The sequence below is a fragment of the Mirounga leonina genome, unplaced genomic scaffold, assembly GCF_011800145.1.
Source record: "Mirounga leonina isolate KUSES-001 unplaced genomic scaffold, KU_Mleo_1.0 Mir_126, whole genome shotgun sequence".
NCBI lineage: Eukaryota > Metazoa > Chordata > Mammalia > Carnivora > Phocidae > Mirounga > Mirounga leonina.
In genome coordinates this window covers 24808176-24876988 of record NW_023270314.1, presented here as the reverse complement: position 1 = coordinate 24876988, position 68813 = coordinate 24808176, and the positions used below count along the sequence as shown (strand labels likewise).

The 68813-nt window shown below is 48.4% G+C and overlaps 4 protein-coding genes across 15 annotated transcripts in view; 1 reads left to right on the top strand and 3 right to left on the bottom strand.

Moving 5' to 3' along the window:
- Positions 1 to 13051: 13051 nt before the first annotated feature.
- CSAD (cysteine sulfinic acid decarboxylase) lies at positions 13052 to 40609 on the bottom strand. Of its 5 annotated transcripts, XM_035002568.1 has the most exons (16): positions 40289 to 40609; positions 39925 to 40022; positions 23729 to 23865; positions 23341 to 23467; positions 23155 to 23245; positions 22694 to 22800; positions 22145 to 22260; positions 21573 to 21652; positions 21203 to 21257; positions 16439 to 16555; positions 16298 to 16362; positions 15919 to 16000; positions 15309 to 15508; positions 15062 to 15113; positions 14847 to 14936; positions 13052 to 13737 (listed from the first exon to the last, which is right to left on the bottom strand). In XM_035002568.1, exons 3-16 carry the CDS (start codon positions 23852 to 23854, stop codon positions 13564 to 13566), a joined length of 1482 nt encoding a protein of 493 aa, XP_034858459.1. In that variant the 5' UTR covers positions 23855 to 23865; positions 39925 to 40022; positions 40289 to 40609; the 3' UTR covers positions 13052 to 13563. The 5 variants fall into 5 exon arrangements, with proteins under 5 accessions (XP_034858459.1, XP_034858457.1, XP_034858460.1 ...); XM_035002566.1 differs by lacking the exon at positions 39925 to 40022; XM_035002569.1 differs by lacking the exon at positions 40289 to 40609 and having other exon boundaries at positions 39925 to 40090.
- Positions 39767 to 48309, top strand: ZNF740 (zinc finger protein 740). Of its 4 annotated transcripts, XM_035002573.1 has the most exons (8): positions 39774 to 40029; positions 40912 to 41219; positions 41554 to 41608; positions 43605 to 43754; positions 44302 to 44391; positions 44850 to 44973; positions 45257 to 45375; positions 46562 to 48309. In XM_035002573.1, the coding sequence occupies exons 4-8, from the start codon at positions 43671 to 43673 to the stop codon at positions 46649 to 46651; spliced, it is 507 nt and encodes a 168-aa protein (XP_034858464.1). In that variant the 5' UTR covers positions 39774 to 40029; positions 40912 to 41219; positions 41554 to 41608; positions 43605 to 43670; the 3' UTR covers positions 46652 to 48309. The 4 variants fall into 4 exon arrangements, with proteins under 4 accessions (XP_034858463.1, XP_034858464.1, XP_034858462.1 ...); XM_035002572.1 differs by lacking the exon at positions 41554 to 41608 and having other exon boundaries at positions 39767 to 40029; positions 47602 to 48309; XM_035002571.1 differs by lacking the exon at positions 41554 to 41608.
- Positions 41623 to 64285, bottom strand: ITGB7 (integrin subunit beta 7). 3 transcript variants are annotated; one of them, XM_035002565.1, is made up of 16 exons: positions 64216 to 64280; positions 59560 to 59607; positions 58811 to 59014; positions 56885 to 57086; positions 56625 to 56795; positions 55651 to 55892; positions 55159 to 55317; positions 54746 to 54841; positions 54490 to 54579; positions 53308 to 53454; positions 52688 to 52881; positions 52091 to 52314; positions 51628 to 51847; positions 51281 to 51489; positions 50815 to 50972; positions 41623 to 41786 (listed from the first exon to the last, which is right to left on the bottom strand). In XM_035002565.1, the coding sequence occupies exons 3-16, from the start codon at positions 59009 to 59011 to the stop codon at positions 41724 to 41726; spliced, it is 2376 nt and encodes a 791-aa protein (XP_034858456.1). In that variant the 5' UTR covers positions 59012 to 59014; positions 59560 to 59607; positions 64216 to 64280; the 3' UTR covers positions 41623 to 41723. The 3 variants fall into 3 exon arrangements, with proteins under 3 accessions (XP_034858456.1, XP_034858455.1, XP_034858454.1); XM_035002564.1 differs by lacking the exon at positions 41623 to 41786 and adding an exon at positions 50291 to 50562 and having other exon boundaries at positions 59531 to 59607; positions 64216 to 64285; XM_035002563.1 differs by lacking the exon at positions 41623 to 41786 and adding an exon at positions 50291 to 50562 and having other exon boundaries at positions 64216 to 64285.
- A 2128-nt stretch (positions 64286 to 66413) lies between these two features.
- The window catches only part of RARG (retinoic acid receptor gamma), a 20419-nt gene continuing 18019 nt past the window's right edge, over positions 66414 to 68813 (bottom strand). For all 3 annotated transcript variants that reach the window (XM_035002560.1, XM_035002562.1, XM_035002561.1), the window contains 2 exons: positions 68517 to 68675; positions 66414 to 67748 (listed from right to left, as the gene is read on the bottom strand). In XM_035002560.1, coding sequence (XP_034858451.1) covers positions 67549 to 67748; positions 68517 to 68675 — 359 coding nt within the window. In that variant the 3' untranslated portion in view covers positions 66414 to 67548. The remainder of the gene's footprint in view (positions 67749 to 68516; positions 68676 to 68813) is intronic.

Here is a 68813-nt window from a genome sequence, read left to right as displayed (position 1 = left end):
AAATTATTACCTCTCTTCCATCTATGCCTTTTCGTTCTTTTGGAACTAATACATTTAAATGTTAGGACTACTGGATCTATTCTCCAAGTCTCATATTTGCCTCGTTGTTTCCATCTCTTTGTATTCTTTGCTCCATGCTTTGAAATATGTTTTCCACTTGTTCTTCCAAGCCACTAATTTCAGTCTCAGCAGCGACCAGACTTTTCTCTTTCGATGCATATACTAATTTGTTGTTGTTGTTGAAAAAACGTTTCTTTAGTTCCAGGAAGTATTTTTTGGTACACCACTTGAATCTCTTTAAGTGCTCCTAATATTTTCTTAAGTTGTCTTATAACTCTTCAGTGGTTCCTGTTGCTGTCTGGTATGCAGGAAAAACAGCTATAATGACCTCATCCCTGTAAAGCCAGGGTCATCTGAGTCATGTTCTTTCAGGATCCCCCATGGTCCTGACCTCTGCTCAGGGGCTCTCCAAAGCTGGTCTCCAAACTCCTACATGGTGAGAATGAGGAAGCTCCTCACCAGGTCTCCTCATTAGGCCTTGCCCTTACTAACTCCAAGTTCAAGCCCTCACTTGCACACCCAGCCCCTGGCTCCAGCAGCACTATGGTTAAGGAGAGGCAAGTGTTGGGAGTGGAAATTCCCTTAGAACAGTGACTGTCAAACTTGAGCACGCACTAGAATCACCTCCAGGGCTTGCTAGGAGCAGTTGAGCCCCACCCCGGGAGTTTCTGATTCATTACCTCTAGGGCGTGGCCTGAGAATTCCCAAGAAACGCTGATGCTGCTGGTCTAGCAACCACTGCATTAGTTGTCCTTCTTCTTCCTCAAAATTACAGCTTTTTTACGGTAAGGAAATTAATCCAATGTCAGGGAGGTATTATCTCCTCATTTTACCTTGGGTTCTTCAACTTATTCATAGTCTTGAGGCTCCATCCAGGCCTCCTCGTCCACCAAAGCCCTCTCAGGTGCTTCACCGCCCTGACCCCTGGTCTGAGAAGCGGGCAGTGGCCGAAGGCCAAACGTGCCCAGAGCAGAACACCTTCAGGCTGAACCGAAGTGGCGTAGAGGTGGGTCAGACCAGAAGGCCTCTCCTTTGCACAGGCTCAGGACCCTTCATGGTACCTTGTTTTCCCCTGGTACCCAGAGGGTGGCAGCGGGGCCCCACCAGCTCTCCCTCCAGGACGTCAGTGGGGACGTAGCACCTGGAGTGGGGGTCTGCAGGTGAGGCAGGGAGGACTCTGGGCCATTGTCCCACCCAGCACGGCTCTCCTCCTGGGCTGGGAACCACCTTGTCTTCCTGTCTGGGGTCTCTTCGCTGCTGCCCCTCAAACTCTGTGCCCATCCTCTGCCTCAGACACCTTCCCTTCACCCCTTTGATTTGTCTGGTCTTTTCTCCAAATCTCCTTGCTTGTCCTGGGATCCCCATATAACACCCACTCCCCTCTTCTGTGGTCCCCTTCCTAATCTGTGCTGGCCCAGTGGTCTGCAGCCCTCATAACATCTCATACCCCACTAGTTGGGGTTTCTCCCTCCCATATTAGTCCCCCCCCTGCGCTGCTGTTTGGAGGACCCCCCCTATAACACACACTCCACACTTCTGAAGCACAGAACTCAAACGGGCATTTCAGCAATGTCCAATGATCCTATTCATCTGGAGGACTCCCTTCCCACTCTCCAAAAGAACAACTTCCTTTCTTTTTTTAAGATTTTATTTATTTATTTGTCAGAAAGAGAGAGAGAGTGCGCGCACACACACAAGCAGGGGGAGGGACAAGCAGAGGGAGAAGCAGGCTCCTTGCTCCCCCAATGAGGGACTCAACCCCAGCGCCCTGGGATCGTGATCTGAGCTGAAAGGAGACACTTAACAGACAGAGCCACCCACATGTCCCGAAAAACTTCATTTCTTCTCTCTTTTCCCACCATCCATCTCCAACTCTATAGATCCACCCAAAACACACACTCTAGATTTCCCCCACTCCAAGTCCATCCCACTAGCTGCAGGCATAGGCCTTCCTCGCATCATGGGCAATTCTCTCCTGTCTCACCACCTCAAACACTACCAAACACAAACAATCCTTTTATGAGTTCCAGGCACCACCCCCTCCTTTCTCCTCTCTACCAGATGTTCCCATTAGCACGAGTCCCATCTCTAACTTTCCCCTCTCCACCCCACATTCTCATCAAGTTGTCCCACTTCTCAGCTTCCTGTCGTAGCCAAACTCCTGGAAAAAGTGTCCACTCACTGTGGCTGTTTTGTCACCTCCTTTCACTTTTGTGTTAATCATGTGTCTACAAAGGTGTCTCTTCATAGTTTAGTATGGGTTACCAGTGCCCATGCCTTCCTGTCGTCTTCTTTTTCACCTAGGGATCCACTCTAGTACATGACAAATCTATATGTATTCTTGAAAAATACAGTGTTGGACTTTACCTTTTTAATTTATATCATGTAATTTATGCTATAATTCTCATTCTATTTTATTCATCACTGTTTTAAGATATGTAAATGATGCAACATTTAAATATGTAAATTTATGCTGATACCTGTGTAGCACACACTTTTTTTTTTTTTTTTTTAAGATTTATTTATTTTAGGGGCACCTGGGTGGCTCAGTTGGTTAGGTGTTTGCCTTTGGCTAGGGTCATGATCCCAGGGTCCTGGGATCCAGTCCCGCATCGGGCTCCCTGCTCAGTGGGAAGCCTGCTTCTCCTTCTCCCTCCGCCCCTCCCGCCCACTCATCTCTTTCTCTCTCTCAAATAAATGAATAAATAAAATATTTTTTTTAAAAATATTTATTTATTTTAGAGAGATAGAGAGAGCACACACCCGTGTGTGAGTGGGGGGAGGGGCAGAGGGAGAGAATCTTCAAGCAGACTCCCCACTGAGTGCGGAGCCCCTCATAGGGCTAGACCTGGGACTTGATCCCACAACTCTGAAATCATGACCTGAGCAGAAATCAAGAGTCAGATGCTTAACTGACCGAGCCACCCAGATGCCCCCACATTTTTTCTTTTTTAAAGTTGTTTTTGGGGGGGCCTGGGTGGCTCAGTCAGTTAAGCGTCTGCCTTCGGCTCAGGTTGTGATCCCAGGGTCCTGGAATTGAGCCCTGCATAGGGCTCCCTGTTCAGCACGGAGCCTCCTCCCTCTCCTTCCACCCCTCCCCTATTTGTGCTTGCTCTCTCTCGAGCGTGCTCTCTCTCTCAAGTGGATTAATAAAATCTTTAAAGAAAAAATAAAGTTGGTTTTGGCTATCCCAGATCACTTGCATTTCCACATGCATTTTATTTTATTTTTATTTTTATTTTTTTTTTTAAGATTTTATTTATTTATTTGAGAGAGAGAGAATGAGACAGAGCAAGCACGAGATGGGGGAGGGTCAGAGGGAGAAGCAGACTCCCCGCCGAGCAGGGAGCCCGATGCGGGACTCGATCCCGGGACTCCAGGATCATGACCTGAGCCGAAGGCAGTCGCTTAACCAACTGAGCCACCCAGGTGCCCTCCACATGCATTTTAGAATCAACTGTAATTTCTACAAAAACCATGCTGGGATTTCTATTGAGATTACACTGAATCTATAAATAAGTTTGGGAAGAATTAACGTCTCAGCAATACTAGGCCTTTCAGCAATAAACACTGTATATCTCTCCATTTAAGTCCTATTTAATTTCTCTTACCAATGTTTTTTAGTTTTCAGTGTATGGGATTTGCACATCTTTCATCAGAGTTGTCCTTACATAATTCTCTTCTTTTTTGATGATACTGTAAATGATATTGTCTTTTAATTTCCACTTCCAATAGTTTGTTGCTGGTGTACAGAAATAAAATTAATTTTTGTATATTGATCTTGTATCTTGCAACCTTGCTAAACTAGTTCTAGTAGCATTTTCGTAGGTTCATTAGAATTTGCTACATAGATGATCATTTCACCTGCAAATAAAAACAATTTTACTTTTTCCTTTCTAATTTTTAGGTCTTTTTTTCCTTGCCTTATTACCTAGCTAGAACTTCAAGTACAGTGTTAAACAGAAGGAGTGAGTATGGACCTCTCTGTCTTGTTCCTGATCTTAGAAGGACAGATGTATACATACATAGTTTATCAGCTTTATTCAAAGATATATACTTCAGGATTATTCAAATATAATTCATATACCGTTCCATTCACCCACTTAAAGGGTACAAGTCAATGGTCTTAATATGTTCACAGATTTGTGTAACCATTACCACAATTCATTTTAGTACATTTTCATCACTGCCCCCCAAAACCTTGTACCCATTAGAAATCACTTTCCATTCCCCTCTAAACCTCCTGCTTTGGGCAGCCACAAATCTACTTTCTAATCTGGATATTTCAAATAAATGGAAACATACCCTATATGGTCTTCTGAGATTGGCTTCTTTTTTTTAGCATACAGTTTTCAAAGTTAAACCATTTTGTAGCATATAGCAGTTCATCATCCGTTTGTGTGGTCAAAGAACATTCCATTGTATGGATATCCCACATTCTATTTACTCATTCATCAGTTGATGAATATGATGGTTCATTTTATGTTCCAATCTGACTAGGCTAAGGGATACCCAGATAGGGGGTAGAACATTATTTCTGGGTGTGTCTGTGAGAGTGTTCTAGAAGAGATTAGCATTTGATTTGGTAGGCTGAGTAGAGAGATCCTCTCTCAGCAATGTGGGCAGGCATCAACCAATCTTTTAAGGGCCCAAATGGAACAGAAAGGCAAAGGAAGGGCAAATTCCCTTCTTGAGCTGGAATATGTCTTTTCCTGTCCTCAGACATCAGAGCTCCTGGTTCTTGGGCCTTTGACCTCTTGCTAGGAGTTATACCAGCGGCTCCCTGGTTCTCAGGCCTTTGGACTCAGAATGAGTTATACCAGGGCTTCCCTGGCCCTCCAGCTTGCAGATGGCAACCTTCATAACCAGGTGAACCAATTACTATAATAAAGCTCCTCTTATATATATCTATATATGCCCTCTTGGTTCTGTTTCTCTGGAGAACCCTGATCAATACAATGAACATTCGGATTGTTTCCGCTTTAGCGCTATTATGAATAATGCTGCCATGAACATTTGCACACATGTTTTTGTGCGGATGTATGTTTTCATTTCTCTTAGGTATATACCTGGGAATGGAATTCCTGGGTCATATGATGACTCTATATTTAACCTTTGAGGAACTGCCAGACTGTTTTCCAAAGTGGCTGCACAAGTTTACAGTTCCACCAGCAGTGTATGAGGGTTCCAATTTCTTTACATCCTTACCAACATGTGCTATTTCTCTTTTTTTTGTTATAACTATCTTAGTGGGTATGAAGTGGTATCTCATTGTGGTTTTGATTTGCATTTCCCTGATGACTAATGATGTTGGGCATCTTGTCATGTGCTTTTTGGCCATATGTATATCTTCTCTGGGGAAATGTCTACTCAGATCCCTTGTCCATTTTTGATTTGGATAATTTGTCTTTTATTATTAAGTTGTAAGAGGACTTCAACTATTCCAGATATAAGTCCTTTATCAGATATATAATTTGCAAATATCTTCTTCCATTCTACACATTGTCTTTGCACATTCTTGATGGTGTCCTTTGAAGCACAAGTTTTAAGTTTTTTTTTAAGTTTTAATGTATTTATTTGACAGAGGGAGACACAGCGAGAGAAGGAACACAAGCAAGGGGAGTGGGAGAGGGAGAAGCAGGCTTCCTGCTGAGCAGGGAGCCCAATGCGGGGCTCGATCCCAGGACCCCGGGATCGTGACCTGAGCCGAAGGCAGACGCTTAACGACTGAGCCACCCAGGTGCCCCACAAGTTTTAAATTTTGATGAGGTCCAATTAATCTGTTTTTTCTTTGGTTGCTTGTGCTTTTGGTGTCATATGTAAGAAGACTTAGCCTAACCCAAGCTCACTAAGATATAGTCCTCTATTTTCTTCCAAGAGCTTTCTAGTTTTTAGCTCTTAGGTTTAGTTCTATAATTCATATGAGTTAATTTTTGTGTATGATGTGATAAAGGGGTTCAACTTCATTCTTTTGCATATGGATATCCAGTTGTCCCAACACCATTTGTTGAAAAGACTATTCTTTTCCCAAAAATCAATTGGTTGTAAATGTGAGGGCTTATTTCTGGATTCTCAATCTATTTCTTTGGTCTGCATGTCTATATTGTAGACCACATTATGTTGATTACTACAGTTTTGTAGTAAGCAAAGCTTCCATTTTCCTCAGGACATGTTACTCTTTCAGCATCAGTGTGTGACAGGATGCACTGAATATTGCCAATCTGGAAAATTCACTTGGATAAAGTGAAGAGCAGAAATCAAGTAAGAAAAACAATTATGAAACTCAGCAATACCAAAGCTGGTTCTTTGAGAAGATCAATAAACAAGAAACCTCTAACTAAACTGAACAGAAAAAAAAGAGAGAAGACACAAGTCATCAGTATCAGGAATGAGAGACAGGTAACAATACTACAGATTCTACAGATATTAAAGAGGTAATAAGGAAACAAGTTTATATCAATAAATCCTGAAACTTAGAGGAAAATAAACCATTTTTTTGAAAGGCAAAAATTACCAAACCTTACTCAAGAAGAAACAGCCCTCAACAGCCCTCATCTGTTAAAGAAATTGAATATGTAGTTTAAAATCTTCCCCCAAAGAAATCCCAGTATCAGTACCTGGTATATATAACCCTCCAGTCTTCCTTGGCAGAAGGGAACAGCAGCAAAATACCTCCAGTTGACATTAAAAACACTTAAACCTCTCATCCAACTTTAAAATGTATGTGGTTATAAGAAAAAAAAACTAAAAATCACATGCTACAAACTAAGGAAATGTGCAAGCTAATTATGTTGGCACCAGAGAATTTGCTAAAAATGAACTTCAGGAATTTTTCAAAACTAGGTCATCAGACTACTGGATTCTTCTAACATGTGGAAACTGGATCTCAAGAAGTGACAAAATAGTCTAGAAAAGAAAGCACAGAATTGTTGCGTTTGGGGGGATAAAGTTGAAGAGATGGTGTCTTGTACAAACAAATGGTATTCCTCTTTAGAATAAACTACATCTTCTGCTTAAGAGACACTTTTGTGACTTTGTAAGAACCTTAGCTTTGCCCAGCCTCAGCTGCCTTATTTGTAAAATACAGGTTAAAAAATCTGCCTAAAGGCTAAGGTCGTATCAAGTGAGTACTTGGCAGGCCTTTCAACTCCATGACCTATTATTCTAGGAAACTTATAATGCCAACACTAAACCAGGGGTTGAGAGAATGTTGCCTTCTTTATACAAAGCCCGACCTTCAAGGTACTTCATTTAACATTTAAAAGCCTCGGGGTGCCTGGGTGGCTCAGTCGTTGGGCGTCTGCCTTCGGCTCAGGTCATGATCCCGGGGTCCTGGGATCGAGCCCCGCATCGGGCTCCCTGCTCTGCGGGAGGCCTGCTTCTCCTTCTCCCACTCCCCCTGCTTGTGGTCCCTCTCTCGCTGTGTCTCTCTTTGTCAAATAAATAAAATCTTTAAAAAAAAAAAAAAACATTTAAAAACCTCTCTTAAAAAAAAGAGAAGAATCAAGCACCCCAACTCACTACCTCACCCCCCACCTACCATCCTGGGTTATTAATCCATTTTCTCTACTGCCCCTGTGATATCTCCCAGGAGAACATCACTTCCCCCCTTTAAAGCTCTGGCCCTTTGTTTCCCTTAGCACAATTAAGATGGATTGGGAGATCCAAAAGGATGTTAGTTTAAAATTCAGAAGTCCATAAATCTATCCAGTAGCTATGAACATACCTGGTGCCTAGATCATGGTTTCTTTTTTTTTTTTAAGATTTTTACTTATTTATTTATTTATTTGAGAGAGAGAGAGAGAGAGAGAATGAGTGTGCGTGTGGGGGTGGGGAGGAGCAGAGGAAGAGGGATAAGCAGACTCTGTACTGAGCACATAGCACTTGATCCCACAACCCTGAGATCATGACCTGAGCCAAAATCAAGAGTCGGACGCTTAACTGACTGAACCACCCAGGCGCCCCAAGATGGCAGTCTCTAAATGCCATTCTCCACAAAAAGGAATCAGGTTTCCTTGAAGACATGGCTGATTCCAAGTGGAGCAGAGGAAGCATAAGATAAGCCTGGAACATTTTTGTTGTGCCAGGAACAGAGGCAGTGCTAAGAGAAAAAAAAAGTCAGGGTGAAAGGACCCGGGAGCCAGATTAAAGGGGTTTCTTATGGTCAAAAATGGTACAATTTGAGTATTAAAATAAGGATAGAAATGGATTATAACTTACTGGATAAAACAAAGGCCCATATTGATAGTAAATAGATGAATGAATGAGGAGAAAGGAGGGTTCTCCTTTGCAGTTAAATGCCAAATGATAAAAGTGGAGGGATTGATAGAGTTAGAAAATCACCATTTTGCAACCTTTATGGTGAAAGTTGGTTTGGGCAAGGATCACGCACGAGGGGATACTAAGTCTAGGCGGGGAATAAAGCGGAGCAGGATATATGTGTATTCTCAGAATGTCTCCCCATAGATTGTTTATTAGTTGCAAAGGGGAAAATAGTAACTATACTGTGGGGAAACCAGACAACCCCTTGATCAATTTTGACCTTGATCAAATTACATCACCAATAAGAAGCAGATGGACATTGTGGACCTTGGGGTTGACTTCCCTGAAAAGAACACACATGATTTACATCATATTCCAGCTCAGAATGCAGAACCTGAATCCAGTCAAGAGGAAACATCAGGAAAAACAAATAGATGAACATTCTATAGAGTGACTGGCCTGTATTCTTTAAAAATGTTAATGTCCTTAATGACAAAGAAGGCTGAAGAACTATTTCAGTTAAGTTTAGTTTACTTTAGTTTAAGGAAACAGAAATATGACAACAAAATGTGATACATGATCCTGGCCTGGGATCTCGTATGAGAGGGAAAATGCCATAATGGGCACTATTGGGAAAATTGACAATTTTGGAATAACGGACTTTAAAGTATAGTGTCAATTTTAAACTTCCTGAATTTGATAATTGTGCCATGGTTATATTTAAGATAACATTCTTCTTATGTTGGCTAATTGAATTTAAATTAAAAAAAAATTCTTCTTCTTAGGAAATATGCACGAGAGTATGAGAGATAAAGGGGCATATTGTATGAAACCAACTCTCAAACGGTTCAGAAAAAAACATGTTATAGTACATATATAAAAGAATGATAAAGAAAATTTGTCAAAGTGTGAAAAATTGACAAATTTAGGTAAAGAGTATATGGAAGTTCTCTGTAACTATTATATTATTATTATTTTGAGATAAGGAAAATATTTTTAAGGTACATAAACAGAAGAGAACTAGCCAAATGAGGACCTAAGGTGCATAAGAAAAATTCCAAGTGTTTAGGCAAATTCTGACCTTCCTGTAGCTTGTTCCCTTTCATCTACTTTCCTAAAAAGGCTCTTACCATCAACCTCAAGAGCTGCCATATCATAGGTGCCCCACCCAGCTTTTAGCTCCTCAGCCCATGGCCTGCCTGTGATGGTACCATTTTCCTTCCCCAGTCCTGTGGAATCTGGCCACTTGAATACACTGACCGCTCTAAACCAAAAACCAAAACCAAAACAAAACAAAACCTGTTCCAACACTGCAACCTACCCAGGTAGGTATTCCCAATATCCTCGTTTCCTGTTTGATGAAAACATGATTTCCCCAGGTCAAGGGCAAGATGGGTATCCGGACCTACGCATGGCTTCACCCTTCCTGCAAGCAGTAGATCCAGAGCATACAGATCATAAAACGGCCCTAACACTCACACACCTATGAATTATGTATGTGTGACAACAGAAGCAGGCTACGTCTGTGGTTAAGAGCCAGAGGAAGATGGCTGAAATTTGGCTTTGACTCCACTGAGTTATGTGACTGAGAGCCAGTCAACTACTACCTGGAGCTCATTAACAATTCACTCAACATTATCCAGCCAGTAAGTACCACATTCCATTTTAGGAAGCAGTGATACAAAATCTCTGCTCCCAGAACTTACATTCTAGTTGGGTGAGACAGAAAAAAAATTAAATAAATATATTGATAGATGATAGATAGATAGATAGATAGATAGATAGATAGATAGATGATAAGAGACTGAAATATAGACTATGCCAGATACTTACACGTGCCATGGAGAAAAACAGGGCAGACAATAGAATAGCAAGGGCAAGAACCAAAGGTGAAAATGTAATTTTAGGGGCACCTGGGTGGCTCAGTCGGTTAAGCGTCTGCCTTCGGCTCAGGTCATGATCCCTGGGTCCTAGGATCGTGCCCTGCGTCAAGCTCCCTGCTCCGCTAGAAGCCTGCTTCTCCCTCTCCCACCCCCCCTGCTTGTGTTCCCTCTCTCACTGTGTCTCTCTCTGTCAAATAAATAAATAAAATCTTTTTTAAAAATGTAATTTTAAGTAGAATATTCAAGGAAAGTTTCACTAAGGTGGTGACATCTGAACAGAAATCTAAAGTCAATGAGGGAACAAACCACGTAGATAGATGAACTCTGAGGCAAAAGGGGACAGCAGGTGCCAAGGCCCTGGAGCAGGGTTATGCCTCGGATGAGGGATGACTGTTTAATTCTTAAACTCTTCGAAGGCAGGGAAAGGAATTACACATATTAGGAGCTCCATAAATGCTGATGGAAGAGAGGAAGCAGGAAGGAGACTGCCATATTGTATCTAGAGATTGAAAGGTTGAATTTTGAGACTAGGAGAGTAGGAGCACCTGGCTGGCTTAGTCAGTAGAGCATGTGACTCCTGATCTCAGGGTTGTGAGTTCAAGCCCCATGCTATATGTAGAGCTTACTTAAAAAAAAAAAGAAGAGTAGAAGCATTAGCTTATAAAGCTGGAGAAAAGGGGCACCTGGGTGGCTCAGTCGTTAAGCGTCTGCCTTCGGCTCAGGTCATGATCCCAGGGTCCTGGGATCGAGACCCGCATCGGGCTCCCTGTTCGGCGGGAAGCCTGCTTCTCCTTCTCCCTCTCCCACTCCCCCTGCTTGTGTTCCCTCTCTCACTGTGTCTCTCTCTGTCAAATAAATCAATAAAATCTTAAAAAAAAAAAAAGCTGGAGAAAAGCTGGTGATTAACTGATACTAGGTCTTGTCTTTCTGACCTCTTAAAAATATTTCTCAAATGGAGATGATTTAAGAATTTTGAAGATTTTTTTAAAAGATTTTATTAATTAATTAATTTATTTATTTATTTATTTGTCAGAGAGAGAGAGCACAAGCAGGGGGAGTGGGAGAGGGAGAAGCAGGCTCCCTGCTCAGTGGGTAGGACTCAATCCTGGGACTCCAGGATCATGACCTGAGCTGAAGGCAGTCGTTTAACCAACTGAGCCACCCAGGTATCCTGAAGATTTTGGTTTTATTTTTGCTTTCTAGCTTTGTTTTGAGTTGAAAATAAGGATTTTTTTAAATTTGTCTTTTTCACTAAGTTTAAGACATTTTGCAGATACATCGAACTCTTTAAGAATAGGGCTTAGTGGGGCACCTGGGTGGCTCAGTCGTTAAGCGTCTGCCTTCGGCTCAGGTCATGATCCCAGGGTCCTGGGATTGAGCCCCACATCGGGCTCCCTGCTCCGCAGGTGGTCTGCTTCTTCCTCTCCCACTCCCCCTGCTTGTGTTCCCTCTCTCGCTGTGTCTCTCTCTGTCAAATAAATAAATAAAATCTTTAAAAAAAAAAAAAAGAAGTACTACACGCACCTGGGCAACCTCTTCCACACCAACAAGCCTGTGTGCGAGGAGACGCCATTATTCCCACCAAGAAACTCTGCAACAAGAGAACAGCCTGTCACACGTCAGATGGAGCGGATTCAGAGAGGCCCAGTGAGAGGGGTTTCCACCAAGCTGCAGGAGGAGGAGAGAAAGGAGGGAGAATTCCATTCCTGAGGTCTCAGCCTGGGGGCAGGAGATCATGGAAGTGGATCCTGACACTAAGGAAATGTTGAAGGTCTTGGACTTTGGCAGTTTGCCCAAACTGCAGGTCACTCAGCCTAGAGTTGGGATGAATTTCAAAACACCTCGTGGAGCCATTTGAATCTTTCTGCTGTAATATCATCAATAAACCTTGGACGACAACAACAACAACAAAAAACAAAGCAAATAACTTGTGTAGCTAATTGCCTCTTTCCCAAAAATGACTGAAAAGCAACACCAGCCCAAGATGTAAGTGTAAAATGGATGTTTGGTTGCTGGGCTTTTTTTTTTTTTTTTTTTTTTAAGGTTTTATTTATTTATTTGAAAGAGAGAGAGAGAACGAACTGGGTGAGGGGCAGAGGGAGAAGCTGAGCTCCATCTCGGGACTCCGGGATCATGCCCTAAGCCAAAGGCAGACGCTTAACCAAGTGAGCCACCCAGGCGCCCCTTCTTTTTTTTTAAACTTGGTTTCTATTGTTTAAATTACAGAAGGAAAATCTGTTTTTTTAAATTTGTATATGTATGTATATAAGTAAGTAAGAAATCTCTACACCCAACATGGGGCTAGAACTCACAACCCCAAGATCAAGAGTCATATGCTCTACTACTGAGGCAGGCAGGCACCCCTACAGAAGGCAAATTCCTCCTTGTGTGTGAGGATTTTTCAAGAGGGATAAGTGGACAAGGCTCTGGTCTCAACATATAATCAGTACCCATTTTGTTTTCAATGTCACTAAAGTACAGTTAATTTAGAACTACTCCACTTTTGGTCTTTCCTCTCCTGCTATAGATTTCTTAAGAAAAAAATTTCTTATTTTTAGCCTCTCTTACACCTCCCTTTTTAAAAAAATTGTTTTTTAAAGATTTATTTATTTGACAGAGAGAGACACAGCGAGAGAGGGAACACAAGCAGGGGGAGTGGGAGAGGGAGAAGCAGGCTTCCCACCAAGCAGGGAGCCCGATGCGGGGCTCGATCCCAGGACCCTGGGATCATGACCCGAGCCGAAGGCAGACGCTTAACAACTGAACCACCCAGGTGCCCCTTTAAAAAAAAATTTCACATTCTCTATTATTTGATAAAAGGTAAACTTCAAAACATTCCGAAATAATATAGTTGAAGGTTTAACTTTATTATTTCCCCATTATAAAAGTAATGCATATTAATTATGTAATAAAAGGGAAGAGCACAAAATGTATAAAAAATTAATTTTAAATTGCCTATAATCCCATCCCAGGGAAAATTATTAATATTTGACATATTTCATTTTATCAGTCTTCTATGTATGAACACCACTGAGATATTACTATATACAAAGTCTTGTATCCAGCTTTTTCAATATAGCATTATATTAAAATTATCTTTTCTCATATCAATAAAAATCTTGTTTGTAAACATAATTCTAATGGCAGAGTACCATTCCATCATCTGGATATACTGTAGTTTATTTAAATATTCTCCTAGTAGCAAATATTTAATTAGAGAGTTAGTGGATCAAGGCACAGAAAGGTTGTTAAGTCAGTCTGTTCTTGAAAACACAGGAAGGGAATGCACAGAGACGGGGCGGCGGGGGGGCGGGGGGGTGGTCAGGGCCAGCAGCAAGGAGGAGGAGGAGGAGGAGGCTCAGAGGTCCCGGCCTAGCCTTTCCAGCTCGTTGAGAAGGAAGTCCATATCAGCCCGGGTCAGCGCAGGGTTGGCCACAACCATGCGGAAAAAGTTGCCCCGGGTCCCATGGGGCTGGTAGCTGATCATCATGGAGCCCTCCTTCACCATGCGCTCCTTGAGTACTGGGGCCACCTGTGGAAGGGTTGGAGAGAACTTCCAGCTGCAGCCTCAGTGCACGCTCCCCTAGGTGCACTTCCCTCTCGCTCAGGTACCTTTCTGAGGGAGCACTCATCGCTCAGCTCCTGACCCTGGCCCCAGGTCACCTTTCCCACTACATCCTGCCTGCTTGGCCTTCTCCAGCTTCTTCTTCTTTTTTTTTTTTTTTTAAGATTTTATTTATTTATTTGACAGAGACAGAGATAGCGAGAGCAGGAACACAAGCAGGGGGAATGGGAGAGGGAGAAGCAGGCTCCCCACTGAGCAGGAAGCCCGATGTGGGACTCGATCCCAGGACCCTGGGATCATGACCTGAGCCGAAGGCAGACGCTTAACGACTGAGCCACTCAGGCGCCCCCTTCTCCAGCTTCTGCATTATTTCCTATCTTACCTATATCTCCAAGTTGTCACACGGGCCATTTTCTGCCAAATCCTGACTGTTCCCTGACTCCCAGCACTGCTCTACTCTAACATCTAGCCTTTGTCATCCTTAACACCTTCTTCTCCCCTCTCTGAATTCCTGGAATATCTGTGATCTGTACCCTGTAATCTAACATGTAATTTACAAGATTGCCTTGAACATATTGGTTTCAGATAGGTAACTCTAGTTTTCTAAATAACCCCTTAAGGGCAAGAACATTCTTGTCCTTTCAGATCATCTGCAGCACCTAGCACCAATCTATCCTTAGGGACAGGACGTATCTCCTTGCCTCTAGAAGGCATGTCTGGACCGGCCTTATACAGTTATTCTGCCCCCAGCATCAGGGAATAAGGCTTCATACGGCTGTCCTGGGCCCGAGCTCCCAGAACTCCCATGGACTACGTACTACACACTGGTGACTTCTCCTGTAACATCCCTCTCTGTCTTCTTTTCATTTTCCAGAAACATACCTTATTTCCTATCCCCACCCCCACAGAAATGAGGACCAGTTGGGGTTGTCTTCCAGTTCACAGCCCCACCTCAGGAGCAAGACTAGCAAAGGGACCTGCCATGCCACTCACAGCCAGCAGGGGGCAGAAACACACCAGAAGCATCACAGTTCCCTAAAGTGGGCTATAACCAGAGACCAGAAGAGAGAGCCTACCTTAGCCAGCCTTTCACTATAATCCGGGCTCTCCTGCTTCCCCCGCAGGCTGGGGGGCACAAACCAGAAACACACATTGACAAACTCCGGCTGGGAGGAATGAGGGAGGAGAAGGGGTGAGCTGTGGAAGGGGGATGATCCTCCCTTACTGCCCCTCTTCCCCCATCAGGGCTTTGCTGTGTGGGATAGCCTGGGGTGGGGAGGAGGATGCATACCTCCATAACCAACTCAAATCCTTCTCGCTTCTTCAATTCCTCCACCAGGTACCTGCGAACACAGAGAGAGAGAGAGAAAGAAATCACACATGGAGGAGGAAAAGCAGAGACACAGAAGCAGAAGAGACGCAGAGAATGAACCCAGAAACCCCAAGAACAAGAAAAATGGGAGGAGCAGAGCAGTGGGTGGGGGCAGGACGGACCAGACGGAACGCCAGGGGAGAGGTAGGAGCGCCCCCACTCCTACCAGGCAAGGGCAAAGGCCTGGTCGATGCGCCGCTCCAGCCCTTGCCCGCCCTGTGCCTTCCACATGAGCCACAGCTTCAGACAGTCCACGCGGCGGCCACACTGCACCACCTTATCTCCAGTGTCCAGAGCCACGTCATAGAACTTGTCTTGCTGGAAGAGGTAGCTGGCCTGGGACCCGTGGCAGCGCCTAAGCAGGTTCTGTTGGTTGGGGTGGGGGGGAGTGTGGGGAAGACTGTCAGACCCCCCACACACACACCGAGGCCTCCTCCAGAGCTGCACACGGGGATTTCTTAGCTCAGACCACCCATTCTTTCCCTGCCACTAGGCCCCTTTCTCTGGGTTTTCTCCCAATACCCAGAATTCTTCCCAGATTCAGCCTAGGATCCCTTCAATTACAACTGCAAGCTGGAAACCTCTTCCTTTGCTTGAAGACAGGCCACAGTGGGGGGGGGGGCAGTACAGGGGATGAGGCTGGTCACGGATACTGGGCTTCAGACGGGATGGTGAGGAGGACATAATAAGGCCAGGACCCTCTCGAAGGTGGGCCAGAGAAAAAAACAGAGATCCAGGGTGGGAGGTGGAGTGAGGAGAGGGCAGGGCCGACCCACCGAGGTATCCCGGAGAAGAAGAGCTGAGCACTGCAGGCCTGCTGTCAGAAGCTTGTGAGGATTCCAGGCCACCGAGTCAGCCCTGCAGGGGTAGGGGTCGGGGGGGCAGAGCAAAGCTGGATCAACTGGCTGCTCCTCAACCAGAGCCCCCCTCCTTTACCATATCTTCAGTGAAGGGGCTTGAGTCTCACCCCGGCCCAGCAGTCAGGAAGAATTCCCACGTCTGATGTCTGACTTCCCAGCCCCAGTCCACCATCTCTCCAGCGCCCCTCCCACCAACCTCCTTCCCTCCTTCTCATCGGAAGAGCCCTAGTCCAGGACTATTCTCTGGGTCAAGGAATTGAAGGGTGGGATTCAGGAAGTAGGTGGCCGTATGCACCTCTGGATCCCATCCAGGAGATGTCTATGTGTCTGTGACAACAGGACGCTCCCACCCCAGGCGGCCTGTGGAGCAAAAGGAATAACGTGGGCCTTGGCCTTGGCTCAGCCCACCCCCCCCTCAGGCCCAAGGCTCACTCACATCCACATGCAGCCACAGCCCGAGACGCTGGCACACGTCAGCAATCGCGTTCAAGGGGTCAAAGGCCCCCAGCACGGTTGTGCCAGACGTCGCACTGACCAGGAACGGCACGGCACCCTGTGGCAACAACGCAGGAGGAGACAGAGACTGTGAAGGGATCTAAAAAGCCACCCAGGTTCTAGGGCCGAGGCGTCTCTAACTCTTACTGCAGGCCTGGCCTGGGCCCTTTCAACCTTACAACATGCTACCGTCCCCCTTAGTTCGCAGGTGAGGACACTCAGATTCAGAGGTGTTAAGAAATTCACCCCCAAGCTGAAGCTCCAGAGATGGAATTCAATCCTAGGTCTGTCTGCTGGTCTATTTCCAAAGCTCACACACTTCCAAAAACTTTTAGTGTCTTGAAGATCAAAATGCTATTTAAAAAATTCTAATGGTACAAAAGTTCATGAAGAACTTGAATTTTTATCTTTAAAAACGACCACAAGGAAAAGCCCAGGCCCATATGGCTTTGCTGATGAATTCTATAATAATTTAAAAAAGAACTGATACCAGTTCTTCACAAATATTCTAAAAAACAGAAGAGGAACACTTCTGAACTCATCCTATGAGGCAAGTATTACCCTGATACCAAAACTAGATGAAACATCACAAGAAAACCTCAGACAATATCTCTTTGAACATAGATATAAAAATCTGCAAAACACTAGCAAACCAAAATCAGCAACATATAAAAAAATTGTGTTATGACAAAATAATTTGTCCCAGGAGCACAAGCTCAGTTTAGCATCCAAAAATCAATTAATGTAATACACTCTTTTTTTTTTAAAGATTTTTTAAATTTATTTGACAGAAAGAGAGACAGTGAGAGAGGAACACAAGCAGGGGGAGTGGGAGAGGGAGAAGCAGGCTTCCCGACCAGGGAGCCTGATGCAGGGCTCAATCCCAAGACCCCAGGATCATGACCTGAGCCGAAGGCAGACGTTTAACGACTGAGCCACCCAGGTGCCCCAATGTAATACACTCTTATCAACAGAATAAAGGGGAAAAAAACACATCTCAATAGACACAGAAAAACATTTGACAAAATCCAACACTCCTTCTTGATGAAAATACTCAACAAACTAAGAGTTGACGGGAACATTCTCAACCTAATAAAGGGCAACTACAAAAAACCCACAGCTAATATCGTACTCAAAGCTGAAAGACTGAAAGCCTTCCCCCTAAGATCAGGAACATGACAAGGATGCCCACTCTCCCCACTTCTATTCAACATTATACTAAAGTTCTAGCAGGGCAATTAGGTAAGAAAATAAAATAAGAGGCATCCAGATTGGAAAGGAAAAAAGCAGAAGCCCCACATTGGGTGTAGAGATTACTTAAAAATCATAAACAAACAGGGGCGCCTGGGTGGCTCAGTCGTTAAGCGTCTGCCTTCGGCTCAGGTCATGATCCCAGGGTCCTGGGATCGAGTCCCACATCGGGCTCCCTGCTCGGCCTGGAGCCTGCTTCTCCCTCTCCCACTCCCCCTGCTTCTGTTTCCTCTTTCGCTGAGTCTCTCTCTGTCAAATAAATAAATAAAATCTTTTAAAAAAATAAAAATTAAAACAATCATAAACAAACAAATAAATAAATACAGAGGACCTGAATGGACATTTTTTCAAAGAAGACATACAGATGACCAACAGACACATGAAAAGATGCTCAACATGACTCATCATCAGGGAAATGCAAATCAAAACCACAATGAGATATTACCTCACACCTGTCAGAATGGCTAGAATTGAAAAGACAAGAAACAAGTGTCGGCAACAATGTGGAGAAAAGGGAGCCCCTGTGCCGTTGGTAGGAATGTAAACTGGTGCAGACACTGTTCCTCAAAAACTTAAAAATAGAATTACCGTATGATCCATAATTCCACTACTGAGTATTTACCCAAAGAAAATGAGAACACTAATTTGAAAAGATATATGTACCCCTATGTTTATTGCAGCATTATTTACAGTAGCCAAGATATGAAAGCAACCTAAGTGCCCATCAATAGATGAATAAAGAAGATGTAGTATACATATGTGTGTGTGTGTGTTTGAGCGTGCATGGAATATTACTCAGCCATAAAAAGAATGAGATCTTGCCATTTGCAACAACATGGATGCACCTAGAGAGTATAATACTAAGTGAAATAAGTCAGACAGAGAAAGACAAAAACCATATCATTTCACTTATATGTGGAATCTAAAAAACAAAACAAATGCACAGAGAAGGAAAGAAACAGACTCAAACACAAAAAACAAGCTGGTGGTTGCAGAGGGGAGGTTGGGGGAGACGGGTGAAATAGATAGAGTGGATTAGGAGGTACAACCTTTCAGTTATAAAATAAACAAGTCATTGGGATGAAAACACAGCATAGTCTAGTCAATAATATTGTAATAATGCATGGTGACAGATAATGAGTACACTTATCGTGGTGAGCACTGAGTACTGTATAAACAGACTGTTGAATCAATAGGTGGTACACCTGAAACTACCTTCACACTTTATATTAATCATACTTCAATTGAAACAAACAAACAGACTAGGAAAAAAAGAAATAACAAGTGTTGGTGAGAATGTGGAGAAACTGGAACCCTCATCTGCTGCTGGTAGGGCTGGAAACTGGTACAGCCACTTTGAAAAAACAGGCTGGCAGCTCCTCAAAAGTTAAATACAGAATTACCAGATGAGTCAGCAATTCTGTCCCCAGGTATATAACCAAGAGAAATGAAAAACATACGTTCACACACACTTGTACACAAATGGTCAGAGGGGCGTTACTCAGAATTGCTAAAAAGTGGAAACCCAAATGTCCATCAACTGATGAACAGATAAATGAAATGTGGTAGATCCAAGACAATGGAATATTATCCAGCAATGAAAGGAATGAAGCGCTGAGAGACTCTACAAGGACGAACCTCGAAGACAGTATGCTAAGTAAAAGAAGTTCATCACAAAAGACCATGCATGGTGTAAGTCCATTTATATGAAAAATCTACAATAGGCAGATCCATCGAGACACAAACTCGCTGAGTGTTGCCTAGTAGGAGGTTTGGGGAAAATTGAGGATTGATGGCTAAAGGGTGTGTGGTTTCTTTTTGGGGGTGATGAAAATGTTCTTTTTTTTTTTTTTAAAGATTTTATTTATTTATTTGACAGAGAGAGACACAGTGAGAGAGGGAACACAAGCAGGGGGAGTGGGAGAGGGAGAAGCAGGCTTCCCGCAGAGCAGGGAGCCCGATATGGGGCTCGATCCCATGACCCTGGGATCATGACCTGAGCCAAAGGCAGATGCTGAACGACTGAGCCACCCAGGCACCCCAAAATGTTCTAATATTTATTGTAGCGATGGTTACATAACTCTGTTAAAAACAACTGAATTAGGGGCGCCTGGGTGGCTCAGTTGGTTAAGCGACTGCCTTCGGCTCGGGTCATGATCCTGGAGTCCCGGGATCGAGTCCCGCATCGGGCTCCCTGCTAGGCGGGGAGTCTGCTTCTCCCTCTGACCCTCCCCCCTCTCATGTGCTTTCTCTCTCTCATTCTCTCTCTCTCAAATAAATAAATAAAATCTTTAAAAAAAAAAAACAACAACTGAATTGGACACTATAAGTGGGTGAATTGTACGGCATGTGAACGATATCTCAATACAGCAATTACCAAAAAAAAAAAAAAAAGGATTTATTTGTACAATAAAAGTGGTACTCCACTATTCTAGTTGCTGCTCACACTGCTACTCAGAGGTAACATCAATATATCAATAAGTATACATTATTCTAAATAACCATAGGTTCTGGGGCGCCTGGGTGGCTCATATCTGCCTTCGGCTCAGGTCATGATCCCAGGGTCCTGGGATCGAGCCCGCATAGGGCTCCCTGCTCAGTGGGGAGCCTGCTTCTCCCTCTCCCTCTGCCCCTCCCAACCCCTGTGCACGCTCTCTCTCTCTCTCTCAAATAAATAAAATCTTTTTAAAAATTTTTAAAAAGTAAAAATAAATAACCATAGGTTCAAAGTGTTTATTCTGTACTGTAACATGCTATATATACTTTATATAGGTTTACTTAAATATATAGTGCAGGTATTTTCATGTTGGTATACATATACCCACCTTATTCTTTTAAATGGCTATGCAGTACTCCAATAATAACAATAAAAACAATAATGGGCAGTAGTATTTATATAGTCCTTCACTGTTCCAAGTGCATTTATACTAACTCATGTAATGTTTGCAAAAACCCTATGTGATAAGTTCTATATTATGCTCAGTGACTCAGGCTTGCTCCTGACTCTTGGGGTCTGGTCCTGCCCATGGGTCTCGGCAAAGTCCCCAAGAGCAGCATAGAGTGTCCTCATTCCTCAGGCTTCCCACTGATTACTTCAGCCCACAGGGGAGATGGGCACAGAGGTCAAGAAGAGGGATTGAGGGCGCCTGGGTGGCTCAGTCGTTAAGCGTCTGCCTTCGGCTTGGGTCATGATCCCAGGGTCCTGGGATCGAGCCCCACATCCGGCTCCCTGCTCTGCGGGAAGCCTGCTTCTCCCTCTCCCACTCCCCCTGCTTGTGTTTCCTGCTCTCGCTGTGTCTCTCTGTGTCAAATAAATAAATAAAATCTTTAAAAAAAAAAAAAAAGAAGAAGAAGAGGGATTGAGCAGCACCTTGAGTGGGGAGAGCCCAGGGAAGCCTCCAAGAAAAGACCAAGGGGTTCTGCTCCACTGTCTCAGCGCCCCTCACTCACTCACCTCAGCCTCGGCCAGACTGATCTGCCTCTCCAGATCCTCAGGAACCATTTTCCCTCTGGAAAAGAAAACTGATTGGGTAAAGAAGTAATTGGTTTTCTCAGCTAGGAGGCAGAACTGTTGAGAGCAGGGTAATGTGGGGTTAGCTACACAGAGGCCATAATGTTGATTTTTTCCTAAGAGGGGTAAGCGGACCTCAGGGGACAGGGCGAGAGACTCCAGCAGGCATTGACAGACAGAAGGGGCAACTGTGTAGGAACAGAGAGGGGAGAAAAGCCCATTTGGGGCATGGGCCTGAGGCCAGAGCTTCTAACAGCAGGAGGGCGTGCTGTGCCAGGCTGGGTCTGAGCCATGTGAACAGAAGGACCTTTACCTCTCATCTGTCTTGACTACTCGGACACTGTTGGTGCCAAGTCCCAGAAAAGCAGCTCCCTTCTTGATGGAGTAATGACACTATGGAGAAAGGCAGAGGGCAGATTAGGCTAGAGGCAAGAGGGCAGGGAGGATAGGGAGGAGAGAGACACTGGTAAATGTGTGAACTGCAACAGATAAGACTCTGAAGACCGAGGCTTCTCGAATGTTCGAATGTTCGTGTGCCTCCAAATCACTAGGATGTCTGGTTCAAATGCAGATTCATATTCAGCGTGTCTGGGGTGGGGCCTGCGAGTCTGCATTTCTGACAAGCTCCCAGGTAATACTGCTGCTACTAGTCCACAGACCACACTCTGAGTAGAAAGGGTGTGGACTATGTCTGTGGCACTCATTGTCCCTTTGCTACCTCCACTCAGAAGGCAAGGTGAACAGGAGCGTTTACTCGGCCCCTTGACTAGAAGGAAGCACTTCTGCCTGGAGGCAGGCTGGCCCTGCAGATGGGTCTGGGCAGGCAGACTCAGCTGGCTGGACATTAGCATCAGGAGCCCAGGGTAGGTCTATGCCTCTTCCCACCTCCTTTGATGTGAAGAGTGCCAGGGGTGGGAGCGCCCGGAGGCCCCTCTGCTTGCAATCCGGGTAGCGCTGATAGCGGGCCAGGTTCACGGCATACATGTTGGAGATGGAGCCACCTGTCGCAGGGAAGGTGGTAAGAGGGAGGAGCCGTGGGTCAAAACTGGAGCTTGCTCCCCCTGACCTCTCCACCCAGGAGAGCTGATCAAAGAAGCATGAGTGATAGGCTCCCAGGGATCTCCGAAGGGCCTGCTGATAACCCCAAACAGCCCCAGGATTCGCAGATCCCCCGGACTACTCCCCTCCATATCCTGGGCTGACCCAGGACAGGGCCTCCCCTCCCCAGAGCAGGCACTGGAGTGCTGATCCCAGGGACTGTTTGGCAAACATGAGGATACAGGGGACTGGGCAGCTTCTCTCAGGTTTGGCCCCAGCCCAGCTGGAGAGGAAACAAAGAGGAATCCCTCCCTGCCAGCATAGAGCAAGAAAATCGTGGGGGAGGAGGAACCCTCAAAAAGACCAAAGAGAGCCCCCCCCCTCCTTCTCACATACCAGGGCAGAAGACCCCATCCCCAGAGCTCCAGCCCACCAGGGCCCGGAGTTTCTTCAACACCTCTTCTTCCATGAGCACAAACACGGGGGCGATTTCATAAGTGTACCTGCCAGGAGAGGGGGGGGATGAGAAGGGAAAAGAGGAAGGAAGGCTAGCCAGGTCCGACTCTCAGAGGAGTAGGGAAAGGAGGTGGGGACAATGAGGAAGGAAAGGTCCAAAGGGAGGAATGACCTGGTGACCAAGAGCCAGGGAACCAAGAATGAGGAAGAACTGGGGGTCAGGAGGCATGAGAAAGCTGGGAGAAAGGGAGCCCAAAGGGTACAAGGAGAAAGATTGCCAGCAGAGATGCCAGGAAACGGGGGGGGGGGTGCAAAACCATTCTCCTCCCTACCCCTGGGGTATGTCTCCAGCAAATCCAAGCCTTTGTGAGGTGGGGGTAAGGGGCCTCGGGTTGACTCACTGGCTGGTGTTGAGGCTCTCAGTGACAATGCGCCCTGCCAGAGCATGGGGATCCAACCCTGAGAAGAGCTGGTTGAAGAAGTGCGGGTGACCTGGAGAAGGCGGGGGGGCAGGGAGCTCAGAGTGCAGCTGCGGACAGACAAACGGACAACTCCAGACCTTCCTCCCGCCACAGCCCAGGACCCACAGGTCTTCACACTATAGCGGATCACCTCCCGGCACCGTGCCAGGATCTGCTCCGACGCCTCGCCCTGGCTGCGCAGCTCCAGGTCCAGCAGCTGCTTCAGCTCCTCAGGCTCCTTCCACTCGCAGACCTGGCGGGAGAAGCAGGAGGTTCTGGGGGCCCATGGACACCCCCATTGATTGGCTTCCCAAACCACCTCTCAGCTTGCACATAAAACGAGTTAGGAATATTTCCAAAGCAACTCATGAACAAGGGTAAATATACACAGTATGACCCAGCATATAATCCCTGATGCATTCAGCAAGACTGATGAATTCTGGGCTGAAGCCTTGTGGGAGGAGGAAAGTTCTGAGCCAGGAATGATGGGCAGGAGGAGAGGGAAAGGACCCACCTTCTCGGAGGCACTGGTCCCTTTCCGAATGACCTCATCCACAACAATCCCAAACACATCCCGGAGCAAGGCTTCTGCAGCCATGGGGTCCCCATCAAGGGAGAAGAGTGGTTTAGAGTCAGCCATCAGGATAAAATCTGTGAGCAAAGCAGGAGTTACTCCCTAGTCAGCCCAGTGCATCCCACCTGGACCTAACCAGCAAGAACCGCAACCGCAGAGCAGGCCTCCGGCCCCTGTCCTGCAGCTGAGTCCCAGCCTTCACTGTACAGACAAGGGCAAGCAAGCGCCCAGGGAGAACGTCAGCAGCAACAGGTGGGGAAGAAAAAGGCAGTGAGTGCTGAGCAGGTGGAAACTTGCGGTCACTGCCTGCCTCAGGCAAAAACAACAGGCTTACCTTTCCACTCAGGTCTCTGTTCAGGTGCGCTGGAGGCAGGGCATGCGACTAGCTTTTGAGAGTGTTAGGACCAGGACAGCGGAGGGGGTGAGGTACAGGCAGCACTCACGTGACCATGAGATCACTCTCATGACCCTTGCCCTGAAGAGAACTTAGAGATTTGGGATAGGGACAACCGGTTGAGATAAGTCCCTGAATAATCATTAGCTGACACGAAGAAGGGGGAAATGCAATGAAAGGCAGAAGCATTAACACCAGGGTTGAGCGAGCAGCCAGGAAGAATCACTGTGAAGTGGAGAGCTGGAGAGGGGACTTAGTGGAGAATGTTTGGCAGGAACCTGCTGCCCCTGACCCTGAAGACAGAAGGGGAGGGAGCCTGAGATAGGTGGAGGTGAAATGCTTTATCTCTTTGCACCCCCACCCCCAAAGAACCAGCCTGATTTCTAAAGCCCTCTCCTAGAGCAGGAAGGAAAGGGGGTATGTTGAGGAAGGATTTTGTTAAACAAGTGTGATCCTGGGCTTTGCAGCCTGAGAGTGCTCAATACACAGAAAGCGGTTGTCTGAAGTGAGCACCAACTGTGTTCATGACAGGGTGCTCGGGACTGAGAAAGTCTCCCTGTCTGCTGGGAGGGCACAGATGCACGTGCAGCAGTCCCAGCCTGGGCTAGGCTGGACGCTGACCCCACGTGCTACTGAGGAAGAGAGATGGATGGAGGATGGCAGCTGAAGGCTGGGGAAGATCTGCAGTGGGGCTGGAGCTGAATCTTGAAAGAAGGCAGGAGAAATGAGATTAGCAAAAGGGAGAAAGAGAACATTTGGGGGTAGGGTGATGCCATGAGCTGACATGGGGAAGAAGTATGGCTTGAGGGAAGGTCAATGAAGGGCGCCTGGCTGGCTGGAGGGAGGTCTGCAAGGATGATACTGGAGCAAAGGTGGGGTGGGCAGAGTTGTATCAGATTATGGGGAGCCCTGAGCCCCAGCCAGGTCCAGGGATCTAGATTTTATCCTGCAGAAAACAGGAACTCATTGGGGCACCTGGGTGGCTCCGTCAGTTAAGTGTCTGCCTTCAGCTCAGGTCATGATCTCGGGGTCCTGGGATTGAGCCCCATGTGGGGCTTCCTGCTCAGCGGGGAGTCTGCTTCTACCCCTCTCCCTCCCACTCATGCTCAAGCTCTCTCTCTCTCTCTCTCAAATAAATAAAATCTAAAAAGAAAATAGGAACTCACTGAAAGACGAAAGACTTGGTGGCAAGGAATAATGTGATGAAACTGATGCTCAGACCAGTATACAGCACAGGATGTAGAATTCACAGGGTGTTGCTGTAAACCAGGCAAGAAGCGATCCACATCTGAATAAGGGTGGTGTGGGTAGGAAAGGACAGAGGAATGAGGAGGTCGGCCCAAAGCTCTGATGAGCTGTTAGAACAGAAAGCAGATTTGAGAATCAGGGTACAGCTGAAGCCTTGTGACGGACTCCATTCCCCATGGGAGAAAATGTTCGGAGAGATGGCCAGGAGGAGGGGAAAACACTAAGGCCTAGGAACCCCCCAAATGAGTGGGCGAGAGGGTCAAGGGACTATGAAGAAGAAACTTCCTCAAAGTGGGTTGCTCTGATTTAATCCACTGTCAGCAGCCACTGGACCCCATACTAGTTGAAAACACAGGTTCAAGGAACCCTAGCGGTCCAACCCTTAAACTTTTCCTCAGTAGATTGGGTTTGGGGGACAGAGGGGAGCTGGCCCAAACCCTGAGAATGAAAGAGCCAATCCTTTATCCGTGTCACTTTAGCTCCCCTGACAGGTGGCAGCAGGGGGGCGTTTGGGTGGAGAGGCTTGAGGGGGAGAAGCAAAGAAAGATAAGTACCAACGAAGCACTTACCACATGCCACACTCTGTATTTAATATGTATTATTATCATCTTTACAATTGTTCAGGTAAGTTTATTGCCCACATTTAAACTGAGATTCCAGAGATGCCATGTATGTAACTGGTTCAGATCACACAGCCAGCACCTGGCCATGCCGGGTCTGAACCCAGGCGTGGTGGGCTCTGAAGCCCCTGCCCCTAACCATCATGCTTGATTGCCTCTCTCGAGGTTCTCAGGCCCTGAGTTTGCTGTCCTGCAAAGACCACTGGGCCAGGAGTGAGGACACCTCAGGGCCTCCGTTTCTATAAAATAAGTTTTCTTTTCTTTTTTTTTTTTTTTAAAGATTTTATTTATTTATTTGACAGAGAGAGACACAGCGAGAGAGGGAACACAAGCAAGGGGAGTGGCAGAGGGAGGGGGAGAAGCAGGCTCCCGCCGAGCAGGGAGCCTGATGCGGGGCTCGATCCCAGGACCCCGGGATCATGACCTGAGCCGAAGGCAGCCACTTAACCGACTGAGCCACCCAGGCGCCCCTAAAATAAGTTTTCAAGAGAGACCCTCCAAGGCATCTGCTGGCGTTCACAGGAACTCAGGCCAGGAGATATGACAAGCAGGCCAAGGGAGAATTTTCTGAGTAGGGGGCTAGAAAACAGGTTGCAAGAGGTTTGTAAGGAGGGAACAACTGGTTAACAAAGGGAGTCTCCTAGCAGGAGGAACGCTTTTCCCCAAGCTCCAAAGAATGGGTCTCTAGGGGAGACTCCATCCTCCCCTCCCAGGACCTTCTTTATCCTTTCCACCTCAGTCACAGCTCAGAAATGAAATCTGGAGGACTCTGAACACTCCCGGTTTCTTCCAGGGATAAACAGAGAAGTGAGACATCACCATCCTTGTTCCACATACAGAATCCTGCCCTGGGTACCTGAGAGAGGGAAGAGCCCCTGCCTGCAAAGAGTTTTTCTTTTCCTTTTTTTTAAATTTATTTATTTGAGAGAGAGAGAGCTCGCATGCGCGAGCGTGGGAATGGAAGGAGGGGCAGAGGGGGAAAGAGAGAATCTTCAAGCAGACTCCCCACTGAGCGCAGAGCCTGACTCAGGGCTTGACTCAGGGATCAATCCCACAACCCATGAGACCATGACCTGAGCCGAAACCAAGAGTTGATGCTCAACCAACTGAACCACCCCAAGAGTTTTTCTTTTCCTTTTATGTATTTAAAATTTTTTAAAAGATTTTATTTATTTGACACAGAAAGAGAGAGAGTGCAAGCAGAAGGAGCAGCAGGCAGAGGGAGAAGTAGGCTCCCTGTTGAGCAAGGAGCCTGATGTAGGGCTCAATCCCAGGACCCTGGGATCATGACCTGAGCCGAAGGCAGACACTTAACCGACTGAGCCACCCAGGCACCCAGAGTTTTTTTTTGTTTTTTTTTTTAAAGAAGAATGATGTTAACCTGCAAAATAGAATGATAAAGCAAAGAAACCTGAATGGAGTTAGGAACAGGGCTTCAGCCCCAGGCTGAGAAGATGCTGGTAGGACCAAGTAGGGTTTGTTAAAAAATTCACGTTTCTTCAGACTTCATGGGATCTCTAGTCCATCAACTCCTCTAACCATCAGCTCCCTCATATCTTTCTTTCCTTCGCTTATGCAACCTAGATTGTATGTTTTGTTGTTTCAACCACTCTTTGTGCAACATCCTCAACTCCTCGGCCCTTTGGTCCTTCCACCAAACCCACCTGGGGAAACTCCAATCCAACTGGCCAATCCTTCTCTTACCAAATCCACCAGGACTGCTGGATTCTGCTAGTAAAAGCCACTCAACCATTCAAATTGATATTGCTATACATTCATGGTCTCTGTGCTCATTCCAATTAAACACAGCAGATTAAACACCTACATTTACCACTATTCCTTCCTGAAACCCAACTAAAATTACATCAGTGGAATTTTAAATTCAGAAGAATAGGGGCGCCTGGGTGGCTCAGTTGTTAAGCATCTGCCTTCGGCTTGGGTCGTGATCTCAGGGTCCTGGGATCAAGCCCCACATCGGGCTCCCTGCTCTGCCGGGAGCCTGCTTCTCCCGCTCCCGCTCCCTCTGCTTGTGTTCCCTCTCTCTGTGTCAAATAAATAAATAAAATCTTTAAAAAAAATAAAAATAAAAAATAAATTCAGAAGAATAAAGCAAATGAGGAGAGATGAGAGATGTCAATAATCGCAGAAGATAGAAAGCAGATGAGAAGTGGTAACTGGTTTAGCACATGGCAGAAAGCCAAAACCAGTACGTCCTTGTAAGGCTATGCCAATGGGAAACAAGCTGGTTCTTGGGGCAGAAGCCCAGAAAGGCTCAGGAATTGGAAACATTAGCCATCTTGGAAGGCAGGAAGGATTTGTAGAAGTGTGTATAAGGAACAATTAGACCCTCACTCTCCTCTCCCTATCTATTCAGTCAGGCAACAACCCTCCTTTCCCCCTGCTTCCAAAGAAGCAAGAGATCTGTTTTCTAGAGCAACTGAAACAGGTAGGGTGGGACTTAGGGAGGCCAGGACTTAGAGACTTGAGGCACAGCAGGTGAGCATGAGGCACTGCCCCAAATACAGGAGGATTAGGAGGAAGTTACTATCAAATCAACTTCTTTCTCCTAACCAGCATTCAGAACCAGTGGCCAGGGGTAAACCCTCCAGGGCCAGCAGACTAGAGGATTCCTCTCCGGAGAAATTGACCTCGATAGCCCTGGAGAAAAGACCTCCTGATGCTCTTATTTCAGTCCTCACCTGATCTCCTGGTCAGTGGTGCCCACAAGTCAATATGGCCTATCCATGCACTTCGGCCTTCCAATATGCCTTCATGCCTTCCTCTTCAATGTGAGCAACCAACTAGCCAGAGATTACCAGACACTACAGGAAAGCCCCTAACCTGAACCACAGAGGTAAAAACAGGCAAACTGAAAAAAGGCATTTGGTTGAAGAAAAGAAATGCAGGGAGAAGAAAGCCTCAAAATTTCCAGAAGATATTGCATTCATTAAAAAATAGGTCGCCCTCAAAAAGGAATACTCAGAGAACAGCAAGAAACTCTAGGATTTTAAAAATATGACAACTGAAATGAAAAATTAGAAATAAAACGATGCCAAGAAAATCACACAGAAAGATAAAAATATAAAGAGATGGACAAAGAAAAGAACTTTAGATCAATCCAAAAGGCCCAATAGTCAAGTAATAGAAATTTCAGAAAAGGAAGGAAAAAAGGGGAAAGAAATCAAAGAAAGCTTTATAGAACAGAAGGATAGATTAAAAGGATCCACTGAATGACCAATACAAAGATAGATTATAATATTGTCTTAGAACAGTGGAGGATCCAAAGACTTCCAAAGATAAAACAAAACAAATAAACCAAAACTGGGTCATAGACAAAAGACAGAGAATCAGACCAAATCGAACACCTCCAACACAGGAGAGAGGTGAAAGGAATCCAAAGGGCTGTAATGAAGGTAGTAACAATATTCAGAGGATAACAGCACTCAACTTTTTGTTATCTGCCTTCTGGACCGCCCCCTTCTCTTCCTCCCTTCCCTCTTTCAATTATTTGTTCAGTATCTAGTATTTGCCAAGCACTTTGGTGGCCACTAGAGATACAATGGAGAGCAAAAGACATAGACCCTGGGGTGCCTGGCTGGCTCAGTCAGCAAGTTCAAGTCCCATGTTGGGCACAGTGCTTACTTAATAAAATAAAAATTAAAAAAAAAAAAAAAAGAGGAAGAAAAGGCGATAGCCCTGTCCTCATGAAGCTCACAGTCTAAGCAAACTCACCGGTGAGCCAACTCTCAGGCACAGAGGTGGTTTTGTTTGGTTTGCATAGTATGTTGTTGTTTTTAAGTAATCTCTATGCCCAACATGGGGCTCAAACTCATGATCAAGAGTCACGTGCTCTATCAACTGAGCCAGCCAGGCACCCCTGTTTTAAAGCTTTAAAAATAATTGTCGGAGCGCCTGGGCGGCTCAGTCGTTGGGCGTCTGCCTTCGGCTCAGGTCATGATCCCAGGGTCCTGGGATCGAGCCCTACATCGGGCTCCATGCTCCGCGGGAAGCCTGCTTCTCCCTCTCCCACTCCCCCTGCTTGTGGTCCCTCTCTCGCTGTGTCTCTCTCTGTCAAATAAATAAATAAAATCTTTTTTAAAATAAATAAATAAATAAAAAATAAAAATAATTGTCAATACTGAAACTTCCAGCTTCTTAGGAAAAAAAAAAACAAAAAACAGAAGGCCTAGCAACAGTAGGCCTAAATTACTAATTAGCAACAATTGCCTGTAGTTGCCCCTTTATTATTATTGTAGTTTTGCATTCGTTATGCTTTCTTTCCAATTTTTTTGTTCTTTTTTTTTAAAGATTTTATTTATTTATTTGACAGAGAGATAGTGAGAGTAGGAACACAAGCATGGGGAGTGGGAGAGGGAGAAGCAGGCTTCCCGCCGAGCAGGGAGAGCCCGATGCAGGGCTCAATCCCAGGACCCCAGGATCATGACGTGAGCTGAAGGCAGACGCTTAACGACTGAGCCACCCAGCCGCCCCATCCAATTTTTTTATTCTTGAGTAAGCAATACATTCAGGTAGCTCAAAAATCAAAATATATAAAAATATTAATGGTGAAAGTCCAATTCCCACCCCATTCCATGTGCCCCATTCCCACCTCCACCCCCACAGGTAACCTTTTTTTTTTTTTAAGATTTTATTTATTTATTCGAGAGAGAGAGAATGAGAGACAGAGAGCACAAGAGGGAAGAAGGCAGAGGGAGAAGCAGACCCCCTGCTGAGCAGGGAGCCCGATGTGGGACTCGATCCCGGGACTCCAGGATCATGACCTGAGCCAAAGGCAGTCGCTTAACCAACTGAGCCACCCAGGCGCCCCACAGGTAACCATTTTTAATAGTTTTTCAGAGTTTTTAATGCAAATACTAACAAATGTGGATATGTATTCTTATTTTCTCTTTTCACACAAATGATAGCATATAATCACTGATTTGAACCTTGCTTTCTTTCAGTTAATATATAGGTGATCCTTTATCAGTACATATAGAATTTCTATATTCTTTTTTTTAATCAAACAGCTTTATTGAGATGTAATTTACATACCATAAAACATAACCCTTTAAATTGTACATTTTCAGTGGTTTTTTGGATAGTAACAGAATTGCACAACAATCATCAGTAATTCCAGGACATTTTCATCATCCCCAAAAGAAACTCATTAGTGGTCACTCCTCATTCACCATTTCCCATCCTTCCAGCCACCACTACCCTATTTTCTGCCCCTATAGATTTGCCTATTCTGGACATTTCATATCAACAGAAACATAGAATATATGATCTTCTTTTGAATATATGGCTTCTTTTACTGAACATAATGTTTTCAAGGTTCATCCATGTTGTAGCATATATCAGCACTTCATTCCCTTTTATAGCCAAATAATATTCCATAATATGGATACACTGCATTCTATTTAACCATTCACCAACCAATGGACATTTGGGTTCTGTTTATGTTTTGGCTACTGTGAACAGCGCTGCTATGAACATTAATGTACAAGTTTTTGTGTGGGTACATGTTTTCAAGTCTCCTGGGTACATATCTGATAGTGGAATCGCTGGGTCATACAGTAACTCTGTGTTTCAATTTTGAGGAACAGCCAAACTGTTTTCCAAAGTGCCAGTACCATTTTATATTCCCATCAGTAATGTATGAGCGTTCTAATTTCTCCACATCCTTGCCAGATTTATTATTATCTTTTTTATTACAGCCACCTGCATTTGTAATTTTGAGAAGGACTGCCAATATCCAGAGATTGTACCAGCATATGGAAGTGCTTTTGTTCTTAGACTCAGTAGCAGAGTATGCTGTCGAACTTCTGAATCTTTTTAGTTTGAGGACTCAGAAATGGTATCTTAGTATGGTTTTATTTTGGTAGAACACCTGCATCAGTCAGTTTTGCTGTGGTAACTAATGGTTTCAAAATCCCACTGGCTTGCAACAACAGAAGTTTATCTCTCTTTCCTGGTTTACACTGGTGGTGTGGTTGGCTACAGCTCTGATTCATGTGCCTTTATTCCAAGACCCAGGCTGAAGGAATAGCCCCTATCTGAGACACAATGTTCTCCTGGCAGGAGGAAAGGAGTAAAAGGCAGAGAAAACCATGCAACGACTCTTAAAACCTCTGCTTGTATCTGGCACAGGGCACATCTGCTCATACCCTGTTGACCATGGCAAACCCCAGGGCAGTGGGGTGAGGATGTATATTCCTCCCACAGGCAGGCGCTGGAAACATTAATGGCAATGGGTGAAGATGTAAACTCTCATCACAAGGTCATTGGACATAAGCCCTTAAAAGTTTGCATTCTGGGGCACCTGAGAGTCTCAGTTGGTTAAGCATCTGCCTTTGGCTCAGGTCATGATCCCAGGGTCCGGGGATCGAGCCCCGCATTGGGCTCCCTGCTTGGTGGGGAGTCTGTTTCTCCCTCTCCCTGCCGCAGCCCCTGCCCTTGTTCTCTCTCTCTCTCTCTGTCAAATAAATGAGATCTTTTAAAAAAATGTTTTTGCATTCTGTTTCGCCTCAGTCCACACCAGCCCATCTCACTCATTTGCATTACCTGCCTGGCCCCGTAGCTATCTGAGTTGGAACCACTGGCCTAACCACTGGTATAACCACTGTCCTTTTCCCTCAGGGATTTCCTCCTGATTATCCCCTCATTTCTTCAACTCTCCTTCCTACTACCTCTTTCTCACAGCATTTTAAATTGTTTAAACCTCTCACATGTTCCCACTCTAGCCACCTCCTCATCACCACCAACCTTCTTTTTTTTTATTTATTCATGAGAGACAGAGAGAGGCAGAGGGAGAAGCAGGCTCCCAAGGAGCAGGGAGCCCGATGCGGGACTCGATCCCAGGACCCTGGGATCATGACCTGAGCCGAAGGCAGACGCCCAACCATCTGAGCCACTCCCTGGGCAACTGATCTGTTCCTAGGACTACCTGCTGGTAGTTCCTCCATTCCAAACCTCTCTCCTGAGTCCAGGTCCATGAAGCCACCTTCCTAATTTAGAAGACTCATGGGCACTTCATACTCAGTAGGTCCAAAATTAAACTCAATATCAGCCCTCTCAAATCTGCTCTTCTTCTTAGGTTCCCTGGTTTGATGAATGCCATCATCTTCTACTGTTTACTCAAACTTAGATTCTGACTGATTTCTTGCCTCCTCATCCTTGACTGATTTTTTTTTCCTTTTCATTTAATCTTCAAATATCGTTACATCTTTCTCTCTCTCTCTCATTCAAAAACATCAGCACAACAGCAAAACCTGAATAAAGCTTCACTTTTTTCCCCTTAGGGCTCTGTTGTAAAATTCTTTTCCTTAAAAACACTTTAAGAGGCACCTGGGTGGCTCAGTCATTAAGCATCTGCCTTCGGCTCGGGTCATGATCCCAGGGTCCTGGGATCGAGTCCTGCATCGGGCTCCTTGCTCAGCGGGAAGCCTGCTTCTCCCTCTCCTACTCCCCCTGCTTGTGTTCCCTCTCTAGCTGTCTCTCTCTCTGTCAAATAAATAAATAAAATCTTAAAAAAAAAAAAAAAAAAACACTTTAAAGGGAAAAATGGTAACTTTATAGTGAAGAAACCTGGGGGACACCACCTTACCCAAGTGATCAAGGCAACATCACCAATAATGGGACAGACTGACATATGGCCCTCCTAATGTGAGGCATTGAGAAGCACTCAACATCACTCCTGTCACATTTCTGCCAAAAATGCATAACCCAAATTTAATTGTGAGGAAACAGATATATCTAAATTGAGGGTCATTCTACAAAACAACTAACCTGTTACTTTTCAAAAATGTAAATGTCATAAAACTCAAAGAAAGACTGAAGAACTATTCCAGAAACAGAGACATCACAATCAAAAGGAATGTGTGAACTTAAATCAGCTCCTGGATGAGGGAAAAAAAAAAAAAAACCTGCTATAAAGAACATTATTGGAACAACTGGTGGAAGCTGACTATGCATGGCATCATAAATATTAGTATTCTATCAGAGTTAAATTTCCTTAATTTGGTCACTGCATTGTCGTTATGTAAGAGAATGTTCTTATTCTGAGAAAACATACTGAAACATTTAGCAGAAAAGGAGTATGATATCTGCAACTTTCTCTCAGTTCAGAAAAAGACAACACTGTATGTATTTACAGGCATTTTTAGAAGAATAACAGCTTTATTGAGATATGATTCACATACCATAAAGTTCACCCTTTTAGAATGTACAATTCAGTGGGGTTTTTTTAGGATACTCACAAAGTTGTGCATCGTTCACACTATTTAATTCCAGAACATTTTCATCACCCCAAAGAGATACCTATTAGCAGTTGCTACCCATGCATTTTTTAAAAGACTGAAAAAGATGGAAAAAGCTTTCAAAGTATTATTTATGGTTATTCCTGGCTGTCGAAATTATAAATTATTTTCATTTTCTTATTTATACACCTATACTTTTATAATTTTATATGATAACTTCATATTACTCATATAATTAAAGGTTATTTTTAACCAACAGGAAAAACTAAGAAGGTTAAGGAGCAATAAGAACTCCAAAATATACAAATCTCCAAGGCTCAAGAATGGCCCTAGTACATCACGTGGTTTCCCAACTCTTCAATCCACTATCATCAAAAAGGTCTCACTGGTGACAAAGGTAGCCATATACTGCTCTTCCTATTATGCTGCCCCAATGGCTCTCAGAGAGAGGTACGGGTTCAGCTAGTTCAGCAAACACTGACTCAGTGTCTATCCCTGGCACTGGCGCTACCCGGGGGGCGGGGGGGGAGGATGTCTGCCCTGTGCGCTCCAGCTAACAGGCCAGTAGGGACGTGGGCAGACGCACTTGCCACAAAAGAGTGGAATGCTCACAAGGAAAGGCAGGGCTGGTTAATTCTGCTCAGTTGGCTCAGGGCAGCCTTCAAAGAGACAACATTCAGGACTTAAGCGATAGAGAGCTGGTACAGGAAAAGACTCATCAGTAATCATTACAGTACTATTTGAATAACTGATAGGGTGGGCCTGAGGGAAGAGCTGTGCCAAAGAAGTTAGGGAAGGTCACACAGGAGGAGGCCTGCCTGTAGACAAAAACGATCAGGGCAGTCGCTTTTTTTTTTTTTTTTTTTTTTTAAGATTTTATTTATTTGACAGAGAGAGACACAGCGAGAGAGGGAACACAAGCAGGGGGAGTGGGAGAGGGAGAAGCAGGCTTCCTGCTGAGCAGGGAGCCCGATGTGGGACTCGATCCCAGGACCCAGGGATTATGACTTGAGCCGAAGGCAGACGCTTAATGACTGAGCCACCCAGGCGCCCCAAGGCAGTTGCTTCTTTAAAGCACTTTTGGCCAGGCTTATTGTTAGAAAATGACAACACTGACCTCCGTACTATCTACATGGTCACAAATCCCACAGACTCAATACCCACATCCATAAAGGCACCAATTCTCCTTATGTGTACAGTGTTTTCTCCCCTTTCTGATTGTAAATTCCTGCGGGTTAAAATCTTATCTTTAAGGAAAGCACTAAATACAAAAGAGGTACTCAAAAAAATGTTAGTTTTCATCCTCCCCACTCTCCTCTCCCTTCCCCCAAGGTCTTGCACAAAGGCACTCAATGAACATCTGGGTGAATCGACCAACTATTTCCAGGACTGAAAAATAATGCTGCATTCCACTTACATTTGATTGCATACACCAAAAATCTGTATTAATGATATCTTAGAAGACTTGCAAAGGGTTTTTTCTTTCTCAAAACCTTCTCATCTATGACCTCATTTGATCCTCACATTGTGCTGGAAATTAGCCTGAAAGGTATTTATTTATTCACCCTGGTTTTCAAGATGAGGACTCTCAGTCCAGAGTTAATTTGTCCAAGATTACACAGGTGACATGAGAACAAGCCTAGATCTCTGATTTTCTGAATTCTAGGCTAGTTCCTCTCCCACTACGCTATTGGTTACTTTTAAGTCTGGCATTTCTCACTACCTCTCACCATACACAAAAATAAACTGCAGCTAAGATAAAGACATAACCAGAAAACATACAACTATAAGAATGTCAAAAGGAACTACAGGGGGGCGCCTGGGTGCTCAGTCCTTAAGCATCTGCCTTTGGCTCAGGTCATGATCCCAAGGTCCTGGGATCGAGCCCCATATCAGGTTCCCTGCTCAGCCGGGAGTCTGCTTCTCCCTCTCCCACTCCCCCTGTTTGTATTCCCTCTCTCCCTGTCTCTCTGTCAAATAAATAAATAAAATCTTAAAAAAAAAAAAAAAAAAGGAACTACAGGGAAATATTTTTATAATCTTGAGGTAGCGTCACAAAAACCCAAAAGCCACAGGCAGACTTGACTACGTAAAACTTTTAAAATTCTGTGTAAAGAAAGACACCATTAAAGTGGTTAAAAATAACTCATGGCTTTACCCCACCCCTTATTATTTTACCCACTCTGTGTTTTCCACAGTGATTTTTGCTCTCCTTGCAATTATTCTTTTCCGTAAAAATTTTATTTTATTCTAAATTTTTAAAGATTATTTATTTATTTATTTGAGAGAGAGCACATGCGGGGAGGAAGAGCGGAGGGAGAAGCAGACTCCCCGGTGAGCAAGGAACCTGACCAGACCAACCATGGGACTCGATCCAAGGACCCTGGGATCATGACCTAAGCCGAAGGCAGACGCTTAACTCACTGAGCCACACAAGCACCCTTTTCCATGAAAATTTTAAAATCAGGTTAAGTTCCATGCAAAGTCCCGTTTTAATTAGAACTTACCTTAATCGATAGCAAAAACTTATGTCTCTACAAAATTAAGTCTTTCTATTCATGAACTTGCTAAAACTCCCCATTTAACCAAGACCTTTTTGTCTTTCACTAAAATAGTCTGATTTTCTTAATATATGACTTGCAGTTTCCTGTCAAATTTATTTCAAGAAGTATAATATTCTTATTGTGAGATTATTTATTTCATCACATTTTTACGGTTGGTGGTTCTTATATTTTATGTATACAATTTTTGTTTGTTAATCTCCCATCTGGCCATACTGCTGAACTCACTAGTTTTAGTATTTTGTCAGTCAATTCTCTTTCTTGATGAATGTATCATATGAAAATAGTGAGACTTTTCAATGGCCAGGAGCTCCAGTACAATGTTAGCTTTGATGGTAAACATTCCTGTCTTATTCCTATTTTTTTTAAGATTTTATTTATTTATTTGGCACAGAGAGAGAGATAGTGAGAGAGAGAGAGAGAGCACAAGCAGGGGGAGCAGCAGGGAAGCAGAGGGAGAGGGAGAAGCAGGCTCTCTGCTGAGCAAGGAACCCGATGCAGGGCTCAATCCCAGGACCCTGAGATCATGACCTGAGCCAAAGGCAGACGCTTAACAGCCTGAGCCACCCAGGCGCCCCTTATTCCTATTTTTGATAGGAATGTTTCAAATAATTTCCTGTAAAGCATAAATTGCCCCCCCAAAAAAGGCTGTAAGATAAACGAAAAGCTAAGGGAAAGTACTTTAAATGCATATGACAAATAAAAAGTTAATATAACTTAGAGAAGACGCAACAGAAGTTGCTCAACTCTACTACCGGTGACATGCAAATTTAAACAATGAAATTACTATTTTTCATCTATCAAATTGGCAACTGCACTAAAAATTCATAGTATCCAGTATCGCTATGTTATAGGAAATGGGGACATTGACACATGGTTCTGAGTGAGCATGTAAATTGTTACAAACTGAAATTCAATTTCACAGAATTGATTAAAATTTAAAATGCACAGGGGCGCCTGGGTGGCTCAGTCCATTGAAAGTTGGCCTTCACTCAGGTCAATTTCCCAGGGTCCTGGGATCAAGCCCTACATTGGGCTCCCTGCTCAGCTGGGAGCCTACTTCTCCCTCTCCCTCTGCCACTCCCCCTGCTTATGCTCTCTCTCTCTCAAATAAATAGAGAAAATCTTTTAAAAAAAATTTTTAGGGTGGCACCTGGGTGGCTCAGATGGTTAAGCGTCTGCCTTCGGCTCAGGTCGTGATCCCAGGGTCCTGGGATCGAGTCCCGCATCGGGCTCCCTGCTAGGCGGGGAGCCTGCTTCTCTCCCTCTGCCTCTGCCGCTCTCTCTCTCTGACTTTCATAATAAATAAATTTAAAAAAATTTTTTTTTTAATTTTTAGGGGCGCCTGGGTGGCTCAGTTGTTAGGCGTCTGCCTTCGGCTCAGATCATGATCGTAGGGTCCTGGGATCAAGCCCTGCATCTGGCTCCCTGCTCGGCAGGAGGCCTGCTTCTCCCTCTCCCACTCCCCCTGCTTGTGTTCCCTCTCTCGCTGTGTCTCTCTCTGTCAAATAAATAAATAAAATCTTAAAAAAAATTTTTAATGCACATATTCTATCTATAAATAATCTATAAATGCAAAAGGATGACTAGAGGAAGATGTTCCTTATGGCATTGTTTATTTAAAAAAATAATGGAACTAACCTAAATGTTCATCAGGATGAGTCTAGACAAATCAAAGTACAAATATAAGTTAGAATATTATGTAACAATTGTTAAAATGTTAAAGAACTTAGATATCTACAATGTAACACTAGTGTCCAGCACTGTAGTTGCTCAATAAATATACTCTGGATGAAAAAAAAAAATTGTATGAACATAGAAAAAAGTCTGGAAGTATATTTGCCAAACTGATAAAAGTGACTATCTTCAGGAGCATTGGATAGTAGAAAAAGGAAACTTAACACTTTTGCCTTTTATTCTTATGTATGTGCGGACTTGTCAAAATAAGTATGAGATATTTTTTTTAAAATTAGACTTATTTCTAATAACGTTTCTCTATTTTTATCTCAATTTTATCATGAGTCTAAGAGCACAAAGATTTGCTGTCAATGGCTCAAAACATAAAGTGCTCAGGGAAATGAAACCCGTGTACAAAGAGTAGTTGGGAATCCCTCTTTTCCATAAATAAGTATTTTTTTCTTTTGGCATCTCAATCCTCTTAAACTCACAACCTGACAGCACCTACAGCAGAAGCTGAGACATAAATGGACTGACATTTCCTTCCATTAAGAACACTTGGCATAATCCATCTTTAGCGGAACCTCTCCCTAATAGCTCAGATTGGGAGATTCTAAAGAAAAGTTCAAGTTTCCATTTTTTAACGCTGGACCCGGGGGCCACCCTACATCGCTAATGAAACTAGTCTTCTGCCGAGGGGAGTCCTATGGCTTTTTCCAGGCGAGAAGGCCAATGTCAGGCGCTGGAAAGTCTGGAATGAAGGGGTAAGCGCTACAAGTTAACCAGACCGGCCTCGGGACGCGCCCGGATTGAGTGTACACGGAAGAAGCGTTTAAAGAAAGTTAACTCCTCTCCCAGCTGACTGGGCGGCCCCAGAATCTGCAGAGCTGGGCCTGATAGAAAACTTTCAGATAAAGAGGACCTCGGCTGAGTTACGTGAAAAGGCTGGGTACGAACTATTCAGGCTCTACTTGGGGCTGCAGGCTCAGATGCGACAGGGAGAACGTCCGCGAAGGGAGACTGATGGCGTTTTTTCAAGGAGCCTCAACCAGCCCACCTAGCAAAACCTAGCACCCAGCGCACGTCACTTCAGGGTCTTCGTTCCTGCCCTCAGCCAAGATGGCCGCCGGGGCGCGCCTGTACCACGGCGCACGCGTCGTACCGCCGGTCCGCCCCCTTCCCGTCCTTCCGCGCGCCGGCACCGCCCACTCACCAGCTGCACCCCCTCCCAGCGTCCTCAGCCTCACCCCCTTTCTGGCTGCTCTCGCCGGTCCAGGCTCCGAGCCCGGAAGTGGATATTGCTGCTCGGCTGAGAGGACGAGGGGAGGGGGAAGTGCTTCCGGGGAAACGGGCCCCGGGTTGGTGTTTGTAAACTTGCCTCGGTCCCGGCCGGGCAGCGGCGGCCACGGGGTTGGCACGGTGTGCTGGGGCCTGGAGGAGGCGCCGCGCGGTGGGGGAGACAGCGGGAGGCCGCGCCTGGCAGGTAGGAGCACGCCTCAGGGAACGCAGCGTCCTCCGGGCAGGCGGCAGCGCCTCAGCTGCTCGCAGGCCGTGGGGCGCCGCGCGGGAAGGGGGAGGGGAAGGGAGGAGGGGCGCGTGGCGAAGGGAGGGCGCTCGCCGGGGAGGGGAAGGGGCCGCGCGCGCGCGCGCACCGCCCCCCGCCCCCCGCCCGCCAGTCCGGCCGCGTTATTAGTCGGGCGGAGGGGGGCTTGCTTGGCGGGGACGCGGGCGCGAGCACGCACCTCGCGCGCTCCTCGGTGCTCTCCTCCGGCTCCGTGCGGCGGGGCGCTGCGGCTGGCTGGCTGGCTGGCTGGCTGGAGGAGGAGGAGGAGGAGGAGGGAGGGAACGCGGAGCGCCGGCCTCCGCCTGCCCGCCTTCCTCCGCAGCGAGTTTCCGTACCTTCGGGCGGACTCGGAGAACGCGCACGTGTGGGCCGGCCCAGCGCACACTGCCAGTCCGGTTGCTGACTTGCTACTCAGGCGTCCAGCGATACCCTCTGAGCTTTTCTCCACCCCAGTTCTGGCCTCCTTAATAGAGTGCTAGCTTCGCGGCCCGGCCCACTCGGCACAAAAGCCCGGGAGGGCCTCCGCCCCCTTCTTCTATTCGTAAGATGGCAAATCCGAGCAGTTGGCCTGTTGCAGTTCTTCCATGAGAGGCCCCAGTTACTTTTACTCCCGTTGGCAGCTCCTCTTTGCCCTGGAGACCAGTTTCTTCTGACCTAGAAAGAAAACTCTGCTTAACTAATGCCCTCTTCCTGAGGTTCACAGAGAGCGCCCACCAAAAAAAAAAAAAAGTTCAGCCTACTGCAGGTCGAATGGCCTGAGAATGTTGCACCTAACAGCCCCATCTCCTTTCCTGGTTTCAGGTTTCTGAAACAGATCGTGAACTTCAACGAGAGGATTCGGTTGGAAAACGAACACCAGCAGACTTTTTCTTCAGATCATAGGCCAGGCAGAGTCCAGGGATTCTTGGAACATCTATCTTCCCTTTGGAGGACACTAAGATCTATTTGAAGACAAAGGCAGTTCAATATGGCAGCAGGACGGAAGGGACACAAAGGAGTTGTTACAGTGATTTGGTGACAGTTCTTCAAACAACAGTGTCTTAGGAAAGGTGGATCAAGAAACTCCTGAACTTTTGGGTTGCATTAAGTGAGAAATCAGCATGGCTCAGGTAAAAAGCTATAGAATTCTCCTCCTTCAAGATCACTGGGAAACGTGTTTGCAGTTTCACTCTTGAATGCTGCCTTAGTCAACATATTGACCAACCCAGTGAGCCAAGCTCTGTATTAAGCACCAGGGGGAGATCTAGAGGAAGGAAAGGAGACAGGCCACAGCCCCTGCCTTCAGGGAGCTTCCAGTCAAATGAAGGAGGTAGGCTATTCTGCATCACAGGCACTGATGGGACATTTGTGAAACAATTACTCAGTTTACACTTGGTACGTTAAGTGCTGAGGGGCATGAGGGAATGAACAGTCTGGTGAATGCTTCATTTTTTTTTTCAACAGGAATTAATTGAGCTCCTGTTTCATGCAAGGCATTATGCTGGGGATACAAAGATGAGTAAGATTGTCCCCATCCCCAGCAAGCTTCCAGGATAGTTGGGTTGGGGTGGGGGGAAATGGAGAGACAGTCTATTATTTACCTTTATATTCACAATACCTTGCATAGTGGTTGATTAGCAGCAGAGACTCAATGAATCCGTTGATTGAAGGAACATGCAATAATAGAGGTATGTACACTGCAGAGGAGAGAGAAGGGTACCTCTGGATGGAAGAAAGCAGGTGAAGCTTGAAGAATGCATAGGATTTTGCTAGATAAACAAGCAGAACAGGACATTCAGACAAGGAGAAGAACTGCATGGGCAGAGGCTTAGAGGCATGGGAGAATGTGATGAGGTTAGGAGTACTGCAGACAGTTTGCTAGTTAAGGAGGAAGGGGCTTAAATGGGTTAGGGGGATAGGGTAGGTAGTGATAGAGGGAAAAGTTTAGGGTGAGGGAGTTGTTTCCTGGAGAAGTTAAGAGTATAACCCAAGGGCCTTTTATGCCTTGCTAAGGAATTAGACTTTATTCTGAACGAATGGGAACTCTCTGAAGAATGTTAAGCAGCAGAGTGACATCAGATCAGTGTATTTAGAAGGTAATTGTCATTGTGAGGGGAGAGGATGGATTGGAGAGACAGGATGATCTGTTAGGTTGCTGTAAGTGTGGATAGCAAAGCCATGTGCGGGCATCCCCAGAGCTTCTCCCAGCTTTCTTGCAGGGACCCTCCGGTACCAGTCTCACCAGGATGGCAGCCTGATTAGAGTTTAATTGGCTTTCTTCCAGCTGCATGCATGGCTTCCTTCTTTCCTTGCAGATTAGGAGCCCTCGGTTTCTTCTTCCTTTGTTTGCAACCCACTTCACGGCATCATGTTCACTCTTGTTCTGAGAAACTGCCTCTCACTAATCACTAACTTTGTACTGGGCACTGCTAGGCATTTGTATCTTTGTTTTATTCTCATCAACCCTGTGAGAGTAGATACTCTCATAAACATTTTGCATTTAAGGAAACTGAGGCCTGAAGAGGTGGAGTAATTTGCCCAAGATTATACAGTACAAACAGCAGAGCTAAGCTTTCCACCTCTAGACCTTTCTGTCCAAAGTCCTTGAAGGAGAAAGAAAAGAAGGAGTCCCAGGATATACTAAAAGGAATTTCTTTTTTTAAGAGAGTATTTTTAAAAGGAATTTTTTTAGTAAATCACTTGTGGAAGTTTGCTGATCAACTATTTCTTTAAAGTGTTTCTTCAAAAAAAAAAAAGTTTTTTCAGTAAGAAAAGTATATTTTCTAGTGCTGGCTAAACAAAGTCAGTTTGAAGAATGTAGCCATGAAAAGAGGACATTTTTTTAATCATTCCTTGTTTCAGTAATTTTTTTAAACTATGCATAGAGTAGAGAATATGTGAAATATGTGGATTTGCACACAAATAAATGGCCTTGGAGGTCAAGAGAAAGTGATACTCAACCCTAAAATCCTTCCAAGTGACTTAATTTTTATATCTGTTAAAATTGCAACACCTAGGGAATTTAAAATCTAAAGGGAGAAATAACTTAGTTTTGCTGATAAACATGCTTTTGGGACCTGATAGAATATATATTTGGCACCAGTGATGTCTGCCAATCATAAGTGGCCTCTGAACCTGCTGGTGAGAGAGGAAGGAGGAAATTCTGCTAGAAATCTCCCATTTCAGTGGCTCAGCAGGGCAGACCCTCCTGCCCATTCACGAGGCCAAGTACCTGGTAACAGGTCCTAGCACATTGCTAATGACAAAAGTGTCAATAATACTTGGTTATTCACTTGATTTGTATTTAAATGCTGATGTATAACAAGTAACTTGTTCCTGGTGAGGTGAGTTAGGGAGGACTCTTGAAGGAAGCAGAGTTTTGCAGTAGAGAGGGACACTCCCTAGAGAAACAGTTTGTTTGTGGCTGGGTGTGAAAGGTAGTTCTCTAGAAGATGGCAGCCTGTTTTTGCCCTGCCCTGCCAGGTGACCTGACACCTCATCTCCTTTCAACTTAGGCAAGTCTCCTGGCTTGTGAAGGCCTAGCAGGTGTGAGTTTGGTTCCCACTGCAGCCAGCAAGAAGATGATGCTGAGCCAGATTGCCAGCAAGCAGGCCGAGAATGGAGAGCGGGCAGGTAGCCCTGATGTGCTGAGGTGCTCAAGTCAGGTACAGCGTTTGAGTCCATTGTGGCACCTGGGGGTCGGGTGGCCCAAGCTCTCTGCCAGGAGATGCCAAGCTTTGATTCCTCAGTGCTTCTGTTTAGGGAAGTGGGGAAAAGGGATCCAGCTGGGGAATGAATGAATGTGGGTATTTTAGAGAGCTAAGGAAGGACTTTACCTATAACCCCTTAACACCATAGTACTTGGAGAGGAAATGGATGAGTACCTTCTCTAAACCTTTGGGGCAGGTGGTTACTGTCATTTAGAAGTTGTCTGCAGGGGGCGCCTGGGTGGCTCAGTTGGTTAAGCGACTGCCTTCGGCTCAGGTCATGATCCGGAGTCCCGGGATCGAGTCCCGCATCGGGCTCCCTGCTCGGCGGGGAGTCTGCTTCTCCCGCTGACCCTCCCCCCTCTCATGCTCTCTCTATCTCATTCTCTCTCAAATAAATGAATAAAATCTTTAAAAAAAAAAAAAAAGTCTGCAGCACAGCATTTGGTTTCCTGTCTTGTGTGGGGAAATAGACTGTGAGTTTAGCTTTGATTTATTTTTAAAGGGCCACCGAAAAGACAGCGATAAGTCCCGGAGTCGCAAAGATGATGACAGCTTGGCTGAGGCCTCTCATTCAAAGAAGACTGTTAAAAAGGCAGGTAATGGGGTAATCCCCAAACTGGTACCGTTTGGTAATGGGGTAATTCCTTTTCTTTCGTCTGTGGCTCAACCTGGAGTTTTCCCTAGATGTTTTGGTCACTCATAGCCAATGAGTGTGTCACTCTTATTTCCTCCATAGGCCACTTTGGTCTTTGATCTCTGCCCTCTCCAGAACATCCTTGGTAAAGGAAGGAGGGCCAGGGAAGCATGGGATCCTGTGGCAAAGGGGCAGGCAGACCTCAGGTCACATTCAGAGGTGTTGGGTTTGATGGGGCAGACAGTTTACCCATGCCCACCTCCTTCCTCAGAGGGTCTCTTAACTCTAGGGAATGGGGGAGATGACAACATCAGAAAGATTACTTTGTCCAGCAACTGGAAATTGACCCAGAGTAGAATGGGGACAAAAAGGTGGCTGAGGGATAGCCTTATGACATGCCTGATTGTTGCCCCCAGGTGGTGGTGGTGGAACAAAATGGTTCTTTTCAAGTAAAGATTCCCAAAAATTTTATTTGTGAACACTGCTTTGGAGCCTTTAGGAGCAGTTACCACCTCAAGAGGCACATCCTTATTCATACTGGTAAGTCTCTTGCTCATATTCAGTAGTCTGTAGTTGTGTGTGTGTAGCTCTTATTGGGTTTGTTTTAGGGGCCGAGTATCAGAAATAGAGGAAGAAGATAAGTGAATTAGCTAGAAAGATTTTGTGGCTCTGTATCTAGTGTCAGAGACCGACAGCTTTGGGGACCTTTCCTCATTAGGTGTCCGTACATTGCTAAAAATTAAAAATTTCTGGGAAAATACCTGGAATGAAGTCCCTACCTTGTGTACCTCCTGATACTAACTTCTCTCTCCACTTGGGCCAGGTGAGAAGCCATTTGAGTGTGATATATGTGATATGCGCTTCATCCAGAAGTACCACCTGGAGCGTCACAAGCGTGTGCACAGTGGCGAAAAGCCCTACCAGTGTGAACGGTGTCATCAGGTAAGCTCACGTGTCACCCGTCTACCCCACACAACAAACTTTTCCTTCACCAAGAACCAGGGCCAGCCCCATCCCCTTCCCAACAAGGGGCCACATCGAATTCCTGGCCATGGTAGAGTTAGTGCCTCGGGGTGAGGTGTTGCTCTCTGGCCTTATGCAGCTGTTTATGGGAGGGGCCATGAGAATAATTGTAGTAACAGTAGCATTTCTTGTGTACTTATTCTGTGCCAGGCACTGTGAGAGCATATTTAACATAGATTATCTTTTTAATTCTCATGTTAATTCCGTAAAGAGCTGTTTTGTCGTCATTTCACATTTGGGGAAATTGAGATTCAAAGAGGTTAAGTGTCCTAAGGACACAGCAGATGGAGGGCAGAGGCAGGATTCAGTCTAACTCAGAGCTGGTGCACCTGGAAGAAGAAAGACAATCTCTGCCCGGGGGGTCAGTGTCTGACTTGATGAGAATGTAAGAGCTAGACCAAAACAAGACGAGAACAAAAGACGAGAAATGATAACAACTAACATTTCCTGGATGCTTTGTTCCACCCGCTTACACTGAATCTCAAAACACTAGAATGAACGCTCCATGAGGCAGAGATTTTGCCCCTCTGGTTCTCCACTCTATCCTCAGCCCCAAGAACTGTACCTGCCTTGAGACAGACACTCAATAAATATTGGATGAATGACACAGCCCTTCTGTGAGTAGGTACTTTTAGCCCCGTTACAGATGAGTGTACAGATTGAGTGCTGTCAGATATCGTGTCCAAGGTTGCACAGCCACTGAGTGCTAGAGTCAGGACTCCCGACTTCAGAGCCTGCGCTCTTTTTTTTTTTTTCTTAAAGATTTTATTTATTTATTTGACACAGAGAGAGACACAGCGAGAGAGGGAACACAAGCAGGGGGAGTGGGAGAGGGAGAAGCAGGCTTCCCGCGGAGCAGGGAGCCCGATGCGGGGCTCGATCCCAGGACCCTGGGATCATGACCTGAGCCGAAGGCAGACGCCTAACGACTGAGCCACCCAGGCGCCCTGGAGCCTGCGCTCTTAACCACTGTGTGCTCCTGCCATCTGTGCACTTGCTGAGGGCATGTGGAACGGGATGCGTGCCTCCTGTGTGGGGAAGGCAGAGCTAGCCAACAGGTAGCTGAGGTTCTCCTCTCAACACTTAATCCTTCCTTTCTTCTCAGTGTTTCTCTCGGACAGATCGATTACTCAGACACAAACGGATGTGCCAAGGGTGCCAGTCCAAGACTTCCGACGGGCAGTTTTCTCTATAGGCGCAAGGGGCCCTGGGTGGTGGGAGTGATCAGAAGAATTTACCGAAGAGCGCACCCCCTCTGGTCTGATGGTCCCACCACCACCCCGTCTGTACCTGTCCCCCTCCTGGAGGAGTGGACCCAGGAGACCCAGAAGAGTGCATCAGGGGACAGCGGCCTCAGAGCCTCAGCTCTGTAAATAATCTGAGACTATGAGTATCTCGGGGAAGTTCCTACAGCATTCCTGGGTAGGGAAGCTAGTCCCTGGACCCTTGGCTGAGGTTATAGGTGGGGACTGAAGGTACAGGACCAAGACTGGTGTGGCTCCCACAACCTTGGACTCCAGCTGGCAGCTGAAATGGAAAGGATTGGGGAGAGGGATTTGTTTGTTTGTTCTGTTCTTGTTTTTGTTTATTCAAAAGCAATTTTAGCAGCTACACTGTGGATACAGGTAATATGGAGGCATAGAGCCCTGGTTAAAGCAGGGACAATGGCTGGCCCAGCCCTCCCCAGAATTGAGTTTTTAGTTGCAGTTGATCCTCAGTGTTCCACAGCCCTGCACCTCACCTTCTGTTTGAAGGAGAGGAGGATCAGGGATGGCAACTGAGTTTACCTTGGTCTCCTTATACACTGTAGGGACAGAAGGAAGAATGGCGGGAGGAGCAGACAAGGGCTGGGTACAACTAGAGTGGGCAGGTACCTCTTCCTTCCTCCAGGGAAGAGCGAGAGCTGTGCCCACGGCTGTTGCAACGGCCCAGGCCACCCTGGTACCTGATGGGGTCAGCTCAAGTGCCTTGTGGAGGGAACTTGGGTGAGAGCGGCCCACGGAGCCCTTCCATGCCCTCTTTGGGCACTCCATCTTGGAGATAGCATGTGGCTACCTCGCTGCCGTTGACTCCTGAGCCAGACAGAGGTTTTGAGCAGGTAGTCATGGATACCAAAGGGGGTTCTCTCTCCTTGTGCCCTCTTAGGAACAACCCGAGACTAGTCCCAAGTTGAGCAACAACTGTTCAAGAAACAAAGGAGTTTGGTGTCCCCTGACATGACTGTTGAGCAGTGTGAGCTGCTCTCCCTGCCCAAGTCCTATCACTGTATTCAGGTAGGAGATAGGGGTGTGGCCTTTGGTCCCAAAGAATAAGATCTTCGCTTCCTTCTTAATGGCCATCCCTACCCAACAAAGAATTGGGGGGAGGGGGTGCTGCAGAGAAAGGACTGAGGAAGAAACCTATTGTAGGTTTTATTCTTAATCATACTCTTTGCTCCTCTCTGCCCCAACACCACCACCCTATCCACCCCCAAAAAAGTGATCAGGGGTGTGTGTGTGTGTGTGTGTGTGTGTGCGCGCGCGTGCGTGTGTGTGTGCGTGCGCGCGCTTGAGTGTGTTCATTGAAATGTGTGCTTGTGTTTGTATGCTTGGAGATGGCACATTATTGAGCCAAACCCTTCTCTGGCCCTCAACTCAGGGGAGGATGAGCATGAAACAGCCCCCACCACCACCACCACCAAATCTGAGGGTGCTTGAGGTCCCAGCTGAGGAACTTGATTTAGGGGAGTGAAGGGCTTTGTTTTGGAGAGGTTTTTTGGGGGTTGATTCAGCAGGCTGGTTAGGGTGTTTAACTCAAGCCAAAGCTTGTAAACATGAATTTTCTAATGTGAAATAAAAAATCCTCTGCCTGCTGTGGAAGGTTCTGGGGTTTGGCCCCCACTGTGGCCTGCCCTGACCTGTAGAGGGGAGTAATCATGGAATAATCATGGAGGCTTGGTGAACCTGACCACGCTGTCAGTGGGGATCTAAGATGGCAGCTCCAGGCAGTGTAACTTCATTTCCTAGATGTAGGAACAGCAGCAGAAAGCTCCTGGCTGTCAGGTGTGCGGGAGGGGGGTGGGGGGCTCTGTACCTCTGAAATGTGAGGATTTCGGGGAAAGAAAGGTGTGGCACCCTTCAGACTTGCTCCAATGGCTCCTGAGGTCCTTTGGCAGAGACACTGGGCAGTGTTTGCTGCCTGTGCTCCTATAGTTTTATGCTGGCACCTGCATTTGCTATGGTCCAGGGCCTAGACCTCAGTCCCTGAAGCTGCCCTGTGGTCCCTGCAAGCCGGGTATCTTCCCGTGTGTGAGCGAGCCCCTTGCCTGTTAGAGACCTCTGCTGGGGCTGGAATTTATCATTTACTTCTGGGAATATATTCCTGGAAGGAAGCTACATTTAGAAAACCTCTCCCACGAGCACTTTTGAAAATAGGAGGCTTCATTCCCTGCCACTTGCAGCTAATCTGTTTAGGATCGGAGTGTGTGTGGCGAGAATCCCCTGAGTGACCTATGCCCCTACGTGTGCGGATGTGTGCTTAGGTCACTGTGTGCCGTGGCCCCCCACAGCCTCAGCCTCCTGCCGGGGTGGGAGGGAGAGGGAATTTGTGAGCAGATGTGGAAAGAGCCATACTGGAAGCACCCCTGCCAAGGATTGGGTGTGGAGGCAACTCAGGAGCAGGTAGGTGCTTAGTTCAGTTGTCCAGGTGCTGAGGTTCTGGGGCCAAGGATGTGTGAGGAGAGAGGAGCAAAGAGGTGAAAGGAGTGATTCAGCCTCCCAGAGGGCCCAGAAGCCCCACTTAACGCCCTAGGGAAACCACAGACGAAGAGCGCTGCAGAGGCTTCTGGGCCCAACGCCCCAGCCCTCCTCAGCTGGTGGGGTCTAGCACTGGACAGATGCCTCAGGTGCATTTGGAGTGAAGGGAAAGGGAGCTAGGGCAGGCTCTCAGAGACCAGGACGTGGAATTTGGGGACCTGGGAAAGAGCACCAGTTCTGGGGGGGCCCTTGTACGGGGCCCTACCAGCCCTGCCCTTCCCTGCACCCCAATTCTTCTCCGTCCGCCCCCCCAACAGCCTCTTTCATCACATAGCTACTGATTGTGCCCTATGGCTTGACATTGGAGGGTTAAATGAGATGTGGGGGGTCCCGCCACAACTTCTAACCCTCTCCCCAGACGCTCTTTGCCTCTGCTGCAGTCCTGGGGCTTTTATCTTAATCCCTTCCAACTCTTCCTCTCTGCCCTCTCCCTCCCTCTCTCTCTTTCTTTTTTTTAATATACTTATTTTGCTATGGGGGGAGGGGAATATCAAATGAACAAGATCACTTTTAAATGGTAGTTTTTATAAGATGTTATAAACTTGTATCTTTTTACCATTAAAGTGCAGTGTATGTTCCTTCGTGATATATTTAGGATATTTAAATAAAAAGAAAATGGGGCTTTTCTACATACTATCTCTTTTTTTGGGAAAGCTGCTTCTTTGGGGCCAAAGCGGTTTTCCGTTTTCCCCCCAAATATAACCACCCCAAACGTCCAGCATCCTGGAAACCACCGTTTAACACTCCCCTCCACAGAAGAGCAACAAGTGGAAGTAAAAACAGGATATCACTTCCGAATAAGAAAAACAAAACACGCACGCCAGAACAGAATGAGGTTAGGGTACCAGCGTGTGGCTCTGCAGCCCTTCTGCATCAGCAGAGCCTGGGGATTGAGCAGCCCACCCCCAGCGGCCGCTTCCTGCGTGTCCTGCACGTCGGGTTAGAGCCAGCCTCCCACCCTCGGGTGCTGGGGGGAGGACCGAGGCCCAGGCTGCACAGCCTGCTCTGGCCGTGGGTAAAGCAAGATGACCGCTATGCTCTGAGGTAAGAGTCTTTATTGTATACGGGGGCGCAGGGGCTGACCGCCACTCGTGAGGTAGGGAAGCGAGGCTGCGGGGGTAGGCAGCCCTCGGGTGTCAGAATGAAGTAGGTGGTGACCATTCCTCAGTAGTCCCCTACCAGGCTGCTGAGAAGAAAGAAGAGCCCTGGGAGGAGTGTTCCTCCCCCCGCTTCAGAGAAGGGGACTCCTTGCCTCCTGAAAGTGGGGGTTGACCGTGGTCGTGATGGCACTTCTGTAGAGAGGATTGCTGTCCTGGGGGGCGAGGTTGGAAACGATGAGGAAAAGTCCCAGGTCTTCTTTACCTAACCCTGAGGCCAACCTCGAGCTTGAGCAGCGCCCCAAGAGCTGATGGACGTTAGCAGGGGGTGGGGCAGAGGAGGCACAGACAGAGGTGAGGGGGATAGCCTAGGTGGAAGGAGTCAGGGCTGAGGGTGGGATGGGAAGCAGAGCGCAAAGAGGTCCTACCCAGGGAGAGCCCAGTAGGGTACAAGGCAGTCTCCCCACCTGCTTCCAGTTGAGCTGCTGCCGCTCCTTCTCAAAGCGCCTGTATTCTCGGCGATCGTAGATTTCCACAGAAAGCCGGTAAGCCAGGACTATCCCCAGGCCCACTGCCACGATGCCCCCCATGCAGCCCAGCACAATGGCCTGGGTGTGATCTACTCCTACGGACAAGAAACAACACAGCGGGGCATGCGGATTGGTGGACAGTTGCCCACAGTGTGTCCAGCCTCCCCGTCCCTGCCTGTCATTGAAAACAAAGGGAACCCGGCAGTGGCCAAGGTTATCCTCAGTGGCCAAGTCTCCTCTAAGTCTCCCATCGCCTCCACTTTTGCCTGGACTCACTGCTCTACTTCAGCCCCTAGCCTGGCTTCCCATTCTCTCCACCTCCCCAGCCCCAGAGTTCTGAGGCCCTACCCGTCAAACTTCCAGGGCTCCCTTCGGCATGTCCACGGCATCCCTGCCCACTTACTCTCTTGGGGTCTCACTCTCAGCACGACCTTGTCTTCGGCTTCCTCCTCCACCAGGAAGAAGAACAGCTGGTTGTCCAGGGTCCTCTCTTTGCACCAGCCATCATCCAGAATAGGGGCCAAAGTCAGAGTCACGTTGGCAGAGGCACAAGCCCTGCTGCAGTTGAGGGCCAGGGGACCAGTCCCAAAGGCCCCACACTCCGCACAGTCCCTGTCCGGTGGACACCAAGAGGTTACCAGCTGGGCAGCTGTCACCCACGCTACCCGGCAGGAAGGAGTGGGCCGGTGGGAGTGGCTCAGCAAGCCCCGCTGCGCCCCTGCTCCCAGGCTGCCGGGCCCGAGGCCTCACCTGTATCTCTCGCAGGACGTCTCGCAGCCTGGGCACTGCTCACAGAGGGCGCCGAAGTGGCCGTCCGAGCACTGGCAGCGGTTGCACTGGCAGCGTCCGTGCCCACTGCAGAGATTGCCGTCGGGACTGATACAGCGGTCCGTGTCCCCACTGCACTCGCACGCTCTGCCCGTGTGGTTGGCGTAACAGTGACACAATCCACATCGGCAGCGGCCAAAGCCTGGGGCAGAGCCACGCACAGGCTGACACCCATACTCTTCACACACTGACATCACGTGCCACCACGGGCTGCCTGGAGCTGGTCTGCTCCTGTGCATCCAGCTCCCTCCCAAGTGGGCCAGGCACCTGCAACTCCTACCCCAGAATCCTTGATACCTGCCCTTAGGGCCATGAAGTTCCCAGAGCCTAAATACCCATGGGAGCCACTCTGCGCCCCCACCCTTCTCCCAAAGTCTGCAGGTACCTCCACAGAGGACGCCCTCGTGGCGCTCACAGCTAGCGTCGTCACACTCGCACAGACGCCCGGAGCTCTGTCCACTGCAGCTGCAGCGTCCACAGTGACACCGTCCCTTCCCGCTGCACAAGGGCCCCGTCCCGTTGGGGGCCCGGCACCCAGATTCCAGATCCGGGGAGGACAGCTCAGCCTCAGAGCATTCACAGAGTCGACCCAGGCGGCCGGGGGCACAGCTGGGAGGGGAAGGCGGAGGCCGAGTCAGGCAGAGCCAGGCAACGGGAAGGTGGGTCAGAGGGTTTGACCATCCCTTGACCTATCTTTCCCAGGATCCTCTAAACCTAAGCTCTCAAAAGAGTTGAAGAGAGATGAGTGGCTGGAGGGATGCTGGTGTATGGTTGAGCGCCAAGAAGAAGAGTGGAGGGGGTTCTGGTGGAGGGGAGGGTCTTGGCATATCTGGGAAGCTTCAGATGAAAATCGGGGTGGAGTCTTGGGATGGCTGGAAAAAGATGTCTAGAGACGCCAGTGGGAGGATAGAAGGGAGAAGAAGAACATCGGGCTCAGTCATGTGTGGGGAGCCACATGGGTGAAAGGAAGCTGGAGCCTCACCTGCATACCCCGCATTGTAGGAGCCCCTGGCCATCACTGCAGTGGGGAGCCTGGGGCTGGGTGTCCCCGCAGTTACAATCACACAGCGTGTGCAACTCCACAATCAGCTCTTCTGAGAAGCCAAGGGCTCGCAGCTTCAGAAGATGGGGCTCTGAGAAGCAGCGGGTAGCTTGGAGAGTAACCAAAAAATTCACCTGAGGACAATGTGGGCAGAAATCAGACTTAAGGTCCTGTGTCCACACACACACACTCACACACACACACACACACACCCCAAAAAAAATTCACCTGAGGACAATGTGGGCAGAAATCAGACTTAAGGTCCTGTGTCCACACACACACACACACACACACACCCCAAAACACACACACACCCCAAACCTATTGATCCTCCAGAACCTATTCCTTAAGAAATTAAGGGATAGGATCATGCTAACACCCATCTCTTAGACACCCACTGGAGGAAGACACTCATTAAACCCTTTTAGAAAGGATGGATGGAGAACTACCCCATGCTTTTGCATTGTTCTCTGTGTCTGCCCCCCATCTTTTCCTGCCTGCTTCAATTTCCCTCCCCCACCCCCACTTCCTTCCTTCTGCCTATCTCGGCTGGCTCTCACCGTCTGGTTGGTTCGGACGTGGTTGCACTGGCCCCGGTCCCCAGCCTCACTCTCCCTCTTCTCAGGATCCCCACACTGAGATTCATATGAGATGTGGACCCCCGGAGGGAGTGGAGAGTGTTCGAGGGTCACCGTGGATGACAGGCTCTGTGGAAGGGAGACAGTGAGTAACCACGTGAAGGCAGGACTCCAACCCCACCTCGTGCCCTCTCCAGCCATTTCAAATTCCGCCATAACCTTGCCCTCGGCCCACCGTGGGGCCCCTTGCAACGTGCAGCGGCTGCTTCTCAAACCCCAAATCAGGATATATAATCTGTGCGCGTAAAGGGCTCAAGGGCAGAGTCTTTCAATTGAATTTGCCCTGGGAAATTGGATACTGTCTCAGATTTTTCTCACCGTGGCTTTAGGATGTGATCCCTGTCATAAGAAGTCTACGGCATGGCTACAGAGCTAAGCCCAAGAAACACTTAAGGATCTTTATGGTTCCTTCTACCTGTAAAATTCTGTGGTTCCTGTGAAGAATGTCTCTGAATTATTTGTAAGCTCAGTGAAAGTAGGCTCCAGATGTTTCTTTATGTATGGATCGACTGGGGCATGAATGCCAGCCCTTCTGTCTATTATCTATTTTCAGCCTCCTGTGTCTATATCCCCATCTATAAAATGGGGATGCTAATCGTTAGCAAACAGGGGTTTAGTGGGGTAAATGAGATGGCAAACAGCACGTGCACTTAGGACAGTGCTTGGCATGAAATACCAACTCAATGAATGTTCCTTTCCTTCCTTGCCCAGAGCAGGGCTCCGTGCTCTGCGCAAGCCAGACACCAGATTTACAAATGTCAGACTGGGGGTGCCTGGGTGGCTCAGATGGTTAAGCGTCTGCCTTCAGCTCAGGTCATGATCCCAGGGTCCTGGGATTGAGCCCCGCATCTCTCCCACTCCCACTCCCCCTGCTTGTGCTCCCTCTCTCACTTTGTCTCTGTCAAATAAATAAATAAAATCTTAAAAAAAAAAAAAAGTCAGACTGGGTGAGTGAACGATGAATGACAGCCATAGGCAAACTGTAGGTAGGAGCTGTGGAGAGCTACACCAAACAGTGATCAGTCTGTCTTAGTTCTGCCACCTCCCCTGAGGGCCCCTTTCCAGTGCCCGCCCTCGCCATGCTGCCCAGTCCCAGCCCCTCACATTATAAGCGTCCATGATGAGCTGCACCACGTTGCTGGAATCCTCGCTCAACTCCCCCACTGCAGACTTAGGAATCAGCTTACTCAGCTCCTGGGTTATGAGGAGTCGAGAGAAATGGTGGGTCACAGTTAGAGGGAAGTGGGCTTCTGGGGGGTCTGGAAGGAGGGCGAGGGCGTACAGGAAGTTAGAGAATGGGTCTTTGAGGGAGTTGAGAAAGGCTCGTGGCGGGAAGGTCTGGCATTCAGCCAGTTCTCACCTGGTAGACAGGCAGCGTGGCACTGGTGACAGCAAAGATGGGCTGGATGTTTGCCGCAGACAGGGCCTGGGCTACCTGACCCACAGAGGGGTAGTCCTGGGCAGGGGAGCGGGGACAAGGTGAGCACCGCCGCTCTCCCCCACAACATCCAAGGTGCCCTCCGCCCAGGAAATCCGGGAACCAGGGTTCTACCAGCTAGAGGAACCCCGGAGGCTCAGCAAGGAGGAGGGAGGGGCTCGGAGTGGGGTGACACAGGTTTCTGTCGGAGCAGTGGGGGGACATGGAGAAGAGGAGCTGCTGGGGGAGAGAGCAGGGCGGACACTGGTAAGGAGAAGGAGGTAGGGGTGGGGGTCCTGGGCGTAGAGGAAGAGGGGGCTCAGCTAGGGAGGGGTGGGGCAAGGCTGGGGACTCACAAACTCTGGGCTGCGACTATAGAGGCCATTGCTGTCCAAGTGGCAGTGCCCGTCGCTGGGCATGAAAATGCCACCCAACTTCCCATCCCCAGCCGTGTGGAATGTGTCATCTGAAGTGAACACCAGCAGCCGGGACACATTTCTCCAGCCAATCCGCTCCTGGGGTTGGGGGTTGGACGTAGGCTGTGCCCCTGGGCTCCACGAGCCACGGATTTGCCAGCCTCATTCTGAGTCAGTTTGAGTATTCCCCTGTCTCCAGTATCCCCCCAAACAGGGTTGCTGCTAGCGGAGGCCTTCTTATGAATTAGAAAGCCATGCCTCTTCCTCAACATATTGGACTCCAATCCACCAGGTAATTGTTTAAAATAAATATGCAAACTACAGGAACTATGGTACAAAGGGCACCCCTAGAATTGGGCACTGCACGACCCTAGGGGGCAGTCTTGGCCCCAAACAGTGCCTCAGACTCAGATGCCCTCCCCGCCTCCTCACCTGGCAGAGTGCAGCCTGCAGAATGGCATCGAAGCCACCTTCGGGGGAGTCCAGGTTGCCAGACACGTTCTGGCGCCCCACCTCCCGCTCGAAGGCCTCCGCATCCCCGGTCAGGGACAGCACATGGTGAAAGCTGAAGGGGGGCTGGCAGCGCTCCAGCCGGGTGGGGCAGGGGTGGCGAAGTTTAGAGGGCACCGTGCTCACGAAGGGCAGCACCGTTTTGTCCACGAAGGAGCCAAAGCCTGGGAGGGGGGCATCATGAGGGCTGTGCCAGAAGTCACTGGCCGGCAGCCGGGTGGAAGGGCCGCTGCTGAGGACTCAGAAGGCAGAGGTCCATGGGAAGCAGTGGGGCGCGGTCAGGGGGACTGTCACAGAGGAGTAGAGAAGATAAGGAGAGCCAGTGCTCCTGGCGCGCAGGGACCGAGTACCTGGCCGGGGCAAAGGGGTTGGATCCCTGGCTCAGGGCAGTGGGGGCAGGAGGGGATCAAGGGGAGGACACAGTGGAGGTCAGGCAGGGTCTCCGGAGGAAGAAGGAGAGGGTGTAGGGTGTAGCGGGAGGCAAAGGAGGGCATCTTGAGCCAGGGAGATGCGAGCGCAGAACGCGCAGCCAGGGACAGTGGCCTTTAGCCCTTGTCCGAGAGACCCAGACAGGGCTGAGACGCAGGCGTCAGGGCAGTATCTGGGTTGGTAGGTCCAGGGTGCACTGTCTGACCCCTGGGAGCTGTCTGAACCCCGTCTGGCCAGACTCTGGGACTCAGTCATGTCCCTCCTGTAGAATGAGTGCTCCTACTGGACAGTCTCCTAAATCCCCTCCAGCGCCGTCCTGGAAGAGGAACGTCTTGGGGAAGAGACGCCGACACGTGTGGCCTGGGCAGGTCTGTTAAAAACTGGGAGAGGGCAGGTAGGGCCCCGGGCTTCTGCAGGGGGGAGGCCGAGGGCCGGCGGGGCGCGGGGCGGGGCGGCGCGGCGCTCACCGATGCGCACCGAGTGCGTGACCTCCTGCAGCCGCAGCAGCAGGGCGTGCCCGAGCTGGCGCACGCGCTCCAGGTCGTCCTTCATGGAGTAGCTCAGGTCCATGAGGTAGTACAGGTCGACCGGGTAGCCCTCGGCCCGCAGGAAGCTCACGCGGAGCCGCTGCGGCTCCCCTGGGGGGCGGGCGGGCGGGCGTCAGCCCGGCCCCCCCCCCCCCCCCCGCCCCCCCCCACCCCCGCCCCGCCCCGCCGGCGGGACTCACCGGGCCGCAGCGTGACCCGGAGCCGCTGCGGCGCCAGCTGCGTGGCCCCCTCGCCGCGGGTGCCCGGGCCCAGCGGCTGGTCCTGCAGCACCTCCAGGCGGCCGCGGGGCTCCTCCAGCTCCCCCGGGGGGCAGCCGCGGGCCAGCAGCTCCTGTCGCCGGCCGCAGCGCCGCTCCTCCGCCAGCCCCGACGCGGTGAAGTTCTGAGCCCAAGGGGAGGCGCGTCGGGACTCTGGTCCCCCAGGGAACCCCCCCCAGCCCCTGCGATCCAGGCCGCTCCCAACCACCCCCCCCCACAGGTCCCTGAGCCCCGCGGATGCCCTCCCCTCCCCGGCCCCCCCACAGCCCCCTCCAACCTGGTCCTGTCCTTCTGGTCAGAGCCCACTTCCTCTAGCACCCCACCTCCCCGCTGCTTATCTAGATAACCCCCTTGCCCTAGCCATCTACCTTCTCCTCCCCCCACCCTCACCCCCACCCCAGGGCCACAGACTTCCTGTTGAGATCTCAGGGACCTCACTACCACAAGAAAAGGAGGAGCCTGGCCTCCTAGTCCAACCTCTCCTGCATGCCCAGGCCAGAACGGGAAAGCGGGTCAGGCTAAGTAAGACCCAGGCTAAGTTCCCGGGAAGGGGAAGGACAGGGACAGAAGGACGGGACAGAAGAGGAGACTCTCCCCCACACATCCCACCCCAGTGTGTCTGGTACCTCTGGGACTGGCTGGAAAGTGGCAGAGGAAGGAAATGGTTACAATGGCTTCTCAGCTGGCCCAGGTGCCTGCCTTAGGCCCAGAGATTGAAGGAGGCAGACACATATCTGCCTGTCTGCCTGTGACCTCCCTGCTCTCTGCCTGGTGCTGACTCGGAATCTCCTCTTCCGGTCCTCCCAGATTCACAACATGCCTTTCTCCTGGGCTGGCTCAGCCTCCGCTCAGCTTCTGTGGCTCTGCCTTCTAGCGAGGTTGCCCTCATCTCTGATCTAACTCTCCGTCTTCCTGTGGGAGAGACAGTTCTGCCCCCACCCCCAGCTCAGGTACCCACCATGCTCTGCCACTCCATGAGCCCTGTCTCTTTAAGGCACAAACAAAGAACCGCCTTGTTTGACCAGCCAGGGAAACACCCACTCCCCAGCATCCTCCTTGGCCACTTAGGTAGATCAAACCTGTCCTCCAAAGCCTACACACTTCTACCTCCTTCCCTTCTACTGTCCCAGCCACAGGAAGCTACATACCTTAGGAACGTTATGCACACGCATGCCCAACACAGACTCAGAAACCCAGTCACACACTTTCTGCTAGGGACTAGCCCTCAATGTGATGATGGCATGTGGAGATGGAGCCTCTGGGAAGAACTTAGGGTTAGCTGAGATCATGAAGGGAGAGCCCTCACGATGGGATTAATGCCCTTATAAGAGGAGGCACCAGAGAGCTTGTCTACAGCCCGACTGCAGGCCAGGGCGAGGGCTCTCACGAGGAACCAAATGGGCTGGCACCTTGATCTTGGATTCCTAGCCTCCAGAACTGTGAGAAATGAATTCCTGTTGCTTAAGCCAAGCAGTCTGTGGTATGTTGTTATGCCGCCCAAGCTGACAAATACACTTTCTCGCATGTATACAAGTGCCGCAGCTCCTTCTACCTCTGCACAAGCGGGAGTTCCAGCGAGGACATACTTCTCCAAATTTATGGTCACATGTCTTCTCCAAAGATACACAAATACACAGATACGTAAGCATACACACACAGGAACCTGGCAAGCATGTGTATGCACACACACACACAATCACACACAGGAGTCCTGTGTGCGCACATTCAGTCGCACACGGAACTGCAGAGTGCGCCCAGAAAACCACACATTTGCCCCCACAATCACACACGTAGCTCCATTCTGCACATACACATACGCAGGTTCAAAGGCCACAGGCTCATCTTTACCAGTTGCTTGCACCACGCACAACTTGGGTGTGAGAGGATGCATTCCCGGCAGGAGGAGGCAGGCTGGCAGGACCCCTGCAGGGATGGCTCGGGATCCCTCCATTCTGTGGCCTTCTCGGGGGATGAGATCTTGGCATCCAATTCACTCTCCCCTCTGCTCAGGACTAGCAGGAAAACAAGGACCATGGACAAAGCCACCATGGCCTGCAATAGGATATAAAAGGGGACACGTGGGTCCTTAGGGAGGACCTCCAAGCTCTCAGTCCTCTAAACTTAGCCTGTGGTTGTCACTCTCAAAACTCTACCTCAGGGGAGCCTGCCTGGCTTAGTCGGTAAAGCATGCAACTCTTGATCTCAGGGTGATGAGTTTAAGCCCCACCTTGGGTGTAGAGCTTACTTAAGAAAACAAAACAAAACAAAAAAAAGCTTTACCCCAATTCTTTTTTTTTTTTTTACCCCAATTCTTTATCTCCCCTGATAGTCTCCCTGTGGATTCAGTGGTTTCTTTAAAGTGTCAGGAAGAGGCAGCTACCACACCTGGGTAGGAGCCTCAGAGAAGCTCCGTCCCGCCTGTGTGCAGATTTTACTAGGCCAAGGTGGGCAAAATGGCCTAACAAGAGTCTGGAGGCTAGGCCCAGAAGCACTAAGGTCTACACCCACCCAGGTCTATTGACCAAGATTCAAAGCCACAGTGGAAACAGAACTGAACAGGAAACAGACCAGGTTCTGGTCCTGCTTCAGTGACTCACTGGCTGTATGGCAGGTCAGACTTTTTCTCTGGGCCTTAGTTTCCACATCTGTAAAGAGAGAGAGTTAAATAAATAATCTGACAGCCCTTGCAGCTTTCATAATCTTGGATTCTAAATGAAAGAACAGGGGCGCCTGGGTGGCTCAGTAGGTTGAGCGTCTGTCTTGGGCTCAGGTCATGATCTCAGAGTCCTGGAACTGAGCCCCATGTCGGGCTCCCTGCTCAACGGGGAGTTTGCTTCTCCCTCTCCCTCTGCCTCCCCCTCACTGCTCATGCTCTGTCTCTGTCTCTGTCTCTCTCTCTTTCAAATAAAGAAATGAAATCTTAAAAAAAAAAAGAGAGAGAAAAGAAAACATTAAAAAAATAAACAAATGAAGAGGATCAAGGGCTCTAAATTTAAGGGAGGAAAGTCAGGGAATAGGAATGAGAGGAAGGAAGGCTGAAGCTGATGAAGGAGTGTGTGAAAGAGGCAGGGAAGGTAGCTGACATGGTAGCAAAAGGAATAAAGATTAGACCATAAGAAAACTTTCTAAAGGTCTGGGATAATGGAGGAAGGCAAGCCACGGTTGGTAAAATTTTCTCTTTCTTGTACTTTGCAAATACAGATTGAAGAGCGAGCCTGAAGGCAGGGTAATTCCTGGAATGACCTCTAGGGAGAACTAGGCAAATGTCTGATTGTTAAAAACTTATTAATTAACAGTTTGAGTAAGCAAGCCATAACCAGGCTTCAAAAATCAAAAAGTTAAGGGAACTCCTGGATGGTGCAGTCGGTTAAGTGTCTGACTCTTGGTTTTCGGCTTGGGTCCTGATATCAGGGTCGTGAGATCAAGCTCCAAGTCCCTCCAGTTCTGTGCTCAGCACAGCGTCTGCTTGACACCCTCTCTCCCTCTGCCCCTCTCCCCTGCATGCGCACGTGCTCTCTCTCAAATAAATAAATAAATCTTTTTTAAAAATCAAAAAGTTAAATTGCAATGGCCTCTTTTTACAGAGATGGAAAAGCTGATCCTATACTTCCTATGGAATTGCATAGGACCCTGAACAGCCAAAACAATCTTGAAAAAGAATGAAGTTGGAGAACTCTCACTTGCAAAACTTACTAGAAAGTTACAGTAATCAAGACAATGGGGTACTGGCATAAGGGTTGGTATATAGATCGATGAAATAAAATCGAGAGTCCAGAAATAAATCCATCCATTTATGGCCGACTGATTTTCAACAAAGGTGCCAAACTATTCAATGGGGAGAGAACAGTCTTCAACAAATGGTGCGGAATGACTGGCTATCCACATGTGAAGGAAGGAAGCTGGACTCCTACCTCACAACATATACAAAAATTAACTGAAAATGGATCAAAGACCTAAATGTAAGTCCTTGAACTCTAAGTTCTTTGAAGAAAATGGAAGGGTACGGGGCGCCTGGGTGGCTCAGTCGTTGAGCGTCTGCCTTCGGCTCAGGTCATGATCCCAGGGTCCTGGGATCAAGCCCCCATCGGGCTCCCTGCTCCGCGGGAAGCCTGCTTCTCCCTCTCCCGCTCCCCCTGCTTGTGTTCCCTCTCTCGCTGTGTCTCTCTCTCTCAAATAAATAAATAAAAATCTTAAAAAAAAAAAAAAGAAAAGAAAATGGAAGGGTAAATCTTTGTGGCCTTGGACTTGACAATGGATTCTTAACGATGACATCAAAAACACAAGCAACAACAACAAAAAATAGGTCAATTGGACTTCGTAAAAATATAAATATATAAATACAAAACTTCTGTGCATCAAAAAGCACTATGGAGAGAATGAAAATACAGGCTATAGAAAGGGGGGAAATATTTGCAAATCATATATCTCGTAAGTATCCAGAATATATAAAGAACTCTTACAACAAAAAGGCAAACCACCCCATTTTTAAACGGCAAAGGACTTACGTAGACATTTCTTTGAAGAAGATAGACAAATGGCCAACAAGCACAGAAAAAGATGCACAACACCATTAGTCACATCAGGGAAATACCACAGTGAGATACCACTTCACACCCAGTAAATGGCTATAATAAAATTTTTTTTAAATAGAAAAAGAGGATGTGGAGAATATGGAACCATCATACATTGCTGGTGGGAATGTAAAATGGTGCAACACAGTTTGATAAATCCTCAGTAAGTTAATTAAAACAAAAATTTGTGCATGAACGTTCATAGCAGTACCATTCACAATAGCCTCAAGGTAGAAACATATCCGCTGATGAAAGGATGAACAAAATGTGCTATAACCACACAATGGAATATTATTTGGCCATAGAAAGGGATGAAGTCCTGACACATGCTCTGATTCAATGAATCTTGCAAACGCAATGCTAAGGGGCGCCTGGGTGGCTCAGTCGTTAAGCGTCTGCCTTCGGCTCAGGTCATGATCCCGGGGGTCCTGGGGTCGAGCCCCGCATCGGGCTCCCTGCTCGGCGGGAAGCCTGCTTCTCCCTCTCCCACTCCCCCTGCTTGTGCTCTCTTTCTCGCTGTGTCTCTCTCTGTGTCAAATAAATAAATAAAATCTTAAAAAAAAAAACAAAAACGCAATGCTAAGTGAACAAAACCAGTCACAAAAGACCACACATTGTATGACTCCGTTCATGTGAACTCTTCTGACTAGACAAATTCACAGAAACAGAAAATAGATGGTGGTTGCCAGGGGTTGAGGAAGAGGGGAGAATGAGGAATAACTGCTTGTTGGGCAGTTTCCTTTTGGAGTGAAGAAAAACTTCTAGAACTAGATAGTGGTGATGGTTGTACAACATTGTAAAAGTACTTAATGCCACTGAAATGCACACTTAAAAATGGCTAAAATGATAAATTTTAGGGGCACCTGGGTGGCTCAGTCGGTTAGGCATCTGCCTTTGGCTCGGGTTGTGGTCCCAGGGTCCTGGGATCCTGCCCCACTTCGGGCTCCCTGCTCAGCGGGGAGCCTGCTTCTCCCTCTGCCTGCTGCACCCTCTGCTTGTGCTCTCCCTCGCTCTCTCTGGCAAATAAATAAATAACATATTTTTTTTAAAGTCCCTGGAAGAGGATTTGTGGGGTCACTAAATAGGTATCATTTGTAATGTTGGCGCATATCACTGACATAACCTCTTTAGCAAATGTGTCGGTTTATATTCCCACCAGTGGTGTGTGTATGAGAAAGGCCAACTAAATCCTTGGCCTGACGCATCTGCATCCTCCCCCGCCTGGGTCTAGATTCAGACTGGTGCTCTCTCTGTACAGCGTGGGGAAGGGGTGGGGTGCCAAGCTGTTGACCTCAGCTGTTCTGCTCCCCGCTCCCCACCACTTGGGCCCTCAGGTGCAATGTGTATATATATATATGTATGTATGTATGTATATGTCTCTGAGCCCCCTCCTGTGCGAGGCCGGCCCAGGGCTCAGCCTCTGTAACCTCAACCCTGCTTGCTCAGCAGGCCTGTGGTCGAGGAGGCAGGTGATGCTGCAGCACAAAGCCCCGTTTTGACTCATCTGTCAAGGTGGGGCCCCCAGGATTGGACAGAACCAGAGACCTCAAACCCACTCATCTCCCCTAAAAGGAGCCCCTGGGATTCCCTGCACAGGACTTCCCAACCCCCTTCTCCCAGTTTTCCCTCTTCTTGCTAACTTGGGGGTACACGACCTGCTACTTGTTTCTGTTAATGTCTCTCTCCCCCTCCCCCCCAGCTATTCAAAACTTTGGTGACATCTTTCTGCTGCTTTTCTCTTCTCCACTTCTTTACAGGTCTTTGTTTTACTTCCTTTTCCCTCTTATCCTAGCCATAGAGCAGCAGAGTTGTCTACTTCATCCCCCTCTTTTTACAAATGGAAACCTGAATCCCAGAGTGATAAGTGACTTGCCCACAGTCACACAGCGAATAGGGATTAAGACAGGTGAGGCTCGGTTTGTTTGCCACTTTCCTCCCCTCCAACCCCAGCACCATCATCATCAAAAGTTATGCCTTCCCCCAACCAGCTTCAGTGGGCTCCACCTGATCCCCTTTCTCTTCCCTTGCAGGGCTCTTCTTCCATCTTCCCTTCTTTCCCTCTGTAATTGTCCCATTTTCCTGGACTCGATTCTGCCTCCAATACACACCCTAACATCCCCCTTCAGCACCTGAGAAACAGCATTTTCCCAACCCATCCAGATCTCCCAAATCAAGTGGAATCCTCTGCTGCCCATTCGGTGGCACGAGGAGGGAAGAGAACTGAGCCACTGGGCCACGGTCTTCCAGGGCTGTGGTATCCACAGCTAAGGTGCCACTGGCAGAGCTGAGCTGAGCACCGGGCACTGGGAGCAGGGCTATAGCAGCTGGGGACTCAGACTGGGAGAGCCCCACCTTGACATAATCCTTGGCACATGGCGGGCACTCAAATGATGTGATCAATCATACACCCCCTACCTTCTTTGCCTCCCTCCAGCCCCACTTTTGGGAAACCCATGCAGGAGAGATGGGTAGGGGTTGGGGGGGGCAGAGCTTGAGAAACTGGAGGAGGGAACTGGGAAGAGGATCTTAGGAATGCAGAAAGGAGTTCAGAGCCTTTCCCCAGTCTCAGCCGGATCCTGGGTGTCTTCAGGTCAGAGCCTGGAACCCTCTTCCCTGGGGGGGGGCTTGGGGGGGTTGGGCGGGTAAGGAGAGGAGGCAGAGGGCTGGTGCCCTGGTACTCACGGGCATGTGAAGAGCAGCCCTTCCTCTAGCAGCCGTTGTTGCCTTTGTGTACTGATCTGGGAGGCTGCAGAGGAGGAAGTGACACGCCCTGGGGTGGGGTGGAGGAGATTTCGGGGTGGTGGGGTAACTGACCTAGGAGAAGGTGGAGCCCCTAGGGGTGGAACTGAGCCGAGGGGGGTGATGATACAGGGATCTGGAAGGAAGCAAGGAAGCTTGTCTGACTACTGAGCACCTATTACATGCTGGGCGTACCACAATATTATAATTAACCCCTGACATAGTCACAGGTTAATATCCCCCCAGCCCCCAAATTTTACAGATGCAGAGGCTAAGAGGAAAGGTAGATGTTGCGACTCAGAGGTAAGAAATGAAAATCTTTGCCCAAGACCACATAGCTAGCAACTGGCTGGTGTGGGGTTTCCATCCTGGGCTGCCCACTTCCTAAATTGATGTGGCCGCTCCACTTCTTCATACAAGAACATGACAGGAAAGGCAGACATATGGAGGCAGTAAGTACTGGGAAGGGGGATGTTAGGGACTATGGGCACTAATTTTGAAAACCCAGTGCCCACTCTATCATGCTGGCCGCTGAACTCCATAGGCTCTGGGGCCAAGCTGCCCGAGCTCCAGTCCTGGCTCTCTCATGACAGCAGTGGGAACTTACGTAGTTACTTAGCCTTCCTGTGGCCTCATCTCACCGGTCCCGTGCAACTGAGGATTGCTGCGAGAATTAAATGAGATAATTCACATCAATGGCTTCCAAGAGACCCCGGGACAACCTAAGGGCTTGATAATAGGCTCCGTGGATGAGAAGGAGCTTGGTGAGAAGTGGAGAGGCTGAGAAATTCAAGGTCTGGACAGCTGGGAAGTTGGAGACAGACACAGGGCCAGGCTCAGAGAATGAGACTTGGGGGGAGGGGCCCACTGTGCCAAGAAGGTGGCGGTGGAGGCTGGGAAAGGCGCAGAGGAGGCGAATGGGAGAAGCCGAGGGTAGGGGCATGGCCGCTGGAGCCGGGGCGAGGATGAAGCCTGGGACGGAGAAGGGGGTGTGAATACCCGCTCCCAGCCCACACCTGACCGCAGGGAGCTTTGAGAAGGAGCTGGACTGGAGATCTGTGTTCACAGGTCTGCGGCAGGGACTGACATGTCACCACACCTAGACAAGTGTCGATCTCTATGGGTGTGCAGTGAGCAGCAGGTGGATGGTAGGAGTGCAGCTGCTGGGAGGAGCGCCTGGGGCAGGGGGGCTCCTTCCCGGGGGGGGGGGGGGGCTTCTTCAGGTGGCCTCAGCCTACCGGACCTTGGACCTCGTACCCTTCCCCCCACAAGCAGGGGTTACCATGGAGATGACCCCTCCTTCCCCACAGGCTCTGTGGTTTCCTCCACAGCTTCTTTCACTTTCTTCTTCTGCTTTTCCTCACTCTTCTCTCCTCCCCGACTCCCACATCCCCATCCTCTCTCCCATATGCACAGGTCATCCGTGAAGAAAGCCAGGCATAAGGTAGGCAGGGCGCTGGTTCAGCAAGGAAGGTGGGCCACGGTGTGTGTGTTTTGGGGGGACCGTGGAGGGGGAGTCACAGAGGGTGAGGGGAAGAGCACAGGGCACCGTGGTAGAGGCCACAGGCAGTGGGCTGAGGGTGGGGGTGTTGCAGAGGTAAGGCATGTAGGGGCAAGGAGAGATATTAGGACAGAAGGTTAACAGTGGGGTCATGAGGTGAAGTGGGGTCATAAGGGGCAGAGGGAGTGATTTCTAAGGTGATAGTGGGGTCACAGAGTGGGGGAGCTCATGAAGTAAAGAGAGGGTTGGTGTAAAACAGAAACACTGTAACTTAGATGCAGACTGTGGTTCTTTTCTTCTGGGGCCAGAGACCCTCATGAGAGTCAGTGCAGCTTCAATGAAGGCCCTCCCCAGAGACGGGCAGATATGCACATATTCATAACCGGGGCTGTGGGGACAGCTTAAAGATGTCTGGGCCCATTCACACCTTCCCAGAGGTCTACAGGGTCCAATCTAAGAACCCACACCTGGTGGCGGTGGGAGGCCCAGACACCCAAGGTAGGCCCCCTGTGGGCTCCCTTTCTCCCACCCTCCCACCACCCCCATCCAGGCGCATCTCATCCAATTCCCTTGGTTTCCCCAAGAAAGCTGCAAAATCCAGTAGATTAGGAGCTCACCTTCCTCATCCAGCCCCTCTCCTACCACCTCCCAGAGGGAGCCACATGCCATGAGTTTCCATCACTTTATTTTGCAAAAATAGAAAACTCAGCAATATGCGACACAGCGGGGTGGAGGGGAGATGTAAACAGAGGGGAGGGGACAGCACCCTGACCCCCCAGAAAAAAAGGGGAGCCAAGTGGGAATCTTATTTGGCAGCTAAATACAAACTGGGGATTGGAGGAAGAAGGGAGGGGTCACAGGGGCCCTGGGCTCCCCCTCCCAAGACCCCTGGAGGAAGGGGTCAAGTCCAGGGTGTAAACAAAAGCTAATAAATAAATAGAGGTTTCCTCTGGGTCAGGGAAGGATCAGCTAAGCAGCGCCCACCCCCCCTTCCCTGGGCCAAGCTGCTCTGGAGATCAAGGTAGGGGGAAGGCACTAGGGGGAGACGGATCCCCTGGTCCCTCTGTAGTGTAGGAGGGTCCCTGCCCCGGTGGCTGAGATGGGAGGCAGGGGAAGCCCAAGGCACGTGATGGGGCCAGGGGAGGGGCTTGTAACGGAGGGCACAAGGTCAACTCTGGGCCCAAGCAAAGAGGTGCCGAATGGACCTGCATCTGTCCCTTTCACCCTCTGGCACCCACAGAAATGCAGGGCCCAGCCTGCCCCAACCTGACCTGGCACGAGGCCGGGGGACGGAGGGCAGCATGCACCCGGCAGGTGCGTTACGCAGCATGAGGCACCAAGGGCAGGGGCAAGAGGGTGGGCTCAGCCCTCCCCCCCATGCCCCCTTCTTGGTCTCTAGTGTTCCTGTTTGCTCCCAGAGGCCTAAGCACCTGGAAGAGGAAGGGGCTGAGGAGCTGGCAGGGTCTTCCTCCTGCCCTGGGGAGCCTGGGTCCCTGGTGTCTGAGGGGCAGTGCTGAGATTTTAGAGTCCAAACTGAGGCTCACCCCTCTGCCCTCTCTCCTGGTGGGAACAGGGCAGGCCCCCGAGACCGGAGAGGGAGCCAGTTAGAGCAGGAAGGGGATGAACACAGAGGCACCCCTGGAAACTTTGGCAAAAACAAGGAGCTCATTGGAAGGGGTGGAGAGAGGGCAGAGCAGGTCCTCCCCCAGTAACTGGCAGTGTCTGGGAGATGGTCAGTCTGCTGCCTGGAGCCCCAACCCCCACAGCAGGGGAAGTCAGGGGCCCTGGTCAGGCTGGGGGCTGCAGCCCCCTTTGCTCTGGCCCCGGGGAACCTCATCCTCGCTAGAAGCCTTGGGGTGGGGACCAGGCTGCGAGGAGTCGTCCTCAAACATTTCGGGGTTCTCCAGCATCTCTCGGATTAGGGGAGGCATCGGGCCTGGAATCTCCATCTTCAGGGTAATGGCCCTTTCTGCTCCTGCAACAGAGGGACAAAGAGGTTCAGGGGAGCAGAGGCCCACGCCCCCTGAGGCCACCTCCCTAACCTTTCCCTCCGGGGGCTCCCAGCACAAGCCCGCCACCTCTCTGTCCCAGCTCACCCTCTCCCTACTCCAGGGCTCCTGGGGGCCACTCCTCTGCCTGCAGCTCCTACCTGCCTTCTCTGCCGAGTCTGCTGCCCACTCATCCCATGCTTCAGGCTCAAAGATCACACCCAGCCCAACTGTCAGTCCCATTCTCCAAGCACTCCACTTTCCCAGGTCCACAGCTAGCCAACTGTGCCTAGGCCGTTTCTTACCAAGCTTTATAATAATAGCTAATACTTATTGAACCCCTATCTGCCATGCATCCTTCTGAATCATCACCGTCCAACAGAATCTTCTGTGATGATGGAACTATCTGCTTCGCCCAGTACGGTCCTCACTAGCTCCTGGGCACTTGAAATGGGGCTACAGCCACTGAGGAATTGGCATTTTTAATTCAGAGCAGTTCTAAGCCTGCTCTGTTAACTCGCTTAATCCTCACAATTACTGATAGGGTAAGTCTAAGGATAGCCCGGCTTTCAAACAGGAAAACAAGGTACAGTAAGTAAAGGAATTTGCCCGAAGTCTCCCCACCAGCCTGCAGCTGAGCTAGGATTCCAATGTAGACCGCCTGATTCTCTGTTCTGGTCTCTGCTTGTCTGCCCGCCTGACCCGAGACACCAGCAGGTCCAGGAGGAGACAGGAGAGGTTCCCTCATGACTGACCCTTGGTGCTGATGCCCCGGAGGTCGGTGATCTTCATGAGCATCCTTGGGAACATGTAGGGCTGGCTGGGCCGCCGCCGGCGGGCATAGAGCCTCAGGGCCTCCAGCAGTGGCTCCTGCAGCTTGTCTACTTTCTCGGGTTCCTCCAGGTCCATGCGGTCTACAGGAATAAGCACAGCGCAGTGAGAGAGGAAGAGATGGGAGAGACAGTGACAGGTGGCCCATCCCCAACTGGCCCTGCCCTACGGCCTCCCAGGCCCCCCCACTCTGTCCCATCAGCCCTTTGCCTATTGTTCCT

What these genes read in the sequence shown, in the direction of transcription:
- CSAD (XM_035002568.1), bottom strand. Translation starts at nt 23,854, where the DNA reads ATGGCTGACTCTAAACCACTCTTCTCCCTTGATGGGGACCCCATGGCT. An exon ending in GTAGTCAAGACAGATGAGAG is followed by an intron (nt 21,258 to 21,572) that starts GTAAAGGTCCTT and finishes TTTCTTTTCCAG; the next exon opens with AGGGAAAATGGTTCCTGAGG. An exon ending in GGCTGTGGCTGCATGTGGAT is followed by an intron (nt 16,363 to 16,438) that starts GTGAGTGAGCCT and finishes TTTGCTCCACAG; the next exon opens with GCCGCCTGGGGTGGGAGCGT.
- ZNF740 (XM_035002571.1), top strand. An exon ending in TGCTGAGGTGCTCAAGTCAG is followed by an intron (nt 43,755 to 44,301) that starts GTACAGCGTTTG and finishes TTATTTTTAAAG; the next exon opens with GGCCACCGAAAAGACAGCGA. An exon ending in CAAAGAAGACTGTTAAAAAG is followed by an intron (nt 44,392 to 44,849) that starts GCAGGTAATGGG and finishes TGTTGCCCCCAG; the next exon opens with GTGGTGGTGGTGGAACAAAA.
- ITGB7 (XM_035002564.1), bottom strand. Translation starts at nt 59,011, where the DNA reads ATGGTGGCTTTGTCCATGGTCCTTGTTTTCCTGCTAGTCCTGAGCAGA. An exon ending in TCATCATGGACGCTTATAAT is followed by an intron (nt 53,455 to 54,489) that starts GTGAGGGGCTGG and finishes TCCCTTCCACAG; the next exon opens with AGCCTGTCATCCACGGTGAC. An exon ending in AGCAGCTCAACTGGAAGCAG is followed by an intron (nt 50,563 to 50,814) that starts GTGGGGAGACTG and finishes CTCGCCCCCCAG; the next exon opens with GACAGCAATCCTCTCTACAG.